This window comes from Aethalodelphis obliquidens, unplaced genomic scaffold (assembly GCF_003676395.1).
Source record: "Aethalodelphis obliquidens isolate GAN/ISIS:26980383/991018 unplaced genomic scaffold, ASM367639v1 scaffold3, whole genome shotgun sequence".
In the NCBI taxonomy this organism is placed as follows: Eukaryota; Metazoa; Chordata; class Mammalia; order Artiodactyla; family Delphinidae; genus Aethalodelphis; species Aethalodelphis obliquidens.
In genome coordinates, this window is record NW_020837947.1 from 2,316,717 (window position 1) to 2,387,228 (window position 70,512).

General features: G+C 49.0%; 1 protein-coding gene and 1 long non-coding RNA gene across 5 annotated transcripts; one reads left to right on the forward strand and one right to left on the reverse strand.

Moving 5' to 3' along the window:
* Nucleotides 1–12,397: 12,397 nt before the first annotated feature.
* On the reverse strand, nt 12,398–13,825 carry LOC113605645 (uncharacterized). Its single transcript, XR_003427289.1, has 2 exons — nt 13,399–13,825; nt 12,398–12,824 (listed from the first exon to the last, which is right to left on the reverse strand). It is a non-coding gene; the product is annotated as an uncharacterized LOC113605645 (long non-coding RNA).
* A 1,991-nt stretch (nt 13,826–15,816) lies between these two features.
* On the forward strand, nt 15,817–39,484 carry RNASET2 (ribonuclease T2). Of its 4 annotated transcripts, none has more exons than XM_027081409.1 (10): nt 15,868–15,960; nt 16,052–16,158; nt 20,525–20,585; nt 23,805–23,860; nt 25,150–25,207; nt 28,595–28,668; nt 32,733–32,846; nt 36,455–36,497; nt 37,892–37,963; nt 38,802–39,484. In XM_027081409.1, exons 3-10 carry the CDS (start codon nt 20,553–20,555, stop codon nt 38,991–38,993), a joined length of 642 nt encoding a protein of 213 aa, XP_026937210.1. In that variant the 5' UTR covers nt 15,868–15,960; nt 16,052–16,158; nt 20,525–20,552; the 3' UTR covers nt 38,994–39,484. The 4 variants fall into 4 exon arrangements, with proteins under 4 accessions (XP_026937203.1, XP_026937210.1, XP_026937195.1 ...); XM_027081394.1 differs by lacking the exons at nt 15,868–15,960; nt 16,052–16,158 and adding exons at nt 17,143–17,254; nt 17,417–17,584; XM_027081399.1 differs by lacking the exons at nt 15,868–15,960; nt 16,052–16,158 and adding exons at nt 17,157–17,283; nt 17,417–17,584.
* Nucleotides 39,485–70,512: the final 31,028 nt, after the last annotated feature.

Genomic DNA, 70,512 nt, shown 5'->3' on the forward strand with positions numbered 1-70,512 from the left:
GGACCAGGGCTCGAACCCGTGTCCCCTGCATTGGCAGGCAGATTCTTAACCACTGCGCCACCAGGGAAGTCCCTAGTGGGGAAACATTTTAAAAGGCCGCAAAACTGCCTACCTCACTTGTCCCACTTGTCCAAAGTACAACCCAGGGAAGACAACTCACACTGCCCTGGACATTTAAAACTGCCCAATAGATCATTCAAGTTCTGGCAAGTGGACTTCATACAACTCCCTTTATCTCTTGGATAGAAATATGTTTAGTCGTGGTCTGTATGTTTTTCACACTGGACTAAAGTCTTCCCTTGCAGACAGGCTACTGCCTCTTCGGTGGCTAAAGTCCTTTCAGAAAAGATTGTCCTCTCAAACTGTACAGTGATGGAGGAACCCACCCCTTGGCCAGGTGCTTGGATAGATCTGTGCTGTCCAGCTGGTTTTACAACGCTGCCACTGTGCTAACCACCTTCAATCCTCTGGTTTCATAGAACGTGCTAAGGGAATTCCTAAGACTCAGTTGGCAAAACACCTTGGCCAAAAGTTTGCCACTGGTCCTTCTAAATCTCAGATGCATGGTTTTTGGAATTCACAACCTCTCACCGTTTGAGAAAGTCCCAGGGACTCGGCGCACTTGGCTCCTCCTTCTTTTGACCCACAGCTGATAAAAGGAGAGATACTCCAACATTGTAAAGGCCTACTTGCTTCTATTTCAAAATAGCCATGTTTTGGTAAAGCAGTCTTCACAGTGTGCCCTCAGGAGACAAGACTTTAAGCATCACACCTTGCAACCTGGAGCTCTGGTCTCTTGGAAAAGTCACCTCCAGAAGAACTCTCTTCCATCTCACTGGAAAGGTCCCTATCAGGTGCTGCTAACCCACCCTTGTGCCACCAAACTCCGAAGAAGAGACTCTTGGGTTCACATGGTACACCTAAAAAAAAAGCACTGAACCCCGACTGGACCTGCATGTCATCTGGTGACCTGAAAGTAAAGATTTCCCAGAATTGATGAGATAGCTTTCCCAAGATATCTAGACCGGGCCGGTTGGAAGTTTGTCTCCAAACCTTTGAAGATGACATAGTGCTTTAGATGATCTCCAGTGTCTACGATCCTGATAACATATAGAATTTTTTTTTTTTCCTGCAGTACGTGGGCCTCTCACTGTTGCAGCCTCTCCCGTTGCGGAGCACAGGCTCCAGACGCGCAGGCTCAGCGGCCATGGCTCACGGGCCCAGCCGCTCCGCGGCATGTGGGATCTTCCCGGACCGGGGCACGAACCCGTGTCCCGGGCATCAGCAGGCGGACTCTCAACCACTGAACCACCAGGGAAGCCCACATATAGACTTTGACAAAAAGTGTCTGAGAGTTCTCCCTCCCTCCTGGTCCTCCTTGCTACTCAAATGTAACCTCAATAGGTTTCCAATCTGTGCACTTTCCCTCCGACGTAGGGCACTACACGCTGAAAAGTCCTTCCTGGCACTGAGGGACAAAAATCCACTGAAATATAAAACCTGACTCTTGATCAGTGATGCTTTCAGAGAAAGATCTTGATCAAAAGGGGAAATGTGAAAAATTAATACACAGAAACCTCAGTTAACCAGGGTTGGGAGACCAGAAGGAGGAGCTCTCACTCCCTGTGATGGTTGATGGCAGAGCCCAACAGGAAGAGAAAGAGGCATCTTCTTCCCGCAAGGACTCAGCCAATGAAAAGCCATGGACTCTTTGTTTACTGTAGCCCCCGCCCCCCAACTTCCTTTTCCCTCTCTAAAAGCATTCATCATCCCTTGCTGTGCAGGGATTGCATGTGGCTCACACCATGGTTGCAGACCCTGAACTGCAAGTCTCTGCTGGTCCCGAATAAACCCGTCTTTGCTGGAGAAATATCTGGCAGCCTATTTGTTTAGGTCAACAGCCCCGTTCAACCTAATTTCTCCTCACTCTCTGTATGAATTCTGCTCTCAGCCACGTTGAGCCATTATTCACGTGCCCTGATCACAGCATGATCTTTCAGTATTCTTCGTTCTCTCCACCCAGAACATGCTTCCTTGTGTTGTCTACTTGAAAAGTCCTCATCCTCTAAGATTCAGCTCAAATGCTGTCTACTCTGAGGAAACTTCTATGTCTCATAGGCAACTTGGCCATTTCTTTTTCTGCATCCACATAGCACTTAATCTACACTTTTATTATAACATTTACTACATTTCTACAACTATTTGTTACTCATCAATAATTTACAAATGTTTGTCTCTTAAGTAGATCACGGACCCTTTTAGGAAAGAGAGCATTTTCTTCTCGTATTTATTTCCCCATAATGGATGCCTGGCAGAGTGGGAAATAAATTTGTTGAGTGAATAGGTAAGTGAAATGACTTCAGCGTCATAATGTTTAGAAAAGGTATTTTTCAATCAACACACACACATGGTGCCTGTACATATATGTATGTGCATGTGCCTATGTGCATGTATGTATATCTCACAGGCAGAGTTTTGTGAGAAAAACCGGATAACAAATAGAAAATCTGTGCATTTTTCACTCTTAGTCATTTTTACAGCTTTCATTTCTGTTTCCATTCCAGTTTGCTGAGACATCTGAGTGGCTTTCAGGACAGCTGCCTTGACCTTGAGCTTTCTGCACCTATGATTAATATCAATTTTATGTAATTTAAGTAATTCAAAGCTGAATTTCTGAGCTCATAATTAGGATTTTAAAAGCTTATATAAGGCTGTTCTTTCCAAGAGAATTACTTCTTAGATTTAGAAGCAGATATGGACAGAAGCATTTAGATGCTGTCAAAAGATGTGTGTGTGTGTGTGTGTGTGTGTGTGCATAACCTCTCATGAAGACTGACATTACTTCCAAACTAAATTACATGACTGTAGCTTCTCAAAATTTAACCAAAAAGAATGTGATAAAAACATAGAAGGATAGATGCTTTCTGTCTAGTGATTAACCTCTATAGTTAATTTCACTGGATAAAATTAAAATACTCTAAGTCAAGATTGTATTTATTCATAAGTCAGTTATGGGAGAACATTCTTGTGGAAACGATTGAGCCTTTTCACCCTCAACTTAATGTTTAAAAATTTGGTCAATTGCTATGTTTCAGACTCTTGTCCATTTAAATCTTACACAGCCCATTGCTCCATACAATAAATGTTCAACATATGAGGCTGATTCACTCTATATTGCTTCACGTGCTATTCTTGTTTTAAATATGAGAAAGTTACTGGAAACAGTTGGAAATTCATAAAATATTTTCAACATTTCTAACAGTTTTAGTTTCTTCTGGTCCAAAATTCGAGCCATCATCCTTTTGCAGAGACGTAAGAAGTAACTCTCACATAGAGCTAGAATATAGATGTGATTAAGGCTGAAAGCTTTAGCAGGTGGACGCTGCCTTTTTGTGAGGAGGCTTTAGAGAAAGAGCAAAGAAGCAAATCATGCACATATTGCAACACAGTAGGACTCCTGGGGAACTTCAGATCACCCAGATCAGCCTTCAGGATGTGTGAGAAATAAGAAGGACTCTCAGTAAAACCCCGAGGCATTATTGTCCAGGCAAATTGTTTTTCTTTCCAACTGAACGCAAAAACGTATTGCCAAAAAAAAAAAAAAAAAAAAAAAAAAAAAAAACGTATTGCCTAGGTTCATCAACTGGGATACTAAAGAATGCACTGCATAATCAATTACCGGAAAGAACTTGCTTCCATTGGGAATGGATGTTAGTAACATAGGAGGGTTAGAAATAACAGGGTGTCAGGGATCATAATGTAGTTTATTGTTCGGAGGTCCTGGACAAGCCTTCCCCCTTGGCCCTTAGGCTTTTCTCATTGGTAAAATGGGAGTGTTTCAGGAGCTAGTACAAGGGGCGATGAGACCTTGAGCCACGTAACCTTCTATTGCAGGCTGTACGCTTTGAAGGGCTTCTTTACGTATAGGGCATTGATTCATTCTGGGCAGAGATTTTTGAGGGGTCTGTTAGAACCTCAGTGGGAGACGTGCTGTTAATTTTGCCACTTGGAGATTTTGCCCATAAGGTGGTGGTAGGTGATTCGATAGGGACAGATGACCAGTGCTTTCAGCATCCGCTGAGTACAGTGAGAGACAGAGGAGATAAAAGACGTCAAAGGGTCATTTAATTCCCTTGGTGTGTTCCTTGATGACTACTCCCAAATTCTAGAATTATTTCCACCTTTTGGGAGAAAGAAACTGTGGCATGATACTTCTCTAAGGAGTCTCAGCCTGATAAATGTCTGGAGAGGACGAACTAAGGAGAAAAGGCTGGGTATTTCTCAAAGGGCCTAAACAAAAGGGAATAGATTCAGAGACAGGAACCTTTTTTTTTTTTAATTTTAATTTATTTATTTATATTTATTTTGGCTGTGTTGGGTCTTCGTTTCTGTGCAAGGGCTTTCTCTAGTTGCTGCGGGCGGGGGCCACTCTTCATCGCGGTGCGCGGGCCTCTCACTATCGCGGCCTCTCCCGTTGCGGACCACAGGCTCCAGAGGCGCAGGCTCAGTAGTGGCTCACGGGCCTGGTTGCTCTGCGGCGTGTGAGGATCTTTCCCAGACCAGGGCTCGAACCCGCGTCCCCTGCGTTGGCAGGCAGATTCTCAACCACTGTGCAACCAGGGAAGCCCAGAGACAGGAACCTTTTGAGGTTCATTAGAGATCCCCACTATTTGAACTGTATTAGTACTCCAAGGCAGGGACTGTTTTCCATCCATAGTAGTGGGGCTGAGCACTGAGCACGTGACTCCAGCATCAGTTAGGACTGGAAAAGGCTCATCCCCACCTGGAGAGATGTTCAGGCCAATTAAGAGGGAGGGTTGGGAAGAGCCCCTGTAGTTACTGGGAGCCCCGTCACCGGGAACCGCGTGGACCCTGGAGAGGCTGCTTGGAGAGTGGAAGGCCCCTGACATGCTCAAATTTGTAACCCTCTCCTTTCCAATGTCCTGGCTCTTTGCAACAGGAGCAGGAGCTAGGAGGGTCTGGGGTTTGTTCAGGAGCCTTCATTTGCTGGAGGTGAAGGTGAAGAATTTTCGTGGTCTTCCTTGGAGGTGAGTGATCTAGAGTGTGGGAGAGCTGACTTGGCAGGGTGACCAAATCTGGAGTGGACACAGCCTCCCGTTCCAGCCTGGCCCTTATTACTAGAAAGATCCCAGTTCAGCCTATCAATAAACAGAACTAGAAGCTACCCAGGTGGAGTCAACGTCTGAAGAAAGACGAGAATTTTCTTTAAAAACATGCTGAAGTCAATTACAATAACCATGAACAGTTCATCAGATTTTTGTGTGAAGCTTGAATTTTGTTCCAGGCAACAGGCTTTGGAGAAGCCCTGGGAATTGCTTGAACCTGATCATATAATAAGTTAGAGGGCTGGTCTCCCAGTTGTGATTCCTAGACACCTTTCGGGACTTTCCAAATTAGCAGTTTTCATTGAATCTGGGCCTGACCCTCGCTGATAAGCATCTGAACTGGCTGCTACGAGTCAGAGAAACCATGTCGATAAGTTTGAGTGACTATATTAAACTCCTCAGCACATCTGTGAGGATCTTCAGTTACTTTGAGAAAACCTTTGGCTACAGTTTGCAGTTCAGCTTTAGTCCAGGGAATATGAAAAATGAAGGGTTTAGTCCCTGGATTCTCAGAAGGCTTAATTTTAAAGGGACGGGTTCTGACAAGTTCAGAGGAAAAGGGAGTGAGAAAAGAGAAAGTCTGGTGGGAAAATTTGTGTGACTGGATGGAGGTTATAGCGAGGCATAGGTGGTTTAGAAGGAAAGGAGGAAGGTGGCCCTGGAGTCAGAGCCCGAGACAAAGAAGCAAAGGACAGGAACCTGAGGCTTCCGGAGCTATTTTGTCTTTTCCTTTGCTCACTTCAGTTAATCCAGCCCGAGACCCATTTTCATCTGTAAGAACCACTGAGAGACAAGCTGGTTGTTTAGACTTATTTAGAAGACATTTTTCAAGAGTGCACGAAGTTAGTCTGTCACTTCAAGGAAAACCGCTGACGGTATTTGTTGCCAAGGATAAAATTAAAGTTTTCAAGTGAAAATTTTGGATAGCTGCTGTGAGTCCTTGAAAGCTTCCTAATATTTAAAGAGTTTTCTGATGAAATCAGTGTGATATTAATGATTCTCTGAGACTGTGTAATGAACCACGTCAACACTGGGAAAATCTGCACATAACCCAGTGAACCACTACTTTCCAAATGACCAGCTCACGACATTACAAAGTCTACATGGTGTCGGAGTTTCCCATTGCTGCTGCAACAAACCACCGCAAACTTAGCGCCTCACACAACACAGCTCTGTGATCTTGCAGTTCTGCGGTTCTGCCGTCTGACACGGGTCTCCCTGTGCTCCTTTCTGGAGGCCCCAGGGGAGAATCTGCTTCCTTGTCTTTGAAGCCAGCAACGGCGGGTTGAGTCCTTCTCCTGTTGCATCTCTGTCACTCTCTTCTGTCCGTCTGTCTCCCTCTCAGTGTCCCTCACAAGCACATCAGCAAATGTCTCTTTTGCCACATCTCCCAGGTTCAGGGAAGTAGGACGGGGATGTGTTTCGGGGCCATTATTCTGCCTACCACACGTGGACAAATGATGCCCTTCAACGTTCCAGAAAGAGCAATGGATTCCCAGGTAACAGAGTGCAAAAAGTTCACTGATAGAGCTTCAGATTCCACATTGCAGCTGAGCTTTTATCACTTTAGATTATTTGTCCAGTTTCTAAAAGGCTATTAAAATACTCCTCCCCTTTCCAACTACATACCTGCGTGGGCCTGGATTTTCTTTATCCAAGCAACCTCTTGCAGCAGACTAAAAACAGAAGCAAGTATAAGAATCCAATTTTCTTCCATTAAGCCAGACGTTAAGGACATTTGCAAAAATGTAGAAACAATGCCACTCTTCTCACTCAGTTGGTTTTGTTTTGGAACACATGTTAATTTTTATTAAAAATATGTTATCTATGTTAATCCGTGGTGGGCTTTTGCCATTATTTTAAAATTAAGTAATAAACTTTTGGACGTTCCTCAGTTTTAATTTCAAATAAGGTAAATATTGTTAATATAACACATATTTACAAAAGTTCTTTGGCGTCCTCAATAATTTTTAAGGGTATAAGGGATTCTGAGACCAAAAAGCTTGAGAACTGCTGTTGCAGAGAATAAAGCATCCTTAGGGGCCTGTGAGGTGATGTTCCAGGATGACGTTCAAAGGACCCGGAAGCATCTTTTTGCATTATCGCCAAGATTTTAGGTAACATTTCTTACACATTTTCTAGAACTATTGGGGTACAGGAGGAAGAGAAATCTGAAGGCTTACACTGGCTCTGCCGTTGGCTCACCCACCGAGGAGCCGTGTCTCCGTCAGGTGCTGAGTTTCTCAAGGCCTCACTTTCCTCCTTTTGGAAAAGGGACGTAAATTCCGGCTCTGTCCACCGTCAGGGTTGTTAGAAAACGAAGTAAGATGATGGAAGTAAAATGCTTTCTAATCCAGAAAGACTATAGAAATGTAAGTTGGGTTTGGTGGGGGTTTTGGTTTGCTTGCTGTGTTTTGTTTTTTAGCACATATGGGGCATATCTTCCGACAAAGTGCGTTTGGCTGAATGGGACGAAAGCAATAAACTAGCTTATTAATAACTATTAAGTGCCTGCCCTGTCACAGCACAGCGGAGACATGCAAGGAATGAAAGACACAGCTCTGTCCTGAGGAGTTTATAATATTGTGGAAGAGACGGATAAATCAATACCCAAGAGTATATTTTCAAAGACTTTAGCCTACAAGAGAAATCAGAATTCAGGAGCTGGGGAAATTAGGTGAAGGAGGTCAGCTTTCAGGAAAAGGATGAAACCTGAGTTGTGTTTTGAGGAATGGAGGGGATTTGAAGGGCAGGAGGAGACAGAGCTCCAGCAGAGATGTGAAAATGAAACGCTAGCGCTGCAGGAGGGAGACGACTGGGAAAAAGCAGGATTTCTGGCGTTCTGAGCCCACGTACCACGGCTGCCTTTACGTTTGGGGCACTGCCAGGCTCTAATCCTACTGCTGGTCTAGCAGGAAGCAGCCTCCACTCTCTTCCTGGGACCCCCTTTTAACTCGTCTTCCCCTGCGGCGTTTGCTGTTGCATTAACGGACCTGGAAGGAGAGTTAACAGCAGTGATGTGTCAAATGACCCCCTACTTCTTAAGATCATGATGAAAGGCAATTGAGGATGAAGTCTTGCTTACTTTAAGCTAGTTAAGACAGGTTATGAGTCGGCATCTTAATCTGGTCCAGGTAAACTACTCTGTGGTTTAATCAGTTTCCCAAGCCAAAATCAGCCCCAAGGGAAAGGTAAATTACTTTAATGCTTAGCTATATTTTGAGGAAGCAAGATAGCATGTAGACCAATAGAGTCCCCTTTTTAATCTGTGGCCAAATAAATGCTTGAAAGACATTAAAGGGAGACACAAAGATACATCAAAATAAGAAAATAGCAAAGCTCTTTCATCCTGAATTAGATTCATAAATGTCAGAATGAACTCATGGTTTATTTTCTTTAAAAAACAAACAAACAAAAACCAAAGGACAAACGGAAGTTATTTCCTAGCTCTGTCCACTGGAAAGCACTAGGACCAGTGACTAACTCAGTAGCAATGAGCACCAGGACTGTGGTCTCAAATACAAACGTCCACTGAACGGAGCCAGGGTGCCTTCGAACAAAATAAGGCAGGAATAGCAACATGGACATCACTGATGTGAAATCTGCAGCAAGTGCGTTATGATACGAAAGGGACTTTTTTTTAATGATAAAAGGGAAATTGTATAACAAGAACCTGAGGCTATAGCACCAAATAACCTAAAAGCAAAACACACAGAAAGGTAAGATTGTGGCACGGCTGCTCCACAGGCGGTGAGGTGGGTTCTCTGCTTGTCTCTGTGTGACGTCATGTGTGCTTGTCTCTGTGTGGCGTCACGTGTGCTTGTCTCTGTGTGGCGTCACGTGTGCTTGTCTCTGTGTGACGTTAGTATTGATCGTGGCTCCTAACGACCTCGGACTGACCCATCCATTGTAAATTTCCCTCTCAGCTTTCCTCTACTGCTCTAGCTTCCATTGATGATCATACCCCGGGATTTGTTATTTTATGTGGGGTTGCAAAATGGTAATATTGTAATACTATTATTTCATCTTTTATCTGGAATTCCATACAGAAGAACTCTTCCTCCTCAATTATTTGATTAATCTGAGTTGTGCTTCCTACGCAGGACAGGAATAAAGACGCAGACATAGAGAATGGACTTGAGGACACGGGGAGGGGGAAGGGTAAGCTGGGATGAAGTGAGAGAGTGGCATTGACATATATACACTACCAAACGTAAAATAGCTAGCTAGTGGGAAGCAGCCGCACAGCACAGGGAGATCAGCTCAGTGCTTTGTGACCACCTAGAGGGGTGGGATAGGGAGGGAGGGAGGGAGGGAGACGCAAGAGGGAGGAGATGTGGGGATATATGTATACCTATAGCTGATTCACTTTGTTATACAGCAGAAACTAACACACCATTGTAAAGCAGTTATACTTCAATAAAGATGTTAAAAAAAATTAAAAATTTAAAAAAAATTATAAAAAAATAAATAAATGAGTGATTCTTACTTTTTATTTATAAATTTTCAGAATAACGAGTTGCTTCTGTTGACACTCAATCCCCAAGGGTGACCCAGAGGATTTGGGAGGGGGAGGGGTGTCATTATGCATTCATGGATTTTAACAGATTTAATGTATTTCAACCCATTGTAGTCATTATTCTTTGCGATGCCCCCAAATCATCCCCTCAGGTCCGCCTGTGAGTTCTCTAGACAGGGCCCCAGCAGCTCCCTTGCTTTCTGATGCAACAGTGTGTTCCAGGCTCGTGTCCAACCTTTGCTTCTACAGACCTGGCGGCAGCCATTTCTCAGGGAGCCCTGGTTCCTTTTGGAGACCACAGTCCTGGTGTTCCTTGGTACTGAGCTGGTCCTTGGTACCAGGACTTTTCAGTGGATAGAGCTAGGTAGTAAGGCTTTTTGTTTCTCAGTTGTTTTTTCTCTTTTCTTTTTAAAGAAAATATATCATGAGTTCACTGACATTTACAATTCAAATTTAGCATGACACAACTTTTAAGTTTTCATGCATTTCTTTATTTCTTTAATCTCCCTTTTTGCACTGATTTTCTCCCAGACTTAAAACATCCCTATGGCATTAATATCGTGATTTATTTGCTGTGTTTATTTTGTTTATTTAGTTTCACAGTAACAATACTCCTGCTTAGCAACAAAATGGAAACCGAAAACAGTGTAAGTTTCCTCTGCGGGCATTTGGCCTGAGGATATGTGCCCCTAGGAAGTACTGGGAAGTAAAATCACTGTGTTTAAAAAATGCTTGAAATACCTCTTCCTGTGTGGTCAAGCAACCTACCCAATACCGACAGACACTTCTTCCCCTTTGCTTTTAGTTTTGAGGGGTGGCCTTTCAAGAATTTTTATGTGAAACATTTATTCCACACTGTTCTGAAGTTGAATCTACCAAACAAGTACAGTCAAAGAATTCCGGCTTCCGTCCTGTCCCTTGGTTAGTTCCCTCCGCTGGTCACCAATTGTTCCAGTTACTGAGGCTACAGCACAAAAGGCCCCAAACCTAGTGCCGTGCACCGCCGTCCATCACACTCGCTCACTGGGGCCGCAGCTCAGACGCCCCGCAGGGTGACTTGACTCTGCTTGCTGATGCGGGGTCTCAGCTGGAAGAGTCAGGTTGGGTGCTGGGGTCACCTGGGGCAGTGCTGCTGGCTCCGGTCCTTCCTAGGTGGCCGTCCCACGTGCCTCTCTGCCTGAGTCTGCACTTCAGCACCTGGCAGGCTTGCTCCGGAGAGCATCCTAGGAGAGAGAGCCCAGGGAGGCTGTAAGACCTCAGAAGCCACACAGCGTCCCCTCCGCTACGTTCTCCCAGGCGAAGGGTCAGCAATCCCACCCAGGGTCACTGAAGCAGGGGCCTCCGTAACTCCACGGAGCACGACAAGGTTCTGGAAGAGTCTCTGGGCTGGCAAGAACGCCGTGGCCACTTTGGAAAATGACACGACACTGGGATGCGGTTCGGTTTGTCCGTCCGTTTTAAATGCTTGAAGACGGGAGAAGAATGGGGACAGTTCTGCAAAGGCATTCCACGAGGCAGCGGATCCGGGAGGGGACTTGGAAGGATGGACGGTGCTGGTGGCGACGAGGACAGGGGCCCCAAGAAGGGGGAAGTGGGCGCGAGCAGGAAGCCAGAGCTGCGCTGCAAGGCCAGCAGGAGGCCCACCTTTCTCATTCCTTTGAGGGAAGGAGGAATCCCATTTGAATGAGCTGGGATTTTTTTTCTTTGAAATTGACTTGTCAGTGCTTGTACATAAGGGATAATTATTTGGGACTTATATTCACAGCAAGCACAAGCTTGCACGAGCTTTTTTCTGCACGGCAGCCTCCTATATAACGCCTGTGGGCTCCCACTACCCATCGCACTCAGAGGAGGTCTTTGTAGGGAGGCAGGGCCGGTGCACTGAATGCAGGGTGCCAGGCCCTCTCCCGGGCATGCATGGGCACAGCTGGAAACCTCAGCTGCACCTGTTCAAGGTCACACAGTAGCTTTAAGGCCACTCGATGGCTGACTTCAGAGCCCTTTCCAATATGTTTGAGCATTAGTTATATGTATTTATATCGGCTACTAAACACTATTGATCAAGACTAAATATTAATAGAACATCCACTACATTAACTGTTAATGAATATTCAACTATTATCTGTAAGGCAGAAGTGCTTATCTAAGGGAAAACAGCGCAGTCGTGTCGTAAAATCTCAGAAGTCTAAGTCTGCTTAATTTTTGGTTTTCTTCCAGTTTTATTGAGATATAATTGACACACAGCGCTGAATACAGTTGAGGCGCACAGAATAATGATTTGACTTTTGTACATCCTGAAATGATGACCACTGTAAGTCTGGTGAACGTCCATCATCCATATAGACACAAAATTAAAGAAATAGAAAAAAATTCTTTTTCTTGTGATGAGAACTCTTAGGCCTACTCTCTCAACAACTTTCATATATAACATGCAGCAGTGCTCATCACATTGATCGTCCTGTACATGACATCCCTAGTACTTACTTATAACTGGAAGTTTGTCCCTTTTGACAGCCTTCCTCTAAATCCCCCCCTCCTCCTCTGCTTAGTTTTTTTTTAAGATAAGTAATTTTTTTTTTTTTTTTTTTTGGTACGCGGGCCTCTCATTGTCGTGGCCTCTCCCGTTGCGGAGCACAGGCTCCGGACGCACAGGCTCAGCGGCCATGGCTCACAGGCCCAGCCGCTCCGCGGCATGTGGGATCCTCCCGGACCGGGGCACGAACCCGCATCCCCTGCATCGGCAGGCGGACTCTCAACCACTGTGCCACCAGGGAAGCCCAAGATAAGTAATTTTTAAAAACATCCAAGTAAACAGTCTCTTCTAATATCCATGTAGGAACGTGTGTGGGATGTGTGCACAGGTGCATACGTGTGTGTCAGTGAGCTTAATTTTTTCTTTCTTTTTTCAGGAAGTGATACATTCTTTTATTTCACATTTAGAATATTATGCTGTTTGGCTTGTCGTAGTCTTATTCTCGCTTCCAAAACATTTCTTCCCTATAGTTCCAACTATTAAAGTGAATCTTCAAGAAAAACGACACCATGAAAATCACTTGGCTGATCTTTTTCTGTTCCTCTCTTGTTCCTGTTTTGTCATAACCACAGCTCAGAGTAAAGCAGCTCCGCAGAACAGCTCCCTCGGCAGCCGGGCTGGCACGGCAAGGCCACACGTATTGGTCCTATGAGAGTCGGAGAAAGGTCAGAGGGAAAACACCCAGAAAGTGTCCCAACGTTCTCAATATATAAATAATTTAGAATGCAAAGGAGTTTTTAAGGAAAGAGTCCCCAAAGTGTGACAAAGCTACTTAAAGCTTCAGAACCTAAAAAGATGCCGCAGAGACTGGAGACATTCTCTCCTGTTATGGCTTTTCACACACAAGGTCTAAAACCAACGCCCACCGGCACCAGGCTCAGGGCTAAGGCAGAATCGCCGAGACCCCCAGGAGCCCCTTGAGGTCCTTCCCTCCCAGGTGAGGGTCCACAGGCTCTGTCATAAGAAACAAAGCAGCACTGGGCTCCTAATACGTGCCAAGCGCAGTGGGCTCGGACTAAGCCGCTAACGACACTTTTTTGACCATCATGACAGGTCCTCAGAGCGCGTTGCTTTCCTATTTTACAAATGAGGAAGTCGAGGCTTCTTGAAGCCAGTTAGCTTACCAAGGTCACACAAGTCATAAGTGGAGAGTCTGAACTCACCCCCAGACAGGCCCGTTCCCAACCGCTGGAGATACCTGACCCAGAGCCCCCGTTCACCTGAGCCTCCCCTGGCCTGGACGGGGCGGCAAGACTGGACGACGCCAGTGAAGGTGAGCGGGACCCCAGCTGGCAGGCCCCTCCTGTGGCTCCTGCGGGTCACGCGGCCCCCAGCTCCGGGCTCTGCTCCCTGAGAGCCAATGCAGACATCAGCGCGGAATGCACTGTTGGAAAACTTTGCTCTGACGTTCAGCACAGGTGCCTGCTCTGCAGCTGAGCGCTCAGTGTTTTATCAGTTCGCATCTGACAAGTCCCCCACCAGCGGGTGCTGCGCGCCCACCCGGGGCTTTTCAGCCAAATCTGTGCTGTGGTTCCTGTTACTCTGCCCACTGGGCATCTCTTGCGAGGTGGGGGGGAAGCAGGGGCACACCCCCGGCCAGCACAGACGAGCAACCTGCGCCCACCTCCCACCCTCCGCTTGCCCACTTGGCTTTCCAAGGCCTTCTTTCCGCCTCATTGATGGTGGACCATGTTACTTTTCCCAGCTATTGGCTGACGTTCCGCATACGCTCTCAACATTTGCTCTGTGACTACAATGCCCTCCCCTGCGGGAGGTGTACACTTCCTTCCTCGTTGTCACCAGGCTTGGCCATGTGACATGTTCTGGCCAAAAGAATTTGAATAGAAGACCAGATGTCAGATGCTGAGGGATCGGAGCCCGGGGGTGGTTCTGCCACCGCTGGGCCGTTGGAAAGGCAGGTACCAGCTCCAGCTGTTCCTTCAGCCTGGGTCCCAGAGTGAAAATAACCTGACCCACCACCAGTATGGAACACGGGCAAAGATTGACCTTTGTTGGTGTAGTTAGTGAAGCCCTGAGATTTGGGAGGTGTTTGCTGTCGCAGTATAACCTGCAGTGTTTCCTGAGTTGGGAACAGGAAAGCAAAGGGAGTTAAACCAGTAAGAAGTTGTGTAATAAAGGTTCCTGAGAGTCTGAGGCATCAGCATTGGTTTAAGGCCGATCTGGTCATTGAAATGGCTGTTGCCATCTCGTCCCCTGCCTCCTGTGGACATGCTTCTTCACAAGCTAACTCTATCTCTTAAACAGCATGATGTCCCTGTGACAGCTCGCCAGCTTCCAGAGCCCCAGTTTGGCCTGGACCCCGGCTGCCCCTCCCACCTTCTTCTTTTTTTTTTTACATTTTTTTTGTATTGAAGTCTAGTGGATTGACAAGGTTGCGTCAATTTCTGCTGCACAGCAGTGACTCAGCCATACATATACATACATTCTTTTTTTATATTCTTTTCCATTATGCTTTATCATAGGATATTGAATACAGTTCCCTGTGCTATACCTTCTTTCTTATACGTTTATTGGACTCTCCCCCTGCTCTGTTTAGGGTCTAGCTAAGTGGACAGTATTGAACAAGATGACATCCCAGGTCCAGATCCAGGTTTGGGGGTTGAAAACTTGTACAATTTGGAGGTCCCTCACTGAGAACCGGAACAAAAACCCATGAATACAAAATGAGGGACAGGGCCTTGGAGGCCCATGCCAGTGAGGGGCCTGAGCTGAACCCTCATCAGCTTCACGGTCAATGCACCTCGGGGGGTGGGGTGAGGAAGGGGTGGAGAGGATGAACACAGAGATAACAGGAAACTCAAAGGCGATGAAGAGAGCCCTGCTGAAAATAAACAAGGTGATGCAGTGGGAAGTAGCCAGTGGTGACGATCCTGAATGTTACTTGAGCCTGTGATCCTGAACCACAGCGAAGGTTAAAAAGTCCCTCTGCCCTTTGTGTTCCAGAAAACAGCTCACTGCAAGGACTCAGATACGACTGCAAGATGCCCCTGTTTACCTGGGACAAGGCCAGACACGGACCCTCCGAATTCCCATTCCTCAACGCACTTCAGTCCCCAGTGGTCATTCGGAACATGACGCTCAGTAACCAACCTTCCGTTCAGCTTCTCTCCTTCTTCCAGGCCTAGACCTTTGGTCCAGCCTCACCCAGAGCCAGCAGGAGCCCCTCCTGAGCACACGCAGGCCAGCAGGAGCCCCTCCTGACGTCCTCTCCTAGGAAGCCACCCTCCCAGCCCATCTCCCACCCCCGGTTCTTTCTAGCTGTGTTTACCCCTCTCTGTAAAGAAAGCCCTTTTCGCCTAACCCTTGAGAAGCTCGCAGACCTTCAAGCCAGAGCTTTCTGCTGTCGCTAGAGTCCCCTCGCCCTGCAGTATCCTCGAGAATAAAATCTTTTCTAAGTCAGGTTCTGTTTTTATTTGGCTGTGGTTAGGAAAGCCCTCCCCATGGAGGAGTGATTTACACAGATGGACAATGGTTCAAGGGAGAACTAGGTTTACGGGAGGTGATTTTGTTTTAAGAAATGGATATTTTTAGCCTGAAAGAAAAGAGAGGGAAGAGGACAGAATTGTGGGGTGTGCCTAGGTTGTTTAGAGGAAGTGGTTAAAGGAGCCTGAAAGAGGCAAGCAGTTGGAGAAATGGGGAAGGCAAGAAAGGCACAACGCTGCATAAGACCACGGAGGAGCTCATGCATTCCTTCCACAGGCGCTATTTTACTGAGCACCTACTACTTGCCATCCATCGTGCCAGGCAGTGGGGACTCGGTGGTGAGTAAACTAGATATGAGTGTTGACTTGCAGTCTACAGGGAAAGACAGAAGTGAATGGAATAATCACACACATATTTCATTTCAAACAGTGGTGTGTACTATGTGGGTGAGTAACAAGGCAGAGGGCACATTGCCCGTGCACTTGGACAGTCCTGGATGGCAGAGGAACCTGAGGAAGGCATATTTTACTCAAAAGGTAAATATGAATGGGCATTAACTAGGGTAGCATGTGGGGATGGGGATGGTGTGAGGGGAGCATCTTAGCAGAGACAGTGGCTGAGGAATGACAAGGCCAGCGTTTGTGGGGTGGAGTCCACTACCGCCTGCTCTCCCCCGCCCATGGAACTGAGCATCGCTTTGATGGATCTGCACTTCCCTGGCTCTTAGACCCAGGACATTCCCTGTGTGGTTGGAGGAGGGAGCCGGCACAGGCTTGATTTGCAGTTGCCCGTTGCTCCTGGGGGCAGGCTCAGCCCCGACGGTCCTGCAGCTCTAAGTCTGTGAAGTGCTGCACACAGCGGGGCCCATGTGAATGGAGCAGAGACCAAGGGAATCGCGTGGGGTCACGGTAGGGGGGCCCTCTGCAGTCTTGGAGCTGGTCAGACATGATTGCCCGGGGATCGACGGCTGCCCCTAACACCCCTGTGGTGGGGAGGACATGGCACACGCGCCTCTCTGCCTGCTGGGTCCCGAGGGTCGCACCTCCTTGAAGACAGCATGGCCCCAAGGGAGCAGCCTCCTCCCCGCACTTTTCTGCGGCCCCAAGCCGCTGTCTCCACACACTGTCCCACTCCTTGACGGGCTGGCCACTTGGCCCTGACCGCACCGGCTCCCGGGCAGCTCAACGCCGGGAGGAGGGGCCGCGGCACCGAGGACATCAGAGAAGGTGGCTTTAAAGTCGACTTCACGGGTCCGGGCCAAAGGCGGTCGGGAACTAGACCGAAGGGGAAGCCGCGTCAAAGAGGCGAAGGGGCAGAAGGACTGACCTGGGCCGGGGGCTTGTCCTCTCGATGGGGTCGTGCCCTCCCGATGGGGGCGGTCCTCCACAAGGGGCGTGTCCTCCAGAAGGGGCGTGGCGTCGGGGCCTCACGTGGCGTGTTCGCCAGCCGGGCGCGCGTCCGTCGCACAGGGGCGTGGCGTTGGGGCGCCCTGGGCGAGTCCGAGGCTGTGGGCTGGGCCCGGGCTGGGGGCGTGACGTCAGGCGCCCGGGGCGGAAACAAGCAGGGCTCGGCTTGGGCCGCGGGGTCCGGGCGACGGTCTCGGCGAGGGTCGCGGTGCGCCTGGAGGTCCCGGTGAGGTGGCGGGGCCCCTGGGGCTCCCGGTGGTCGGCGGGCGGGGTTCCGGCGCCTCTCGGGGGCCCGCCGCGTCCTCGGCCGTGGGCTGGGGTTGGCCGCGCTGTTCGGTGGCCGCCGGCCCGGTGCACGGTCGGCTTAAGGAAATCTGCCCCTTTTTAGGGAAGCGCAGGGCCTGGCGCTGGACAAGGCCTCGCGCCCTCGGAAGGCCGCGCCTTGGTACCCCTGCGGGGTCCTCCGCCGGGTTCGGCCGATGAAGCCCGCGGCCCGCCTGGGCGCCCTGTGCCTGGCGCTGTGCTGCCTGGGCGGCGCGCGCGGGCTCTGGAGGAGGTGAGCTGCGGAGGGGCGCGGGGGGGCGGGAGGGCCTGCAGGGGGACACGGGTGCCCGGAGCCACCGAGCGTCTCCCGGAGGCCTGGCGCGCACGCTTTCCGTCCAGGGTCCGGTATCCTGGTGAGGTGGTCGTGGTTCCTCTTTCCAGGTTTCTTTCTCTCGCCCTTCCTCCGCTCCCTCTCTTTCCCTCTTTCCATCCTTTCTGTTGCAGCTGACAGTGTAAGGGGTAAACAGGCTGTCTGGGAGAGGAGTCTCATTTTACTAATGTAGTGGAGACCGAGATTTGAGAACCAGATTTTAATTTTCTTCTGTTTTGTTTGGGTAATGCTTCAGTTAACAGAAGGATTTCATACTTACTTCGCAGGCCTGGGAAAAGGTCAGTTTTCTTTTTTTAAAAAATTGGCGTATAGCTGCTTTACAACGTTGCGTTGGTTTCTGCTGTACGACGAAGAAGTGAATCAGCTGTATGTATACACACATTCCCTCCCTCTTGGACCTCCCTCCCACCCCACCCCCCATCCCACCCATCTAGGTCAGCGCAGAACATTGAGTAGAGTTCCCTGTGCTATACAGCAGGTTCTCATTAGTTATCTGTTTTATACATAGTAGTGTATATATGTTAATGCCAGTCCCCCAATTCATCCCACCCTCTTCTTTCCCCCCTTGGTGTCCATACGTTTGTTCTTTGCATCTGTGTCTCTATTTCTCCTTTGCAAATAGCTTCATCTGTACCATTTTTCTAGATTCCACATATATGCATTAATATACAGTATTTGTTTTTCTCTTTCTGACTTACTTCACTCTGTATGAGTCTCTAGATCCATCCACATCTCTACAAATGACCCAACTGCGTTCCTTTTTATGGCTGAGTAATATTCCATTGTATATATGTACCACATCTTCTTTATCCATTTGTTTGTTGATGGACATTTAGGTTGCTTCCATGTCCTGGCTATTGTAAATAATGCTGCAGTGAACATCGGGGTGTGTGTGTCTTTTTGAATTAATGGTTTTCTCAGGGTATATGCCCAGTAGTGGGATTGCTGGATCATATGGTAGTTCTACTTTTAGTTTTTTAAGAGCAGTTCATACTGTTCTCCATAGTGGCTGTGTGGAGAAAAGGGAACCCTCTTGCACTCTTGGTGGGAGTGTACATTGTTTTTCTTTTTTAGTGAACCGCCGTTGCTGTTTTATCACTTTAAAAAGTACCATTAAATTTCAGTTTTCCCAGGAAGTGTATTTTCTGAAAAAGAGCTCCATTAATTAACTAATTGTTGCTGTCAAGTTTTGCTGTCAAGTTAAGAGTGTATCATCGGAGACGTAGTGCGGTGCACGGGTTGAGTATGAACTGCTGGCTCATATCCAGCTGTAGGACCTTGGAGCTCTCCATCAAGGTCGTTCATCCTAAAGCCGAGAGAGTAACAGCACCTGCCTCCTAGCCTTGGTGCCAGGAGACATCAGTTAAAGTACAGAATGTGCTTAGAACCATGCCTGCCCGATAGTAATCAGTACATGTCAGCGAAGACGTTAGGCTGTGGTACGTGTAGTATGTGGTCACCTCCAGCTGATTCTCGCGATTCATGCCACAGATACAATTGGCGAGAACGTGCGGGTGATTCAGACCCTGAGGGCCTCACGGGTCAGCGGGTGTTTTCCCAGGTCCTCTTTCTCTGCTTAGTGGGCCTTTCTCTTTACAGCACAGTCAGCATCTCTGCTGCCTTGGGAGGATGTTTCTCTCTGGGTCGTAGGTGGTTATTGTGTGACAGACGTTGTGAGTCTTGGTAGTTTTATTGTAAACTGCATCCTGCTGGTCTAGTTTTCCCGGCCTCTGCCTGACCTTGCGGCCTCAGTTTCCACCTATGTGAAATAAGGTTTTCGCACCCAGAAAAACAAAAAAACAAAAAAACCCTCTTCTAATGCTTCTCCCAGCTCTAATGCTCATGCTGCAGTTCTCTTTTCTCTTGTACTGAGCACTTGCTCATTAGTTCAGACTGAAAAAAGTTTAGAAATATCGTGAATTCTCTACTTATTCAGCAGTACTCAACTATTTACAAAACTAATGTGTAACAACTTAATACTGTTTTGCTGTTGAGTCTTTGCTTCTAAAAATGCATTAATCCTGAATTACGTGTCTGCTCGAGTTGTATCCCCTGTTGCTGCTGCTGTTTTCCGTCTGTACAGCGAGTATTTTCACAAGCCGGCCTTTCTGCCTCTGTCTCTGTGTGTGCTAAGCCTTGCACACCTGGTGGGAGGGAGGGTCCCCGTGTGAATGCTACTCCACGACCCCTCATGGAGTCTCAGGGAGGGACGGGTGGGTTTCACGGGGACGTGGGAAGGAGCCCCTAGGATCAGACGTCACCCATCCTGCAGAGAACGAGTAAAGCTTCCCGGTGGGTGGGGTGGTGACAGCAGCCTCGCGTGCCACCCTAGTGCTGTTCTGTGGCCGTGAGCTACGAAAACCATTCTGTTTTCAGGCTTCTGGGTCTCACAAATGCTGCCGAGGGGTAAGGGGTCTGTGTCTGCACCGCGTGAACACCTGAGGGGAAGGGCGCCTTCTGGTTCATTCCCTCCCTGCCGCTCTCTGCTCCCCTTCAGCGGGGGCCCTCCCGGCTGCCTGATCCAGAACCTCCACCCTCTCCCCACCTGGCAGGCCTGCCGTCCTCCTTAGTCACAGCCCTTGGCCCTCGGCGCTGTGCATCCCGTGCATCCTCAGTCGGCACAGCCGTCGTCCCCCTCGCTGGCAGGTGGCAGGTGCGCTGCGGGACAGTAGGGACCCGGTCCCCCAGCCGTGTCAGGGCCGCGTGCGCAGCGGCAGCGCCGGGCCTGCGGCGGGCGCCCCGTGTTCCCCGAATGAACGCTGGAGTGAATGGATGGATGAATTGACCTTTCTGTACCTTTTTAAAAAGCTCCTGAAAAATACGTCCCTTGTCTTTTAACAGTGACAGCCATGAGTGGCATAAACTAATTATGGTTCACCACTGGCCTGCGACAGTGTGCAAGGTGAGTTCTGCCTTGACCGGCCCCTCTGACCAGTGACTCCCCGTGCCCACCCCCCCCAGGTGAAGAGGAGGTTGCCCAGCAGGTTTTCTCACCGAGCGCCTCTTGCTGACCGAACCTCCCGGCCTGTCCTGCCTCACGAGGCGACGCCTTCCCGGCCGGAGACCATCCCTCGGGGAGGGCCTTGTATAAGGTTCTGGGGGCGGTGACACAGGCCCACAGATGGCGGGGGCTGGCTCAGGCATCACGAATGTATCCTCCCAATTCTGGGGGTCAGAAGTCTGAAACCAAGGTGCGGCAGAGGCCCCTTCTGGAAGTTTCGAGGGAGAAGTGCTCCAGGCTTCTGCCTGGCTTGTGGCGGTGCCGGCGCTCCTTGGCTTGTAGGCACAGCCTCTGCCCCGCCTCCGCGCCGTGGTCTCCATCCGTGTGTCTGTTTCTTTTTTTATTTTTCCATTCCTTTTTTTTAAAATTAATTAATTAATTTATTTATGGCTGTGTTGGCTCCTCGTTTCTGTGCGAGGGCTTTCTCTAGTTGTGGCAAGCGGGGGCCACTCACTATCGCGGCCTCTCTTGTTGTGGAGCACGGGCTCCAGACACACAGGCTCAGTAGTTGTGGCTCACGGGCCTAGTAGCTCCGTGGCATGTGGGATCTTCCCAGACCAGGGCCCGAACCTGTGTCCCCTGCGTTGGCAGGCAGATTCTCAACCACTGCGCCACCAGGGAAGCCCCTGTGTGTCTGTTTCTTATAGGAACCCCAGGGATTTCACTGAGGGCCTACCCTCTTCCAGTCTGACCTCCTCTTAACTTGATGACACCTGCAGAGACCCTGTTCCAGATAAAGTCACCTTCAGAAGGGCCTGGGATTAGGACTTCAGCATGCCCTCTGGGGACAGGCCTTGACCTGTCCCCTCCGTCCACTATCGCAAATCTCGTTAAAATGTCTCCGCCGGAGCCTTGCCGGCCTCCTTTGCTCCGCTCGGCACAGGTGGCGCCTTCCCTCCTTCAGGGTGGCCTCCGTCTGGCCCTGCCTCGCCTGGTGCCCTTGTCCTTGTAGAGCGTGTTGCAGAGGCTCTGTCCCGAGAGCAGCCAGCTGGCGCTCCTCCTGCTGCCTGCGGGCCGTGCCCACCCCCCGTCCATCTTGGGGGCAGTTGTCGCGCCGATCCTGGTATTGGTGCCACGACTCTAAAGTCGTTTCATCATATTGCTCAGCTGGCCCTAATTTTTTTGACAGTGTTTCTGAAATTTTGACTTGAAAATTCTCAATTTTGAGGCCTTTTCTTAAGTGCTGGGAGGCGGAGACATGTGTAAATGGCAAAGCCTCACCACCTTAGCGTTAGCTACCACCCGCCCATCACACGGCCGCCACATCTTTCTTGTGGTGAGAACATTGAGGTCTGCTCTCTTTGTAGCATTCAAGTGCGTGAAACAGCATTATTCGCTGTGATCACCATGCTGTTCGTTAGATCCCCAGGCTTGTTCATCTTATAACTGGAGGTTTGTACACTCTGAGGAGCATCTCTCTCCCCGTTTCCCCAGCCCCGCCGCTGGCAGCCACCACGCTGCCCCTGGAAACTCATTTCTAACAGGGGATCTCTTACTGTATTAGACTGCTCTGGTTTTAGTTTCCCAAACCTTACAACTTCCTGTGTCTTTCTCCCTCTGGTGCTGGTTCTTTGCTCCAGGGTGGGGAGGACAGTTGGCGGTGGGCAGAATGGAGTTGCCTGTAAGCTGTTTTCAGTTTTGTTGGGAATCTGGCTCTCACTCCTACGTAGTGAGGACGCATGGGAGCCGTGGGTTCCTTCAGGAAGGACCTGTGTGGAGCTCCTACCCTGGGTAACGCTGGGAGATTTGCCTTCAGGGCCTGGGATGAAACTTGTGGGTGTTCCCGTGTGCTGAGTAAACATGCATGGAAGTGCATTCCTGCCTTGAGGCTTCAGAAATGAGATGAAAAAAATCAATTACTAGCAAAATATCATTCTTAGGGGATTCATTTCGATCCAGGGCGGCCATGACAAGGGTCCTGCTATCCCAGTCAAGTGTCATCCCGGGGACAGGGCCGTCTCTGGGCTCCTGCCCCTGTGAGCGACGTACGCGTCACAGGTGCAGGGACAGGTCTGTCCTCAGTGCTCAGCACGGCCCCTAACGAATGCTTGCTGACGTGGGAAAGGAAGCGGCACCTTGACCTCAGTTCCCCCCGTAGAGGCTCATCTGAGACGCTGGGTGTAGAGCTGAGGTGGAAGATCCCCGCTGGGGCCTGTCTGCCCGTCCCCAGCCTCGCACTGTGGGAAAGGGCCCGCCTGCTTTGCGTGTGGTTTCCTTGGGGATGAGATGAAGTCCACGACCTCTCGCTCTGATCCCACACTTTGTCCTCCCGCCCTCTGCCCCCTTGTTCTGTAGCCTCACATCAGACATTTCAGGCACCTAAACCAGGCCTGCCCTCATTTCCAGACCAGCCGTAAAGAGCAGCAGCCTCGCTACATCAAAAAGTGATTCAAACAGGAGGGCCTTGCGCATCAGCAGGTGATTCAAACAAGAGGGCCTTGCGCATCGGCAGGATGTCTCAGCACTCCTCACCAGGCCCGGCATGCACTATTCATTTGCTTATTCACGGCGGGGCTACTGGGCCTGGCTTCTGACCCACTGCCTGATAGCTGAGGTGATTATTGTTTTGGAAAAACCCCATTTTAGCTAAACAATTTGGAGGTCCCTAAAACGCGTTACACTGAGATTTTTATCTCTAGAGTTTATCTTTAATGTTAAGGATATGCTCCTATTCTCACCTTGGCATTTTTCTTGGCTCCAAATTTTCAATACTTATTATTCCACTGTTGTATTTGGGCCTGGTGCCTGAACAAACTTGAGTTTAGCAGGATACCATCAGCCTCTTGTTCTCATTTTTGATTGTATGACAAGAAAATTATTCATGGGTAAATATGAGTGTATCCATCAGATTGACTTAATTTTCAAGCACATAAAAAGAACAAAAGTAGCTATTAAATTCTGTTTTCCAAATCGTTGGTTCACTCATTTCCAATGAAATATCCAGCCGCCCCCCCCCCGCCCGTGGTATTCTCATGAATACTGCTTATGGTAAATTACCACGGAACTTATTTCGTGTTAGTCTTGTATTGGATCTCAGTGATATTTGTCAGAAGAAAGGAAGGTTGTTAAGTGTATTTAACAAACAACAAACCAGTTGTCTTCTCTGTCTTTTCTCCATAGGAAGTTAAGGACCACTGCAAAGACCCCCCAGATTACTGGACCATCCACGGATTATGGCAAGTACTTCATGCGTTTAAAACTTCAGCAGCCTCGGAAGCTGGCTGACCTGGAGATCTAGCTTGAGTCTGATCCTGATGTGTATACTTGTGATTTCTGTTAGGAGTTTACTCAATAGACCAGATCCTTATTGCAAAACATCTTTAGTCTTTCTAACATAACCCGACTTCTGCCGTACTTGAGTTCTGTTTTGATAGAACAGTAACAGTCTAGTTTAAATATGCATTTGAGGATTCTCGGTACATTTTAGATCACTAAATCTTAATTTTCTTATTTCCTTTTGGGGCCAGTAAGTAAATGCATAACAATAAATAAATAAATGTGTGTCTATTACATATATATATGATGTGTATGTATAGTATACGTACTTCACAGACACCCAAATTTATTTTTCTGGTTTTGCCTGCATTTTGTTTAGTTTATTTTTTTGTTGTATGTGCGTATATTTGTGATGTTAAACTACGTGTGCTAATTTGCCCAAAGGGATCGGCCTGGTCCCCCTTCTCCCCGAGAGGAGGGTCATCCTGGCTCGTGCTGGGCTGCTCCTCAGGGACAGGGGTCAGCAGAAAGCAAATTAAACCGGGGCCTGAGGACCTGGCCTCATCCCACCTTTGGGTTTCTGGGATTTTGCTCACGTCCTCGGCTGTCCTTGAGCTGGGGGACGGCACCCAGCGCTGTGGGAGCTGGGCTGGTCTCGGGTGCTGGGCTGGCCTGCCGACCCTGGAGAAAGCAGGTTTGGTCCCTCATGATGTCAGCTGCAGGTGGAGGCTGAGAGTTGACACGTCCAGAATTAGACACGTGAGGACAGCGTCACATGCGCAGGTCGGGAGGGTACACGTGCTCGGTGCTGAAAGAAACATACCAGGCGCTTCTGAGCACGATACATGTGTTGTCCCGTTAATCCTCATCGCCTTTAAGGAGACGGGAACTCATGCTCTTCTCACACTGTGGCTGATGAGGGGACATTTGCAGACTCAGAGCCCGGCTAGAAATCCCCGCCGGGCCGGCTCCGGGGCGCCCCCTACCGGCTTGTTTACTGTGCTTCCTCTGCTAGGAAGTCGGCCGGTTTGCATTGTGCCTGGATGTTTTGAACGACTTTCCACTTTGAAAGAAGCTCCGATAGTGATCGCTTGTGCCCGAGCATGACTCACGTGGCAGAAGGAATTCCCAGTTAGAAGTCACCTCCCTTTCGTTCTCTACAGACCTTAACGCAGGTGTTTTCTCATGCCGTTTGGAACCAGCCCAACCAAGACTAATTTCTCTTTATTTGTTCGATTTTAATTTCAAGGCCCGATAAAAGTGAAGGATGTAACAGATCCTGGCATTTTAATCCAGAGGAGATCAAGGTATTAACTTTTTTTTACTTTCTATTTTATATTGGAGTATAGTTGATGAACTATGTTGTGTTAGTTTCAGGTGTACAGCAAAGTGATTCAGTTATACATACACATGGGTCTACTCTTCTTCAAATTCTTTTCACATTTAGGTTGTTACATAATATTGAGCAGAGTTCCGTGTGCTACGGTTACCCGTTTTAAATAGAGCAGCATGTACGTGTCAATCCCAATCTCCCAATAGATCCATTCCTCCTCTAAGTGTGCCCTCGAAGTCATGCTTCAAGATGTATTCACCAGCATTTACTGATATCTGAAATAGTCCCACAAGTTAAATACGATTTGCATTTAGTTAAATCGTCCTCTGCCCTGGGCCCGAAGCGCCGCAGTGACTGTGTGAGGTGAGCCTGGCCCCAGCCCGCGGCCCGCCATCCCTGCTCCGGGACTCCCGGCCGCTCGGCGTGTGCTCAGGCGTGTGTGCGCGGCCCTGGCTTGCAGAGGCGCCGTGGCCCCCAGGCTGTCCTTGCTGGCTGCGGGCAGGATGGGTTTCTCAGTGGGCCCCGTGAGCAGCGAGGGAGCGGTGGGCCTTTCTAGGACAAAGGCTCGTGGTACAGAGGGACTCCTGGCACTGGGAGAGTTGGTAGCAGACGCTCCTTCCGCACGTGCGCACACGCCTACACGCGCACACGTGCACACGCGTGTGTTCACCTCTGCACAGGGTGCTGACAGCCCCTCGTGTGACTAGTCAGCTGTCGAGGTAACTATACCTGGATTCACAGGGCAGGGCCTGTGCGGCTACTGGGGCCTCCCTGAAAACATGGGGTAGAATTACGGACCCCTTCCAGGACTATGTGGCCCCCAGGAGGACAAGGTAATGAGTTCCAAACCCATCACAGGTTCTAGTCCAGATGGAATTGTTTCCTCCTCTTTCCTTCTCATGAGGACCTTCAGTGCTGTGAGCCTGGAGGCCTGAGAGGCCGGAGCCCCGAAGCCTGGTGAGGTCTCTTTCCTCAGACATACTTTTCTCTTCCCGGACTGATTTCGACTCCCGCTAATGTTCCTGGTTAGAGTCTTGTGATCCTGCAGCGGCATCCAGGTTAATTTACTCGTAACAATGTTCTGCGTGCCTTCAGTGTATCGGGCACCGGGCCAGGGGCTGGGGACACGGGAAGCAGAGCAGGACGAGGTTTCTGGCCACCTTGCCTGCAGCCGGAAGCCAGCACACACATCACAAAGTGACAAGCGGAGTGCCTGGGGGGAGAGTACTTAGAGCTTAGGACGGTGGACCTGGGCCAGGCTCCCCTGAGGAGGTGATAGAGGGCTGGAATCCGACTTAACCAGGAGATGGGAGAGGAAGGCTGGGGCAGGAGCATGTGCAAAGGCCCCGGGGTAGGACGGAGCTTTTGAGAAACTGGGGGGAAGCCAGTGTGGCTGGGGGGTGAGCCGTGGGCCGGGGCAGTGTTGAGGGCCAGGTCCTACAGAGCCTGTGTACTGGTTAAGGGTCGTTTGTCTGCGTGAAGACCCAGAGGGAAGTCGTTGGAAGCATTCAAGCTGGAGAGTGAAGGAAGCCAGTGTGGCTTTTCTGTGGTTGCCCCGGCTGCCTGCCTGTTAAGTGAGGAGGCTCTGCAGGGTCCCTGCCAGAGGCCAGGAGCCTGGAATAGACGGAGGCTGTGGGGATGGAGGGGGAGGAAGCACAGGCAGAACCGACTCCGGGTGGGGGCTTGTCTAACTAGGGGGGTGTCAGCCTCCTTCCCCGGCCCAGGGGACCGCGCCTTGGCACATGGGATCGAGGGTCAGCTGTGGACACATTGAGTTTGAAGTGCCCTGGAAGCATCCAGGTAGGGTCAGTGTGTCAGGAGAGAGGTCTGAGCTGGGGATGAACTTCTGCATCAGCGCAGCTGGCAAGGCGTACGTGTGAGTGCGGATGGGGTAGTGCGGAGCTGGCAGGGACCAGCCTCCAGTAGCCCCGGCGTTTAGAGCAGGAGGGACGAGGGCCATGCAGAGAAGCAGCCAGAGGGGAGCTTCCTGAAGGGAAGGGTTCCTGAAGGGAAGGCGGGGGGCCCTTTGGATGGAGAGCTTGCGGGCCCAGGCCAGGAGGTGATCGGCAGCAGCCCTTTGTTCAGAACAGTGCCGCTTTCCTTGCTTTGTAGCAGAGTGTCCAATCTAGCATCTATCCCAAACAAAAGCAGCCTAGTTTGGGCAATAAATTATATCGTCGCCCTGCTCCCCCGAGGGCTATGGGGGCAGGCGGAGGGTAGGTGGGAATGGAGACAGTCGGGGAGGGCAGCATCCGGGGAGATGTCCGGCCTTGCGGGGTCGGGGGTGGTGTGTGAAATCGGTTCATAGCTGCTGGGTTGATGGGAAGGACCCATCACGGCGGGAGTGGTGGTAGGACTGAGAAGGTGAGGTCATCCTGGGACTGGTTACACACCTTTTTTTAATGGAAACTTTTCTGGCCTTGTGGGTGTGTGGGAATTGGAAAGTAAACTTGAACGCTGTTCAGTTTAGGGTGACTGACCAGTGTAGGGCTAAGACTGCCCAGCCCAGACAAGCTCTTCTCTAGGGAGAGCGAGAACTTGTATTTTGTGTTTGATTTCATTAGTAGACACTATTTTTTTAGAGCAGTTTTAGAAACCTAAAACGGAAAATTTAAGTGGAGAGGACAGAGTTCCCATACACTTCCCCCCATGCCCCTACCCTGTACAGCGTTCCCCAGTCCAAACGTCTGCGTTAGTGAGGTACACGTGTTACAAGTGATGAGCCCGTGTTAATACTTTATTACCAACTAAAGTTTATAGTTTACGTTAGGTTCACTCTTCGTGTTGTGTGGTTTTTATGGGTTTGGACAAACGTGTAATGACATGTATCCACCATTATGATATCACACACAGTAGTTTCACTGCCCTAAAAATCCCCTGTGCTCAGCCTGTTCATCCCTCCCCAACCTCAACCCCTGGCAGCCCCTGACTTTCACTGTCTCCATTGTTTTGCCTTTTCTAGAACGTCATGTAGTTGGAATCATACGGTAGGTAGCCTTTTCAGGTTGGCTTCTCTACCTCAGTGATACGTACTAAGGTTCCTCCATGTGTTTTCATGGCTTGATAGCTAATTTTTAGTGCTGAATAATATTCCATTATCTGGATGGACACAATTTGTTTATCCATTCACCTGTCAGAGCTTGTATTTTCAAATACACTTTCATGCTTACCCAGATTTCACGTTTAGATGTGTCTTAAGAAACACTTCATGCCAAATAAGCCCAGACTCACCTGACTCACCTGAGTGGTACTAATCCGCAGAGCTCAGTTCCGTTTACGTATTAGCTTCTCAGGTTTGCCTCTAGGTTGTGGGTTGTTAGGTCCTACCTCGGTTTATTGTCATTGCTGTCACTCTGCACAGGACCTTTTGTCAGACATGAGGATGTACTGGCCCGACCTGCTGCATTCGTCTCCTAACCGCAGCCTCCATTTGTGGTGAGTCTGAGTTCTGGGGGCCGTCACGTGCCTGAAGCACGGGTGTGAGCTTCGGGGCTGTTCCGGATGCAACTACGGGAGCACAGGTAACGTAGAACCTGTCTCCCAAGGCTCAGAAGCGGGAGTGGCCTTGCATCTGCTGTGCCATTTGTGGAGCTGGTCTTCAACGGATAAAAAAATGAGGGCAGGTAGAATTTACTTTGTAAACGTGCTTTTTAATCTGTTAGATCGTTCATGACTTCGTTTTAAAAACTTCCTCTACTGAGGCTTAATATAGCCAAATACTTGCATGTCTAAGATGCCAGCGCTCCAAATCAGACAGGAGAGAGTGTGCCTCAGAGAAGTGGTGCTGTTTTCCTGAAATTGATAAGAAAAAAGACGTCCTCACAAGACAATGACCTCTCTCTTGTGACTCAGGGCAGAGAGAAGGTGAGGTCTTCACGGAGGCTGAGCCCCGTCCGTCCCAGTGTCCTCAGTTCAGTGGGAGCTGAGCCGAGGAGAAACGTGCTCTGTTTAATTCAACAGACCTTTTTAAATGGTTGCTTTTGGAGAAGATAAAGTTGTATTTACATTGCGTTAACCAAGATAATTCTTCATTTTCTCCCTCACTGCAGGGCGGCAATTTATAATTCACGTGACAATGAGTCAGATTTTGGCCCAAGTGATTAATTTAACTTTGAAATATTTTTGTGTAGACGCTTCAGGAAGAGTTAAATTTGGAGAAAAGCTTTTTGAAACAAAATGGAGTGACAGTGACGTCTGGCCCCCTGGTTCACTGGTGTTCGGTTTGAGTTCACTCGAGGGTGTGTGGCAGGGAGAGGTGTTTTAGGACGCGCGGGTCTGGGTCTGGAGGCTGCCGTGCCCCCTGCACGGGAAGAGAGAAGCCCCCCTGAAAGTTCGGGAGACGAGTGGTCCAGGTCTCCAGTGCTGGCTCTGTGCGGCCTGTGTTCTAGAAAGCGGTTTCAAAGTAGATTATGGCCTTGATGAGTTGAATGTGAAAAACAATAGAAAAAATTTCAGATAGCACTTCACAGTATACTTCAGAGCAGAGTCTTTGGTGACTAAGTGAGCAAAAGAGAATATTTCCAGTTGTTAGGATGTTCCGTGATAGAGTCAATCAGATTTTTGTCAAGTGACTTAAAAATCCATCACTAAACGTACACAAAGATGGCCTCCCGTGAGCTGAGTCCTTCAAGATTTGATCCAATGGTGTGGGCAGAATACACATTCAACTTTGTGTTCTAACAAAGGCAAAATGATTTACCTTTTCAGGATAAATTACACACTTAAAAACTGTTGTTCTAAATGGAAAAGGTAATATTGCACTCGGGTGAATATTTATGCCTTTGGACGTGGACTCGGCCCCCGTGGCCCTGCCAGTACCGGCTCCCTGGTTATTGCACTTGGGTAGCTGTGGCCCAGGTTGCCTTGGTGTGCAGGTGATAAAGCGTCCATGGAGGCACCCCGGCCTCTCCTGTCCTTAAGGGGCAGGCTCACGTCCGAAAACTTCTCTCTTCAATCTCAATTAAGACTCATATATGCGAAGGAGAGGGTCTTGGTATCTCTTGGTGCTCAAGGTAGTTCCCTAAGATTAAATCTATTAACACTATCAGCCATTCTGAAAAATACTACGTGCGCGACCCTCTGCAAAGGAGGATTTTTGTTGGTTTTTTGATTCTTGTAAGAAAAAGAGCGAGAGTTTGGTCATTCCTGGCTGGTGATGCAGCCTCACTGTGGATGGTGTCCCTGGGCCTCAGCAGGAATCGTTGCCTCTCATCCCCGAGACAGGCCAGGCCAAGCCGTGGTGGAGGGTGACGTGACATCACTCAAGTGCCTGCTGGGGGTGAGAGGGCCACAGCATAGTCGCGTCTCATTGGTGACAGACAATTTCGTGTTAAATGGAGAGTGTCCGATTTCAAAAGATGTGTGATTCGATGTTTTGAACGATAGTAATATCAGGACTTTAGCATCCTCTTATCTCTAACGTCTATTGAGTTAACCTTGCTCCAGGGAGACTTCCCTGGTGGCGCAGTGGTTAAGAATCTGCCTGCTAATGCAGGGGACACGGGTTCGAGCCGTGGTCCGGGAAGATCCCACATGCCGTGGAGCACCTAAGCCCATGAGCCACAACTACTGAGCCTGTGGGCCACAACTACTGAGCCCGTGTGCCTAGAGCCCGTGCTCTGCAACAAGAGAAGCCACCGCAGTGAGAAGCCTGCGCACCGCAGCAAAGAGTAGCCCCCGCTCGCCACAACTAGAGAAAGCCCACGCTCAGCAACAAAGACCCAACACAGCCAAAAATAAATAAACTAAAATTAATTAATTAAAAAAAACTTGCTCTAAGGACTTCCCTGGTGGTGCAGTGGTTAAGAATCCGCCTGCCAATGCAGGGGACACACGTTCTGTCCCTGGTCTGGGAAGATCCCACATGCCGTGGAGCAACTAAGCCCATGTGCCACAACTACTGAGCCTGTGCTCTAGAGCCCACGAGCCACAACTGCTGAGCCCGTGAGCCACAACTACTGAAGCCCGTGTGCCTAGAGCCCGTGCTCCACAGCAAGAGAAGCCACTGCAATGAGAAGCCCGCGCACAGCAGCGAAGACCCAACGCAGCCAAAAATAAATAAATAAAATTTAAAAACAACTTGCTCCAAGAATAACAGCAGTGGACATCTTGACTGTTACTGCAGGCTAGGAATGTTTGGGCGTGTGTGACGTGCTCTGTGGGCTTCAGCCCCTCACTTCTCCAACAGCCCCTGCAGGGCGTTCTAGAATTGCTGCCCCTGTCCTACAGAAAGTGAGGCACCCATAATTCAGTTACATGTTCAGCTAGCTGGAAAGAGTCTCCTTTTTCTACTTCATAGAATTTAGAAAGTGATCAAATACATCACCCTGGAAGCTATTCTAGATGAAGAAAGTTAATTACTTATCTACTTTTATTTTTCCTCATGGCTTTCTTAGGTCTGAGAGACTTGTAACTTACAGCCATTGCAGTCACTTAGAATTGGCACTCTGGGTGGTGTTATCAAAGAATTAGTGCACATTTAGCTTGTATTTCTGGGAGACTGCACGTGGCGCCTTTTGAATGCTTGCATGAACATTTTTTGTGAACTCCTCATGAATTAATCACTGACAAAGCTGAGGAAAGCTGGTGCCGTTTTGTTTTTCCATGCTAACCATGGTTAACATCTGAACTGGCAAATTGTCAGTCATTCTAAAGTGGGTAGAAAGTACGTTCAGCAATTGATCGGATGGCAGCGCAAGGCAGTGGGAAGGGCCCTGAGCCTGGGGTCGGGTGCAGGTCAGGGGCTACCTGGCCGGGTGGCAGGTAAGCCAGGTTCCTAGCCAGCCCCTCTGAGCCTCGGTTTCCCCGTTTCTAAACCAGCAGTAATGTTTTCACTTTGCAGAGTTGTGAGAATCAAATGAAGACTGGGAAGACATTTTGTAGCACTTTAATCGTTGATAAGATGTGAGGAGTTACGATCAATAGCAGTGCTTTTCTTGAATACAGGCTGCTTGTTTGCAGACACTGGGCTGGGCTGTTGCTTCAGAACAGGTGTCTGTGTAGATGGACGTCTGCGCCGTAAGCAAGTGCGGAACTGGCCCCAGGCAGTGTTGGTGATCAGTGAACCTGCCTTTTCTGTGCCAGTGGCTGTTCAGCCGCTCCTGTGAAATCCCCTGGCTGGCAAGCCGTGGCTTTCCGGGAGGACGCCCAGTGCCGTGTGATTCTGTGGGTGCCTGAACCATGGTGTTCTCTTTTTTCTCAGCTTGGGTTTGTTGTTAATTGTCGAAGCGAACCGGAGCAGCTGAGCAGAGGAACGCCTGGAGAGCAGTGATGAGTGCTCGTGGAGCTTGTGCTGGGTTCAGGGGTCTCGGTCCTGAGCGGGGGTGGGGGGCTTTGAGCAGCTGCCCGTGTTGAGGTGAGGAACTTTACCCCTCCTGCTTTGTGGAGGCAGCAGCGTGTCTGCCCGGGAATGCCCTGCACAGAGAGGAGCCCGTGCAGACGGTTTACTGGGAGGTAGTTTCATTACTTTTTAACCAATTTTTTTAAAAACATCCTTCCAGGAAGCATGAGTGGGAGAAGCACGGGACCTGCGCCGCCCAGCTGGAAGCTCTCAATTCCCAGAAGAAATACTTCGGCAAAAGCCTGGATCTGTCTAAGGAGCTTGCCCTGAACAGGTGGGTGACTTGGTCCTGTAGCCTCGCCTTCCTCGCCCCACTCTCCCAAGTCACCCCAATCCCGGAGCAGCGTCCCTGCCTCCGCTGCCGGGGACCCGGGGAAGCGTCCAGTGGGGTCGGCCCTGAGAAACAGCCACTCCTCCCCTGAGCCTTTCCAGATGCCTGGGGGCCCCGGCCACTCAGAGCAGGCTGAGAGCCTCGGGGGGCTCATCAGATGTACTTGAACCTGAGGCGGGCAAGACCGACGGGGGCACGCCTCTTAGCTGTGGATCCTGATAGAAGCGTGTTGCATTATCAAGACCCGCACGCCCGGAATCCTTAGGTCTTTGCTCTGGTGCCCCGCGACAAGCAGGAGGGGGTTCGGGGTGAGGTCCTTGAACCACTAGCGACGATCAGGCCCCGGGTGAGCTCTGGGGACTCGGAAACCCAGCGAGGGCCCTGCTGAGAGCCAGGCTCGACCCAGGGAGCTGGGGCAGGCCGGCCCACCATATAGGCAGCATTTCTTCCTCTCCTTCATCTTGGTGCTCAGAACAAACCGGGAACTAGTGTAGAAGCCATGGCGGGGAGGTGACACAGCTCACTAGGGCCGAGCAGAGCGTGCCCAAGTCCTGTGGAGAACCTTTGCGTCTCCTTGAGACGAGGACACCCCCATCGGTTCCTTGCACCTGCCCCGACGCCCCAGCGTTGGGGGCTCCACGGGACGTGTCCCCGTCCCACACCCCGCCCCGCTCACTGTGATCAGAGCGGAGTGACGGCTGGGATCTGGATGGGAAGGATCTCAGGCCGAGGCGGGAGGGGAGCGCCCTTGGGGAGACGGGGAACCACAAGGCACACCCGAAGTCAGGCGCTCAGCGCCCCGGCTCCTGATGGGGGCCAGTCGTGCAGTCGTGTAGCTCCTCCCTCCTTGGGTCTGCTCACTGCTGTGAGGTGCTGGGGGCCGCCCGCGGAGCCCGAGGTCACCTCCAGCTCTGGATCTGCAGGGCTGAGCGCCCGCGCTAAGGATGTGATGGAAATGGCAGCCTCGTACACGTCCTGGGTGTCCTGCACGGGCTTCGTGCTGGAAGCAGAAGAGCAGGCGCTGTGAACACATTTCCCCACTGCAGAGGTCCCGGGGAGAGGCAGCCCAGGGCGTGTCGGGCAGCGCCCAGCGCACGAGAGCCACGGGTGCTTCCCACCCACCAGCCCCTGAGGGAAGGAAGGTGCCCTCTGTTTCCCACTACGGACCTCACGGTCCCAATTCATGAGCAGCGTGAGTCCCACTGCACGACAAAATGAATCAGCCCTACACACAGGTATCCCCTCCCTTTGGGACTTCCCTCCCATTTAGGTCACCACAGTGCATCGGGTGAGTTCCCTGTGCTATACAGCGTGTTCCCATCAGTTTCTATTTTATACAGAGTATCAGTAGTGTATATGTGTCAATCCCAGTCTCCCACTTCCTCCCACCCCACCCCTTTCCCCTTGGTGTCCATACATTTGTTCTCTACGTCTCTGTCTCTATTTCTGCTTTGCAGCTAAGATCACCTGTACCATTTTTCTAGATTCCACATATATATGCGTTATTACACGACATTTGTTTTTCTCTTTCTGACTTACTTCACTCTGTATGACACTCTCTAGGTCCATCCATGTCTCTACAAATGACCTAGTTTCATTCCTTTTTGCAGCCCAGGTTTTACTGAATCAAACAGGAAAAGGGGAATAAACCGACATGCTGACAGTTTTAAAGTCAAATGTCTGAATAATTCGTCCCTTCATCCAGCAGCTATTTATTAAGGACCTCCTGCTTAACGCTTTTTGAATGCCGGTGGCTTTACCTTTATACACACGGGTGCAAAGCTGCTGAATTCTGGAATCACTGGAGTGTGTTCACAGGGGCCCACAGAGTGAAAGGCACTCCTGGGAATACAATGTCTGTTAAAAACTATGTAGAGGGCTTCCCTGGTGGCGCAGTTGTTGAGAGTCTGCCTGCCGATGCAGGGGACACGGGTTCGTGCCCCGGTCCAGGAAGATCCCACATGCCGCGGATCGGCTGGGCCCGTGAGCCATGGCCACTGAGCCTGCGCGTCCGGAGCCTGTGCTCCGCAACGGGAGAGGCCACAACAGTGACAGGCCTGCGTTCTGCAAAACAAACAAACAAACAAACAAACTATATAGAACAACCACAGAGAAATCCTATTCTTTCCCAGTTTCTCCAAGGAAAACCTAAACTCTTAGTACTCATTAAAATTGAGTCAAAACTTAAACATCCCTTCTATTTTTCTCTAATTATAAACCATTACTACAGATTGTATTTTTCTCAAACGTAAGCCTGTCACATTATCATAAAGTAGCAGTTTTAAATTCAATTTATAATATAGAGGTAGCAAACCTGGAAAAATGTGAAATATCTTGAACCGAAGCTCTCAGATTACCCACAGATATGGACCAGGGGATTAACGCCAAACTAATCAACTCGGTAGGAAGAATTGTACTCTATCCTGGTCTAGATACCAGGTTTCCCCAATATTTCTCTCTCTCTTTGCCGTATTTTCTGGATGCCTTAACCCAGGAGGGTTCTAGAGCAGCGTTACCCCAAAGAAATAGAACTCAAGCCACATACGTGGTTTTAAATTTTCTAGTAGCCCAATTAAAAAGAGCAAAAAGAAACATTGGTTTTATAGTGTATTTCGTTTAACCCAATACATCCAAAATATCACTGCAACTTATAATAAATACTTAAAAATCATTGAGAAGTTTTGCATTTGGGGAGCATAAAGTGTTTGAAATCTGGCATTTATCCTACAGTGACAGCACAAGGATGGGCAGTGGGTGTGTGTCTTCAAGGACCTCTTCCCGCTTGTTCTAGGACCACACAGCAAAAATCCATAGGTCACCGATGTGCAGTCTCTAGAGAAACTGTCTCGTTAATGCTTTTGCCAGAAACCATGACTGACGGAGGCAGGGCCCAGCTGGAGTCCTGTTTCCCTCAGGCAGACCCCTGTCTGACGATGTCAGCGCCTGGGGTCCCTGCATCTTCTCCACGTGGTCACAGCTGGGATGATCCAGAGCCGTGATGGGGGATACAGAGCATTTTTGGAATTACTTAACCTGAGAATATTTTTACACCGTACTCTATCATTTAGTAAGTTAACCATATCATACTATGATTAGCATTCACTAGAGCTGGTTAAAACCACGTGCTTTAGGAAGTGATTCCAGGCTGTAGGGGGGATTGAACCTATTTTAAAGATCTGACCAAATGCAAGGTTGTTAGGATAAGGCTAGAATCCCAAATCAATTGCTAAGTATCGTTTAGGACAGGCGTGGCACATGCGTGGTTATGTGATAGCAGCTCCAGTTGGTCGCAGCCATCCGGACCGCTGCCGAGAGGTTCCGGTGCTGGAAGTGGGGCCCAGATCAGACACGCGTGCGCCCAGGGTAAGGGGAGGTCCAGGCGGCCTGAGCACCATTTATGTGCTGCCCTTGTCAACAGATTTGTTGCCCCAGGTAATAGAAAGTACACACTTTCCTTTAAGTGTCTTCATTTTTACTGTGAAATATGGTAAGAACAAGAAAGGAAAATGGACCTTCATTATAGTTATTTTGTTTTTTACTTTAAATTTTAGCATGCTCCAAAAATTGGGGATAACACCGTCTACTTACTACCAGGTAAGTCTTGCTTTCAGCTTAATCAAATGTGTATCCGCTAACTGGGGACACCTGGCCACGTTCAAGTGTCCCATCAGCCTGTGAGCTACACTCAGGTTTTAAAGCGACCCAAACCAGACCCTCTGACCTGACTATTATGTTTCTAAATAGGTTTTATTTAAATCTTGTTTTCCTCTGTGTTTTGAGTGTAAACTAAAGGCTACTTAAACCGATGATTTTGAAGCAGATTGATGATTTCATGGTGAGAAGTGTGTTCCGGGTTCTGAAGACGCAAGTAGAATATGTAGTTGGAAACCACCGTTTTATAATAGTTTGAGGAAGAAAGTGAAAATTTGTTTTTATGATATAACTATGCTTTGTTGCGTGAGAAAACTAGAAGTTTAAGCATGGCAGAGCCTGTTGGCTGGTGGCCTCTACAGAAGGTCATTGTTTCCACCCAGGGTGACCCTCTGTGAGCACAGCTGTGTTTGTGCTCAGCCGGGCCACCCCTGGCATCGGTGGCCGCCAGACCGCAGGCGTGAAGCCTCTGCTCTGTGGCCCTTTGCAGATATAAAAAAGCCTGAAGGTGTGGCTGTAAAAAAGCCCGATACAAGATATATAAAAGCCTGAAAGTCACTGATTTTCGCAATTCTGAGTTTGGTGCCATGGCTGGATGCTGAACCATCATTCTGGTCTCGTGACAGTCGGTGGAGCTAAGTCTGCGCTTGAGTCTTGCTCTTTGTATCTGCTGTTTTCGTCCCTCCCTGGAGAGTAGGGACCAGAGGGAACAGTGCCCTTCAGGAGTGTCAGCTGCCCTTTGTCCATCCTGCCAGGAGGCCGTGAGGCCGTGTGCTTGCCGGCCCCTTGGTTTCATCTGGACTCCCGTTTAAGTACATAAAGGGAATTTTTTACATCCTTGCTCAGAACTTGACATTCAGAGAACTGATTTCGATTCTAGCAAAAGCAACAGTGACAGCACATGTTTTCTGAGCTCCTCTGTACTGGAGACATGAGGTTTGGTGTCTGAAGTAGCGTGATGCACGGCACAGGCAGGGTCCTGACCTCTGATCTCCTAGCAGGAGAGTTTGTGCTTTTAAAAGCACGCGGCCTCTAGGCCCTGGATCAGGACAGCAAGGAGAACGGAGACCCTTGTAGAGCAGCTTGTGTGGATTCCGGTCTGGAGCGGGGAGCCCAGGGGGGCAGCCTCGTCTCCTTCGGGGATGGGGGGGTGGGGCAGTTCATTCACCAGCATCTTCCAGTTCTATCTGTGAGCCAGGGGAGCTCAGGGGGATGACGCTGTTGTCGGTTGTTTGCGTTCGTGAGAGTAGAAACCAGTGTCACTCGTTCTGAGTAAAACGGAACTGTTCATTTTCTCTGTTGAAGTTTCATTTCTAATGCACTTTATCTAATTTCAGATTTCAGATATTAAAGATGCCCTTGTCAGTGTGTACGGAGTCGTGCCCAAAGTCCAGTGTCTTCCAAGACAGGTCAGACGTGTGCTGTTCTGTCATCCTTTCTGTTCCCATCAAGAAGACAGTTCAGTTCTTCTGAGAGCTTTGTCCTCACCGTGAAGTTCCCGGGACAGAGTGGTGTATGTGTGGGTGTGCAAACGGGCCTGTGCTGTGTGTGCGTGGGCGCGCGCGCGCGTGTGTGTGTGGGCGCGTGCATGGGCGCACGCGCGTGCGCGTGTGTGTGTGTGCGCGCGTGCGCACTTTGAAATAATAAACTGTCTGACACCGTGCTAGGATGGGGCTCGTTTCCTGGCAGCTTCCCCCTAACAAGGCTCCCGTCCTGGAGGGGTGGTGCAGTAGGGGCGAGGCAGCGTGGGTATATTTTGCAGGTAAACATTTCTCAGTGTTCGCATTGTTAGTCTTAGACGTTTCAGTTGTAGTTACCTGTCCAACTCATAGATGGATTGTACTTTCTTTTGTCAGCTGATAAAGTCTTAAATTCATTTAGCGATAGGGTGCTGTTTACCTACTTATCAACAAAAAGCTGTGTCTTCTCCTGGGACAGTGATGCAGATGCGGTGCGTCTGGCTGTGTCTGCACGCACCATTACTGATGTGTAAATTTCTAAGATGAAAGTGGGGTCCCTTCCCTCACGCCGCCAGCCTGGCGCAGGGGAGTGGCTGGATGGTGACCCCAGGTGCTGCCTTGGGCCCCAGCCCCACTTCACTGCTGGAGCTAGGCCTGCTCCTGGAACATGGATCCTGGGTCCAGAGCCACCGCTTTTGTTTTTCTTCAAGTTCTAAAACTCGCTGATCATAGAACCGTCATGATGATCCAACCTGAATTCTAAGACGTCTTTTGTTCCTCATTGCAGGGCGACGAGGAGGTGCAGCTCCTTGCGCAGATTGAAGTGTGCTTCTCCAAGGACCTGCAGCTGCAAAACTGCATGGAACCCGGGGAGCCGGTGCCCCGAGGGCCAGAAGCAAGGCCGGCGGCGAGCCTGGGGCTGGAGATCTGCAAGGACGGCGTCCTCTTTTACCCCGCACTCAACAAGACCAATCACTGATGCCCACATTTTGTAAATAGTCTTTATTTTGAAAAGCAAGAGGAATTGACAAACCACTGCTTTTTAAAAAGCAACTCCGAAGTGAAATCTCCTGTTTACAACCTCTTTACCTAAGCCTGTTCTGTTTGTTTTGCTTTGCACTCCGTGTCTGGGAGTTGATTTTCATGGTACATGTAAAGATGGGGTGAACTTTGGGTACGTTGAAAGGGAGGAAAGTTCCCCGCCTCTTGGCTGCTTTGTGACTGCAGTAAAGCTTATGGTTTTCTTTTTCTCTCCTTTATCAATCTCTGTGACAGCCTTGGAAGACAAATCCGGGCAGATGGTACCGATTCAGGAGAACTCTCTCCTGTGTCCCTCTCAGTGAGCTGCCTTCTCGCTCTGAATACTCCTGGGGGGCCGTTGGGACCATCCCTCGAGCAGGAGCCCGGGCCGCCTCGCAGGGGGTGCACAGGAGGGCGTCTCCACTTCCGACCTCAGGGCTGCCGGCTTCTGTTCCGTGGTCACCCACCAGCGTCTCCCTCGACCTGGCATGGGTGGGCATGGGCGTGTCCTCTGAGGGTGAGATGCTCTGTGGGGGGGGGGGGGGGAGGGGGGGTGCTGCAGGCTTCTCTCTTCTCGCCAGAGGAAATCTGGGTGCATGACCGAGTGCCAGCCAGCACCCCCAGTCAGTGGGTACTCCTCCCTGCAGACCAGAAATGCTGTAGGTCAGTCTGTATCTGCTTTCGTTTCCTTCTGTCGGAAGGCAGCATCAAGCCTTAGAGCGCTGGGGCTGACGTGGCCCCAGGGGCGGGCTGCATCCTTGGGTAGTGATGCCGGTGACAGGGCTTGTCTCGGAGATGATGCGAGTTCCAGGCTCAGGTGGGCTGCTGCATGCATGGTCCTTACCTGCTGAATGGCATTTCACCTGTAAAGTGAGGATACCTAAAGTGGTCTGTGAAGTGGACTTTCTGTGCTTTATTAAAACTACCTTTTAACATTATTTCTCCCCAGTCTCTGTCCTTTTTTAAAATGCTTTTAGCTGTGTGGGCTAAACTGTGACGCCCAACACTGTCTTAATCAGGTTGACATTGCCCTGTTTCTTTTACTTAACAAATTAGAACTTACTATGTGCCAGGCGTTATGTTAAGCACTTAAAAATGTTATTTAATCCTAAGAACAACCATATTTTCAAAATAATCCTATCTTTAAAAAATAACCTTGGGGGCTTCCCTGGTGGCGCAGTGGTTGAGAGTCTGCCTGCAGATACAGGGGACACGGGTTCGTGTCCCGGTCCGGGAGGATCCCACATGCCGCCGAGCGGCTGGGCCCGTGAGCCACGGCCGCTGAGCCTGTTGCTCCGCAACAAGAGAAGCCACCACAACGAGAAGCCCGCGCACCGCAACAAAGAGTAGCCGCTGCTCGCTGCAACTAGAGAGAGCTCGTGCACAGCAACGAAGACCCAATGCAGCCAAAAATAAATAAACAATAATTTTTAAAAAAATTAACCTATTAAATTGAATCACTATGAAAGGTGACACTTAGGAATAAAGCCTGCTTCTTCATGTTGTATAATTATTATTAGCTAACAAGCAAGTGGGATTGATTCTAATAGCATAAAGTTTTTTTTTAAACAGTGAATTTCTCATCAGAGGAAATCCTAATTTTATTTCCATTCCGGTGAGTCTCCAAGGCTTTTTGTGTCTTCCTAGGGCTGCCATAGCAAATTGCCACAAACGGGGCATCTTGAAACAACAGAAATGGCTTCTCTCACATTTCTGGAAGCCAGACATCTGGGACCAAGTGTCAGCCTCGCACTGAAGGCCCCAGGGGAGGATCCTTCTCCGTCTCTCGTGGCTTCTGGCAACCCTCGGTTTATAGACGCGTTGTTCCAATCCATCCGTGTTTTCACATGGCTACTCTGCGTGTGTGTGTGTCTCTGCGTCCAAATCTCCCTCCTCTTAGAAGGACACAGTCGTATGGACTAAGGTCCACCCTAACAAACTCATTCTAACTTGACTATATCTGCAGAGACCCTATTTTCAAATAAGTTCACATTCACAGGGGATTCGAATGCAGACATATCTTTCGGGGACACATTCACCCACAACACCTGCAAACAAGCAGGACCCATCGGGCTGTGCACCTTTGTACCCTTTCGAGCAGACCTTGCTCAGTGCCTTGTCTAGTTTCTCCACTGACCTATTAGCCTCATAAGAAAATGAAGAAGGAAATCTTTGAAGAATCAACACAGGTGAAACCCCTGCAATTGAGTGGCTTGACTTGGCCAGGGCTGAAGGGGTTTCTTAGACAAGTTTAAGGTTATTCTTTGTCACTTTTGCCTTTGTCATAATGCATGAGGACTAAGATGAGACAGCAGCACCTGAGATGTGTCTGTTCTCACAATGTGTACGTTCAAGATGGGAGTAGCTAGTTACAGCCAGGTGGGCCCTCAGGTGAGCTCTATATGCATGAACTTCTGGAGGCAAAGGAGGCAGCAAACAGCCCAACCCCGGGGGCAGAAGGTGAAGGCGGGGCGGGATGGTTGAGAAGGGCTGTGAAGGTGGGTTCCATGGGGCCGGTTGGCTGGGATGTGTCTCAGCGATCATTCTGGTTCAATCTCTCCTGGTACCCAGTGGGTCCTTTCAAATATGTAGGTTCATGTCTTTTATCTCTGGAATGTTTTCAAGGGTTATAGTTTTAAATGTTAGTTCTGTAATGTTTTAATTTTCTTATTCGAGGACACCAACTGTAACAGGGAAGGACCAAATCTGACTACATGTTTGATCTGTTTCTTTTACTTGAACCTTTGCTTTCAGCTGCTTTTGTTCACTAAAAGGATACTGTCTACACATAATGGCCTGCCTCAGGGAACCCTGACCCTCTGCCTGAAGGTTAAATCAAAGTGCCTTTGTTCAGGGAAACATCCGGACCCTGTCCACCTGGGGATGGCTGCAATAAAGAAGAAATTAACACATTCTCTCCCCAAGGCTGGCCATTCCTCGGGATATTTGCAAAACTTATCGCCTTTATACTTTACTTCCGCATTCCTCCCCTTCTCTGTGCTATAAAAGAAACTGGCATCCAAACCCCGATAAGATGGTTATTTTGAGACTTACTCTGCCGTCTTCTTGGTCTGCAGGCTTCCCGAATAAGGTCGTATTCCTTGCTTCAGTACCTCATCTCCGATTCATTGGCCTGTTGTGCAGCGGGCGAGCAGAGCGAGCTTGGACTCGGTGACACAATTACACTGTAAAGAGCCTTAATATAAAGATTATCACTAGAGTGAAAACACAAACCTTCCTAAGCACCAGAATAAATGAACAAAGTAAAAAGGGCACACCACACAGGGAAACAGTAAATGAAACATAATGCACAGTAATTGCAACGTGATATAACTGACAGAACTGAGACCAAACATAGCCATGTAAATACATGTGAGTGGACTTCACTTGTGGGTTTAAAAAGAAGAGATTTTTCAAATTGGCTCAAAAGCAAAACCTAACTCTATGGTGTATGAAAGAAATACACCTGAAACTAAATGATTTTTTTTTTTTTTTTTTTTTTGCGGTACATGGGCCTCTCACTGTTGTGGCCTCTCCCGTTGCGGAGCACAGGCTCCAGACGTGCAGGCCCAGCGGCCATGGCTCACGGGCCCAGCCACTCCGCGGCATGTGGGCTCTTCCCGGACCGGGACGTGAACCTGCGTCCCCTGCATCAACAGGCGGACTCTCAACCACCGCGCCACCAGGGAAGCCCTGGGTGCGCTTTTTAATAGGCTACTCTTTTTAAAAATAAAGTCTTTTTTAAAATTATTATTATACAGTCTGAGCATTTCTTGAGGGTAGACTGGGACTTCAGCAGGATGGTGTAACAGTGAGGGGGGGTGATCTGAGGAGTGAAACGCAGCACAGTGTAAAATGTCGACGGTCGTGTGATTTCAGAGCTGTTTTGTGGACCACATGGGCTAAATAGAAGAGCAGGCTTAGCAGTTCGTAACATGTTCATGGCCCAGTAAATGCTTATGACTTTTAATCAACATTTCTGTGTGGCCTAGAGCATAGTAGCAGGTAGTGATGACATGTCTGATAACTTGGATCAAATCCAGTAAGCACCAGGCCGTAGGCGACAGGGGAGGTAGAAGTCGGTGTTCAGAGCCTGAAACCCAGGGAAGGAGCCAGGGTCATCAGGGAAAGGCCTCACTGAATATAATTTTGCACAAGAACCTGAAGGAAGTGAGGCAGCCAACCATGGAGGAAGAATCTTCCAGGTGATGGAAACAGCAAGTGCAAAGGCCCGGGGGCAGCACATACCTGGTGTGTTTGAGAAAAGCAGGGAGGCTGCTGCGACTGGCCCACTGGGCTGTGAGCAGGCGGCAGTGGGGTAGGGCCTCAAAGGTCATCTCAGCCTTTAAAGGCAGGGAGTTATTTCTGTGCCCGTGGAGTCACCAAAGAGTCTGGAGGGGCATTAGCTCAACACCAATGTTGTCTAGTCATTGTGTGAATAAATGAATGAACTAATGAAGGAAGACATGCATGTGGCAGAGACGTCTGTGAAGCATGTTAGCTTACATCGTGCCCAGAGGAGGAGGGCTCACAAATTGTCTAATTGTCTGTTTTATCTTTCTGTGGTGTTTTGTGAACTTTCAATCAGGAATAAAAAGAATTTAATCCAGGGCCTAAGGCAACTGAAATTGTACTGTAAGTGTTTTTTTTCAAAATTCAGCTCTATTGGCTCTATTCATCACTGCAGAGGGCTGAAAAACCCTTAGGGGAAGATAAGAAAGCTGCTTTTCCTCACAAGATCTGGCTCAGGAAATGAAATGACCAGGACACAATCCCCGGTTTTAAATCAGTATTTGTGCTTCTGTAAGAAGATAAATCTATTGCATCATTTATGGGATGGTCTCAGTTTCCCATAGACGGGAGGAGGGCAGTGACTAGGATTTGCTTGTCCTGAGCAAAACCTTTGACAGACAGTGAGAAATGCTGCAAGTTTACATAATTTTTGGGATGGGAATTCCATTCTTCTGAGTGACTATAGTGAGTCTTGCATTGGCTATAGGCAGAAAGGACAGGTTTAGCATCCCAGGCTCAGATGAGGTGAGGTTATTAGGAAGCTGGAGATGTCAGGGTGAGGACCTGTAAAATCCTGCAGTGACTCTGCACGGGTTTGCTTTGAGCGTTTCAACCTGTGCAGCTGTCATACATTCACGGGCCCTTTTTTTCTGGAGGAGAATTATGCAATAACTTTTCCTATTCCTTTTTGATGTTGAACAGCCCACAGAGTAACACAGGCCAATTTTTACCAGCAAAGACATTGACCCAGCTGGCACAGCTGGAGTGACCTGGTCCCCACCTGTGCTGCCCTCTTGGTTACTGGGGTACCTTCGGGCCCCACCACGAGACGTGAGCTCTTCCTGCTGCCTCGGTGTCCTGACAGCTGCTTGGACATGGTAGGTACTTAGTAAATGTTTACCCAGAATTGGGGAGAGACAGTCAGCAATGGATCAAAGATGACCATGTTCATCAGTGGCCACTTAGCGGCTGAAAATAGAAAATTCAGCCAATCACCAACATGTTCCCCCTATTCAGGTGTATGGTACCCCATTCATCAGAGACTTGAATGTCACCTGAATTGTTTTTCTGTTTTAGAGCAGACTAGAAACAGCCACAGCAAGAAATATTTGAGTGGCCCCATCCAGGGTGCTAGGTGTCTCCCTCCCGGGTAGGCAGCTCTATTTAAATCCATGAATATCATTTTTTTTTAAACAAATTTATTTATTTATTTATTTTTGGCTGAGTTGGGTCTTCGTTGCTGCGTGCGGGCTTTCTCTGGTTGTGGCGAGCGGGGGCTACTCTTCCTTGTGGTGTGCAGGCTTCTCATTGCGGTGGCTTCTCTTATTGCGGAGCATGGGCTCTAGGCACGTGGGCTCAGTAGTTATGGCGTGTGGGCTCAGTAGTTGTGGTGCCCGGGCTTAGTTGCTCTGCAGCGTGTGGGATCTTCCCGGACCAGGGCTCGAACCCATGTCCCCTGCATTGGTAGGCGGATTCTTAACCACTGCGCTGCTAGGGTAGCCCCATGAATATAATTCAATGTTGCTATAACTGAGGGTCTAATCTATGGCAACACCTAGAAACCCAGTGGTTTTGGCGATGTGGGGGACAGTGGGGTGCCACTTACTGCTGGTGAAAGACCTGAGGTGTAGACTGTTACCCGGCAGGCAGCAATGAAGGAGGATTTACTAGAATTAGGAGAATCTTCCCTTCTAAGTGTGTTAGTGATCCATGATCACATTTATAGGTATTTCACATTCATGTATCACCATCGTAAATATAAACATATGCCTTCATGGAAACATGATATGCACGTATGCTTATCAGTTAGGACACTTACACTTATAAATAACCAAAAAATGGAAGCTTTCTTTAAAATGATGGGAATTAATTGGTTCAAGTAATTGAAAACGCTACCTTCAGGTACAGTTTGATCAGGGGCCCAGCTCCATTACTGCACAGTTGGCTGGGCTCCGTCCTCCTCCACATGGTGGCTTTTCCCTGAGCCTGGCTTCCATGTGGGACAAAACCGCAGCAGCTGTGCCAGGCCTCCAGCCCACCTGGCAGCAGGTTCCAGGTCATTTCCTTTGTAAAGCAAAACAACTCTCTCCTGAACCGAGTCTCCCGAAACTCCTTTTTCCCTTTCATTTCTTCTGTAGAAGACATAGAAGGACAAGTTGTCCCCTTCTTACAGGTACTATTCAGAGCTGGGGAATTCCAGCAGAGAAACCACATTTTATGTTCCGTGCTTAATTGTAATACTAATAAGCGCCTAAAGTCACATATGAGCTATTTTACATGAATGTTCTTATTTGATTCTTGTAACAACCCTGCAGGGTGTAATCCTTGCCATTTTAACTAAGAACAGAGGGAAAAAAACGTAAACCAACTTGCAAAGGACACAGTGACGGTTACTGGCATGAAAAACGCATTGGAACTTTTAGAAATGCCAGCCGAGCACACTCCCGGTCCCAGGGCAGATTGCCCATCAAGTTTGTGAAGGGCGGAAATGGGTGACCAGCCTCTGCTCCCAGGCCAGGCTACTCCCTCGCCAGCCCTCCGGTCCTGTTCCCAGGCTGGCACTGGGGGCACAGGCTCAGCCGGACAACCCGGGCCGATTGCTGGGGCCAGCCTGAAACAGCCCGGCAGACGTTTGCCTGGCAAAGATGGGTTTCCTGGGCTTCCCTGGTGGCGCAGTGGTTGGGAGTCTGCCTGCCAGTGCGGGTGACGCGGGTTCGAGCCCTGGTCCAGGAGGATCCCGCGTGCCGGGGAGCAGCTGAGCCCGAGCGCCACGGCTGCTGGGCCTGCCTCTGGAGCCCGCGAGACACAACTACTGAAGCCTGTGCACCTGGAGCCTGTGCTCCGCTGCAGATGAGGCCACCGCAATGAGAGACCCGGGCACCGCAAGGAGGAGTGGCCCCCGCTCACCACAACTAGAGAAAGCCTGTGCGCAGCAACAAAAACACAACGCAGCCAAAAATAAATAAATTTAAAAAAAAAAAAAAGGGTTTCCTGGGATCAGCAGAGAATCGCAATGCAGGGGCGAGGGCGCGAGCCCGTGCGTGTCCCCGAGGGGCAGCGGGCAGAGAGCGTTCGGGAGGAAGAGGAAGTGGTGGGAGGGCCGCAGTCACGGTTCGCATGGTCATTGGCCGAGTCCTTCTCTTCCCGTCGGGCTCCGCCAAGGTCACAGGGCACAAGGCTCCCCCCTCTGGCCGCCCAGCTCTATTTGGTCGGAGTTTCTGTTGAGTTTCTGCAGGGGCGTCTCCAACTTTCTTTAACTGTGGGTAGAGGCCCGAGGTGTGGCCTTGCGTGTGTCCCCCTCTCCTTTGGGCCCTGCTGCGCGCAGAGAAGTTTCTGGACTTGGTGGAGGCTGCCCTGGGGCCCGGGGGCCCGCTGGCCGGGGCAGGGCCGTCCAGGTCCCCAGAGATCGGGGCTCAGCAGAACAACCCTGCTGGGGTTCTGCGGACACAGACCCCCGGACACCTCCTCAAATGGCTCTGTGGACGTCCGGGCAGGGGCGCTCTGGCCACCTGTGTCCCCGGCGGCTCTGATGATGCAGTGACACCGGGGTCGCGTCCTGTCGGAGACAGCAGGCTGCCCTCGGCCCCGCTGCTGGCGGGAGTGCTTTGCATCCGGGGCGGCTGGTTTTGTGGTGACGCCTTTTCCCCAAGTTCTTCGCTGGAGCAGAGGATGGCGCTGACTCGGGCCTGCGACGTCTGTTCCACATGTGTCGCCTGCAGCCAGCACAGCCTCGAGGGCGCTGAGTCTCAGGAGGACTGGGTGGCCTGGGTGCCTCCTTTTTTGTGGGAAGCACGATGACAGGTTCACTGACACCTTGGGTTCCGGGGACAAGAGCCCTGACGACGATCTGAGCCTTTTTGGAAGCAAAGCGTTTTCCAGACTGTGTCCTGTCGGCCTCACACCCCAGTCCCGGGTCTCTCACCTCCGAGTTGTACCCAGTCTGGCCAGCTTTGAGGAAGGGCAGCACGACCATGTCTGTCGATCAGAAGATCCGAATGGTAACTTCCCAAGGTTGTGACGGCAGGCAGATGGCAGGTGAGTGTGGCTTGTTACGATAAAATTAGTTGTTGGTTCCTCTTCGCTCGGCTTTGCTGTTGGCATTGCTGTCACTTCCTGGTTTGCAGAAGCGGCTGGGTGATCAGCCCACGATCCGTGAGCTCTCCTCTACCTTCCTCCCTGGCTGCTGGGATTCACGTCTCACCAGGGACTTTCTGTGGTCGACAGTGTCTCTAGGAAAGAGTCTGCCAGCCTTGTAAATTCCACAGACGGGTCACTCATTCCGCTGAGCTCAGGACGGGTCTGCCCTTGTGTTGTCTTTAATGCTACGGGGGGCCACTATGCTATCCATCACACTTGGTAACGCAGGGGAACAGGGACATGGATGTTTGAATATGTCGCTGCACTCGGGCCGTAGCCATGAAGTTCAGGCAGTTTACCCTGTATTAAAACAATGAAACTATATCATGAAAAGACAGCCTAGGAGAATTGAAAATTTATTTTGCTTTCCTTTTGGGCTTTGTGGTCAATGTCTTGATCCACTGTGATGGTTCATTTATTGTGTCAGCTGGGCGGGGCCACAAGGCCTAGATATGTGGTCAGACATTTTTCTGGATATTTCTGCGAGGGTGTTTTTAGATGAGATTAACTTTTAAAGGGGTGGACTTGGAGTAAAGCAGATGGTGCCCCCACTGCGGGTGGCCCTCAGCCAACTAGCTGAAGGCCTGGATAGAGCAAAGCCTGATTTCCCTGAGCAACAGGGGACTCCGCAGCAGACTTCAGACTTGGACTGCCGGTTTGGGGCTGGCCAGCTTCCATCATCATGGGAGCCAGCCCTTAAACTAAAATCTCTCTCTCTTTCTCTACACACACACGCACGCACGCACGCACACACGCACCCGTTGGTTCTGTGTCTCTGGAGAGCCCTGGCTAACGTATACACTTCGGGTTACGCGTTGCCTGTTTGACACGTGCAAGGCCCCCGCCAGCTGAGCTCCTGGGTCTCCCTCTGAGCTGGTTGTTTGCCGATGTTCTCCTTTGTGGGGCAGATGAAGAGATCATCTCACGCTTTCATGCCGGGCGTCCTGCAGGCTCCCCACCTCCAAGAAAGAATGAGCGTGTGCAGATACAGACTGGGATGCTTAATGTTTTGTGTCAGCTTGACTGGGCTAAGGGTGCCCAGACTCCTGGTTATGTCTGTGAGGGCTTTCCGGAAGAGAAGAGCATGTGATTCAGTGGCATGAGGTGCGCCCGGATGAAACAAACAGGTTAAGAAGGGCGAATTCTTCTCCCGCTGAAGGTGGGATGGCCACCTTTTCCTGCCCTTGGACGTGGGAGCTCCCGGTTCTTAGGCCTTCGACCTCAGCCTGAGTCACACCATGGGCTTTCCTGGGTCTCCAGCTTTCTCATGGTCGACTGTGGGACTTCTGGTGTCCATAACTGCATGAGGCGCTTCCTACAATAAATCCCCTCTTACGTGTATCTCTATCCTATAAACCTGCAGGTTTCTCTGGGGACCCTAATACACAGATGTTACTACCAACATGAACAGAATAGGTGGAAACAGGCAAAACGTGGAACCAAAGTATGTGGTGACCGGTGGCCCTCCCTCCCGATCCTGCCCCTTAGTCACTCAGGGACACGTGGCCACCTGACACCATATCTCTTCCTCTTTTTAACGAGTTTTAAGTATTCAGGAAAGTTGCAAGAATGGTGCAAAGAACGTTTGCCCCCTGAAGGCTTTGAGAGTGAGTTGCTGCCACGACACACATCATCCCCAAACATTTACTGTGCATTTTCTACAAGGAAGGACATTCTCTTCCACACTCACAACCCAGCCGCCTGGATCCAGACAGCGGCCCTGATGCCCCACTGCTGCCCAATCCACAGGCCTCACGCCACCTCCACTGATTGTCCCGACATCACCTTTGGAGCAAAGCATCGCCCAGGACCCCCTCCCACACTTAGTGGCCACCGTCGGCTTCAGTCTGGGCCGTTCCCCGGGACTAAGGTGCCTCTCATGGTCTTGGCGCCTGGGAGCTCACAGGCAGGTATTTGGTAGGCTGTCCCCCGCGTGGCTGCGTCTGACGTTTCCTCGGGTCACGCGTCTTTGTCACGCCTACCGAGTCTCTGCGGGCCCCGCTCAGCTGGCGCCTGGTTCCTACGTGACCCGTCAGGCGGGTGCCTGTCAGCACCCCCGCAGGTGCCAAGTTCCTTCTTTGTAATTAAAAACTGCTTTGTGTGTGGACAGATTTGGAGTTACGTTAATATCCCGTTTCTTATCATCCTTCCAGTTGAGTAATTGAAGTCACTGTGGACTCAAGGCTCCTATGTTCCTCCTTGGGTAACAATCCATTCCTTCTGTTATTTGTTCTAATGTGCAGACAGCCCCCAGTTCGGCTGGCGGGAGCCTGTGGGCTGGCCCTGTTCCCTCCACGCGTCTTTGTTATCAGCTGAGCATTTCCTGACTTTCTGGTACAATAGTGTGTCTCAAGGTCGTGTCGTACTTTCCAGCGCTGGAACCAGCCTTTTCTCCAAAGAAAAAATACCTTTCTACCGTTAACATCTACACATATTTCTGTATTGATCCACGTCTATGGCAAACCATGAGTTCACACCAACACCTCCAATTCCAGTCGAATGCTGGAGAGCTTACGGAGGAGAGAGAGTGAGGGAAGAAGCAGGAGGACCAGGCCTGGGGCAGAAGGAGGCTGGGGCAGGGCAGAGCTGGACCCAGCACTCGAGTGAACGGTTGTCCACTGCAGGGGTTCAGAACCATTCACGGAGCTTGTGGAGTGGAAGGAGGGCGTGTGGCTATGGCTGGGATGGGTGTCAGGGGCCGCAGCACATTCTGTTGGGAATGACTGAGAGGCTGTGCGAAAGGTCCCTTCGGAAACCCCAGACCGAGAGTCACCAGGATTCCTAGTAGCTTCCTGGACAAAAATTATTTTACCAGAGTGTCCCATCTGTCCTAAGGGAAAGAACGCGTGAACTCTGGAGGGAGGAAATGTACATTGGATCCGCGTGGAGCTGTGTTTTACATTTCTGTGATGGGTGGTTTGTGGGCTCATTATTTATGGTGATGGGCATTTTCCTAGGGAGGGTCTGTCACCCTGTCCTCTGCAACTCCTGTGCTTCCCACCCAGTGTCGTCTTCACTTGTTAATTCACTTATTCAACAGCAGTTCACAGAGCGCCTGCTGGGGTGAGGGGTGGTGAGCCCCAGGCTGTGGACACATGTGAGCAGGGGAAATGCAGCACCTCCCTCTTCCTGCCCATCAGAGAAGATGACACTTAAAAGCTCCCATGTGAGGTGTGAGGTCAGGGTCGGGAGGCCCTCGGGGGACGTCCCAGGTCACTAGCGATCTTGCCCAAGTCCCCAAGTGTCTCTCTTCTATCTGCTCCCACATTCTGTTTGGTTCCTGCCCTGTGTCTGTGGTTTCCAGAACAGAAAAAAATTCAATCTCTCTCCAAACCTCCGCAAAGACCTTCAGGAGTTTAAGACCACTGGGTGTCCTTGCCCTTCTGCTGTGGACGTTACGTAATGTGTTCTTGCAAGTGTCCAGAGCCGAGTGCTGTCAGCCGTTGCACCTCCATGGAAACCCAGCTCAGCCTGGGGGCCCCTCCCACCACAGCCAAGGCTGGAGCAGAGGGAGGAGGTGGGCCAGGACGCGGAAACACAGAGCCACAGGCTGGACTTCTTAATCTCGGTGCTGGGAATTGTGACCTGAATTTCAAAGCCCACATCTATCGAGTTGGGCTGAGGCTACAATTGCGGTATTTTGCTCCCCAGACAGTCACTGCACCGAATGGCCCTGCACCCTTCTACTGGGTCACGGTCCTGCACGTGCTATTACTTGCTCAGAGCCACATGACTGGGTAGACCAGAAGGCCCAGCTGACCCTGAGCTTTACTTCTCCAGCTGGGACTTGCTGGGCAAGTGTTTAGTGGCTCTAACATCCTTTTAACATTATAACCCTCAAGGAGTAAGGGAGAGACCAGAAGTGACACACCTTTTCATCCTTAAATTACATCCCAGCTGAGATGCTCACCTGGGATTTACCCGGCATCCTCTTGCCCCTGGCACTGTACCAGCCGAGCTGCTGGTGTCCATCTCACCGTGTCGGGAGCTGACCAGGGAACTGTCAGCTGGCAGCCATGTCTCGTGGGTGCTTTTTTCCCCGCCGGCTCCTGCGGTCTGCATCTTTTTCTTCTGTGTGTCCTGGCGGCCAGCCGGCCCCTGCTGTCAGCCTCCTGAGCTAAGATCTCTGCTCTGGTTCCTCAGGGACTGACAGCAGGAACCCAAAAGGTCCCTCCAGCAGCAAATCACGGAGGCGTGGGCAGAGCTTTGATTTCACTGTTTCCTCCTGCTGCTACTCACCGGGTCCTCTGAGCGGCTCTCGGGAGGGAGTGGGGCAGGTGTACTCGTGCTCATCCTAAAGGATGTGAAAAACAGCTCCTAGAGGTCATGGCACTCCAGTGTGGGCCCTGGGCCAGCAGCATCTGCACCTCTGGTTAGAAATGCAGAGTCTCGGGCCCTTGCCTAGCCCTGCGGGTCAGAGTCTGCATCTTCACAGGGTCCCAGGTGATGACGGTGCTTGGTGAAGGGTGAGAAGCATGGTTTCAGGTGACACACCAGCCAGGGGCCTGGAGCTGGGAGGTCTCGTGGCCTGCGTGACCCTGCCCCATCCTTCCCACAGGAAGACGAGAAGCTTCCTCTCTGTGCCACGCTGCTTCCGGCCAGGCAGATGTAGGACTGGGCTCTAGATCTAGGGCATGGACCCATGTATATTCACAACCACTGAGACAGCAACCAGAAGGCTGAGTCAAGCCAGGAACACAGACAGGGTCGGGGGCTGGGGGCAGTGAGAACAGCAACAAAACCCATAGGCAGGGGCCTCGGGTCATGAGGGTCCAGGAGGGATGCAGAGCCCTGGGTCTGCCTTCCAGCTGCCTGCGGTACCTACTGGCTTCCTGACTCACTTTCCTCGCTGTGAAATGGGACGCGTTAGGGAGTGGCAGGTATAAAGGGCTTAGATTGACTCTGGCACGAGCTGAGGTTTCGCAGTTATCACCCTGGTCCGGGAGGCGGCCCACCCTCCTGCGGGTGGAGGTCCCATCCTCACCCACGCCCCCAGCCTCCTGTCCTCCTGTTCCACGTTGCTGAGGATTCAGCGTTCCCGCTACGTGGCTGCGTTCCAGCGTGGATGTGACTGCCCATCCCCTGTGGTGGAAAGACAGTTGCTGGTTAAACGGCGCTCGGACACCTTTGCATGAAAGGGTGTCACTCCACAACCATTTCCACTCTCCCACAACCCTTGTGAAGCCAGTGGGTGACGTGACCTGTGGCCTCATTTCCAAGGCCAGGGTGATAATGACCTAACATCACTGGCCTTGCGTCTCACCGAGAGAAAGTTCAGATGGGCAGAGCTCTGTGAACCTGCTGGAGGAACAGTCCATGCAGCCTGACTCGGGCTGGCCCAGAGCCGCCTCTACCCCCAGGATGGCACTGTGATGCCGGGGAGGTGAACAGAGATCGCGGGGCACCAGGCCGTCCACACCAGTGTGCAAACCAGGCTTGTTGAGTTGCAGAGACCCCTGCTCCCACCCATTGCCTGGTGTGTTCTGTACCACTTGGGCGATCTAGCTGCTGTAATAACATACCCAGCGTTTCAGCGGCTCCCCCCCTGCAAGTTTAGTTCTCACTCCTGGAGTGTCCAGCACCCATGTTTTACTTGTTGGGCAGATTCCACACGGTGACTCGGGGTCCAGGCTTCTGGTGTGGTGGTTCCGTGGGTCCCCTTTCTCCTTATCGGTGGGCTTCATCTTTTTTTATGCCTTGAACCCCGTGTGGTGGTCTCGTGAATGGGCTTTTTCTCAGAATAGTGTTTTTAAATACATTTTCAAAAGCACATAGGATAGCAAAGTATGTAATATGAAAACGTGATTTCTATTAATACAAAATCATTCATCCTGGTGCAGCTGCGTTTTTTGCCTGCGTTCATAACTGAAGGAGACGCTAAAGATCGGGTAGAGATTAGAAATAAAAATGTCATTTTCTCCTGGCGCTCGAGTTCACAGACGCCCTTGAATTCTGACCCAGGTTCAGACCTCCAGGCACGAGTCAGGGAAGAAGAGGCAGCGAAAGCACAGCCACTTCTTATGCCTGTGCTGGAAGGACACCGTCCCTCCCATACCCACCGGCCAGAGCCAGCGACAGGGCCACGTCCAGCAAGTGGGTGTGGTAAATGCTCTGTCTGACAGTCAGTCTCTCGTTTCAGTGTCTCGTGTCTGTCGTGTCCCGAAACACGGACGTTTAGTGAGGGATCCAGCATACGCCTTCTAAATGCTGGGAGGGAAAATTAAATTGGGGGCCTGCTCCAGTCTGTCCGTAAATCCACCAAAAGCTGTTCCCAGTGAGTGATACCAGGCAGAGGTCCCCCTCAGTTCTGCATGGGGTTCAGCCTTCAGGTGGCACCAGCCAGAGGTGCTGCGGAGTGAAAAAGCCTGCACGTCGTCTCCACCCAGGAAAGACAGACCAAGAGATGGTCCTTGTATCCCTGTTCTGAGAGCCCATGAAACACAGACCGAAGGCCCCGGGGAAGAGAAGGAACGATCGTGGGCCTTTTCAGAACGGCAGCCCCTCTGCACTCCCTCTGCCACAATCTGTCCCTTCTCCCTCTGCACAGGGAGTGAGGCCGGCGCGCACCTTCCAATATTCAGGAGTCACAGGAGAAGAATCAGGCTGGTCCTCGGGGCATCAGGCCACCTTCCGCCCCTGTCACCGCTTGATAAACACTGTGAGACGTTCCGCTCTGCCTGCAAGGGGAGAGGCTCTTGTCAAAGCGAAGGGGATGCAGAGATGCTGCAGAAACCTGCCCGGGGCTGGGGCTCTAGCTGTTACTCCCTGGTCACTGCCTGCCGAGATGGCAGGCCTGGCAGTTAGCACAGGATAGAGGTGGAGCTGGAGTGACAGGTCTTGCTTGTCTTAATTCCCGAGGCCTGTCATAACAAACTACCACAAACGGGTGGCTGAAAATAACGGACGTTTCTTCTCTCCCAGTCCTGGAGGCCAGAAGTCGAAAACCAAGGTGTGGGCAGAGCCGTACTCTTTCTGAGGCCGTAGGGAGGATGCTTCCTTGCCTCTCCAGGCTGCTGGTTGTGTCTCACTCCAGTCTCTGCCTCTGTCTTCACGTGGCCTCTCCCCTGTGTGTCTGTGTCCAAATTTCTCTCTTCTTGTGAGGTCACCAGTCATTGGATTAGGGCTCACCCTATTCCAATATGACCTCGTCTTATTACATCTGCAAAGACCCTGTTTCCACTTCTGGCTATGAAATGTGTGGGTGCCCCCCTCCCAGCACCAAGCGATTCTGCAACACCAGCTGGGTGGCCTACAATTCGATTCAGTTCTGACACCGTCTACCAGGAGAGAGCACAGACTCCACAGGTGAAGGGCGCAGTCCCTCAAGGCTGCCCTCACGCACCACTTCAGATCCCAGACATGCGTCCAGGCTGTCACCTGTGCTTCTGTACATCAGAGGTTTCCACAGGCTCCTCCTTGAGTTCCACTGACTTGCCTGCTCGACCCTCAGAACTCAGGAAGACGGTTTACTTACTATTGCAGAGCATTGGCTCATTAGAAAGAATTATTCTGTCGCAGGGCCCAGCAGGTGAGAATTAGAGGAACACAAGACTGTAGCCAGCACTCAACTGACGAATCACTGGGTTAACTGCACACAGTGAGCGCACAACACAGGTTAGTCAGAGTAGGGAAAGGGGGAAAAGAGCCACTCCAAGGAGAGGTCGGGGACGAGGCATCTCAGGACGAGCAGTGGCTCCGGTCTGGCAAGGGTCCCATGACAAGCCTGAGGGGTACGTCCCCTCCTCTCCCCCAGGGCCTCCCGTGGAACCTGGACCAGCTCTCGGTGACTGGGGTCGGGTCCTGCAGCCAGGAGCCTCCAGGTCACTGGGCTCAGTGGTCTCCTTTTAAGGCGTGTTACCCCAGGGGAGGGGTCTTGGCTCTACCAGCGGTCTGTCTGTCCCGGTGACGTCCGTTGCCCATCAGACTTCTTGTCTAGAGTAATTTTTCTTAGAATCACTCTAAGACACTCACATCCTACAGCGGCTTTGTCAGAACAGCTAATGTGGAAATTCACGTTGGCTGCTGTGACTCCATTTTGAACTAAACGTGTCTTAAACTCTCTAAGTTTCACACAAGATGAGTAGGAATTCTTAACAACGAAGAACGAAGAGCGTTTTTGCTCACCACCCACTTCTACAAGGATGGAGTCGCACCCTGTGGCAGGCTCTGACCCATGTGCCCTCTGAGACGGAGTTAAGAGGGTAACAGGATGCTCTGTGCTGTGGACGAGCAGCCCCTTAGACAGGTGCATGTCTGTCTCAGGAGGAACTCAATGAGCCCAGGTTCTTGTAGCTTCCCAAACACAGAAGAGCACTAAAATCATCAACTTGAGATGTCTCTTCTTTGTGACTAGCAGTAGTCCGTTACCAAGATGTGTATACTTGATGTCACACATTCCCCAGACAAAAAGCACCTATAAACTGGCTTCCCCCCTCCTCTTCAGAGCAGCTGCTCAGAGCTACTGGGAGGCCGTCTCCAGGGCCGAAGTCCTCAGTAAGGTCCCCGAATAAAACTGAGAGTCACAACTCCTATGTTGTGTGTTTTTCTGTAAGTTGACAGAATCAAAACACAAAAAGTCTCATCATTATAAGACTATTAAAGGCTACAAATGAGTAGCTAGATGAGGAGGTACACAGGGTAGGGTTCAGGGGCTCCCGAGCACAGGAGCTTCTGTGCCCACGGAATGTGCCTGCACCACCCTCCGGCACAAGGACGTATTTGTGTTCATCACCCTGGAGGCTGCCTGAACCCCGTATCCCATTTTGTTCTTATGGAGGTTTCATTACGTAGGCCTGACATTAAATCGTTGGCTGTCGTCAGCCTCCAGGCCCCTCCCTTCCCTGGAGATTGGGGGTGGAGCTGAGAGGTCCAACCCTCTAATCACATGGCTGGTTCCCCTGCCAATCAGCGCTCACCCCTACCTAGGCTTTGCAAAAGTCACCTCGTTAATGGGAACTCAGAGGTTTGTTATGAATAACAAAAAAACCCATTTCACCTTTATTATTCTGAAGCTATTTCAGGAAGCAAGGCCTCCGAAAACCAAATATTATGACAAAAGATGCCCCGATGCTGTAATCACTTAGGAAATTATAAGGTGTTGGGAGCTAGGAGCCTAGAACTGCAGACAAAGACCAGGATCTATATTTATTATACGACAACATTATACCTCCTTCCTCCATCTTCAAATCCTGCCCTGGCCCATCAGGCATTCTCACTGCAGCTCCCCGACTTGTATTTGCCTCCCTCTGGGACTTTTAAAGACTTGTGATTACATGGGGCCCACCTGGGTAATTCAGGGTAATTGCCCTGTTTAAGACGAGTTGGTTAGCAACCTGAATTCCCTTTGCCAAGGGAAGCCGAATAAGCTGGGCTAGGCACAGTTTCCGGGGATTAGCCCTTGGGTGTCTTTAGGGGGCATTTTCTGTCTGCCCGGCCACATCTGCGTAGCAATCGTGAGATTTACCGTCTTGTTTGTATCAGTCGTTGCTTCCTTTTTATTGCTGAGCAGTATTTCACTGTATCAGAACAGTTTATTTCTCCATTCTGTTGATGGACAGTGGGGATTTTCCCCATTTTTGGCTACTACGAATAAAGCCATTTTGATTATTGTTGTTCAGACCTTTTGATGGGCATATATGGTGCTTCTCTTGGGTAATTACCTAGTATTGGAACTGCTGGGTCAGAGAATAGGTATCTGTTTAATTTTTGAAAACTGCAAGCGTTTTCCCAAAGTGGTTATGTCATTTTATACTCGCGCCAACAATGTGTAAGAGTTCCGGTTGCACCACGTTCTTGCGAACATTTGGTGGCACTGCTGTTTTTATTCTTTATTTTATATATATATATATATATATTTTTTTTTAACATCTTTATTGGAGTATAATTGCTTTACAGTGTTATGTTAGTTTCGGCTGTATAACAAAGTGAATCCGCTATATGCATACATATATCCCGTATCCCCGCCCTCTTGCGTCTCCCTCCCACCCTCCCTAACCCACCCCTCTAGGTGGTCACAAAGCACCAAGCTGATCTCCTTGTGCTATGCAGCTGCTTCCCACTAGCTAGCTATTTTACATTTGGTAGTATATATATGTCCATGCCTCTCTCTCACTTCGTCCCAGCTTACCCTTCCCCCTCCCCGTGTCCTCAAGTCCATTCTCTACATCTGTGTCTTTATTCCTGTCCTGCCCCTAGGTTCTTCAGAACCACTTGTTTTTAGATTCCATATATATATGTTAGCATATGGTATTTGTCTTTCTCTTTCTGACTTACTTCACTCTGTATGACAGACTCTAGGTCCATCCACCTCACTACAAATAACTCAATTTCGTTCCTTTTTATGGCTGAGTAATATTCCATTGTATATATGTGCCACATCTTCTTTATCCATTCATCTGTCAATGGGCATTTAGGTTGCTTCCATGTCATGGCTATTGTAAATAGTGGTGCAGTGAACACTGTGGTACACGACTCTTTTTGAATTATGGTTTTCTCAGGGTATATGCCCTGGGATTGCTGGGTCATATGGTAGTTCTATTTTTAGTTTTTCAACGAACCTCCATACTGTTTTCCATAGTGGCTGTATCAATGGACATTACCACCAACAGTGCAAGAGGGTTCCCTTTTCTCCACACCCTCTCCAGCATTTATTGTTTGTAGATTTTTTGATGATGGCCATTCTGACTGGTGTGAGGTGATACCTCATTGTAGTTTTGACTTGCATTTCTCTAATGGTCAGTGATGTTGAGCATGCTTTCATGTGTTTGTTGGCAGTCTGTATATCTTCTTTGGAGAAATGTCTATTCAGGTCTTCTGCCCATTTTTGGATTGGGTTGTTTGTTTTTTGATATTGAGCTACACGAGCTGCTTGTATATTTTGGAGATTAATCCTTTGTCAGTTGCTTCATTTGCAAATATTTTCTCCCATTCTGAGGGTTGTCTTTTCACCTTGTTTGTGGTTTCCTTTGCTGTGCAAAATCTTTTAAGTTTCATTAGGTCCCGTTTGTTTATTTTTGTTTTTATCTCCATTTCTCTAGGAGGTGGGTCAAAAAGGATCTTGCTGTGATGTATGTCATAGAGTGTTCTGCCTATGTTTTCCTCTAAGAGTTTTATAGTGTCTGGCCGTACATTTAGGTCTTTAATCCATTTTGAGTTTGTTTTTGTGTATGATGTTAGGGAGTGTTCTAATTTCATTCTTTTACATGTAGCTGTCCAGTTTTCCCAGCACCACTTATTGAAGAGGCTGTCTTTTCTCCATTGTATATTCTTGCCTCCTTTATCAAAAATAAGGTGACCATATGTGTGTGGGTTTATCTCTGGGCTTTCTATCCTGTTCCATTGATCTATATTTCTGTTTTTGTGCCAGTACCATACTGTCTTGATTACTGAAGCTTTGTAGTATAGTCTGAAGTCTGGGAGCCTGATTCCTTCAGCTCTGTTTTTCTTTCTCAATATTGTTTTGGCTATTTGGGGTCTTTTGTGTTTCCATACAGATTGGCACTGCCCTTTTTAACTGTAGGAATTCTAGTAGGTTGGTGGTAGTACCTCGTGTGGTTTTAATTTGCGTTCCTCTGGTGACAAATCATGTTAAGCTATTTTTCATGTGCATATTGGCTATGTCTGTATCTTCTTTTGAGAAGTGTCTAATCAAATCTCATGTCCATTTCAGGGGATTGTTTGTGTTTTTATTATTGTGGTGTAGAAGTTCTTTACGTGTCGTGCACACCAGTTCTTAGTCAGATATAGGTTTTGTAATTTTTTGAAGTTGTAGCTCGCCTAGTTATTTCCTTGATGATATAGTTTTTGTTTTGTTTTCTGTTTTTGTTTTTTTGACAGTGCCACACAGCACGTGGGATCTTAATTCCCTGACCAGGGATTGATTCCGCGCCCCCTGCATTGGAAGCGCAGGATCTTAACCACTGGACCGCCAGGGAAGTCCCTCCTTGACGATATGTTTTGATGAGAAGTTTTTATTTGAATAAAATCTAATTTTTTCTCTCATGGTACTTCCCTCTGTGACCTATCTGAGAAATATTTGACTATTCTTAAGTCACAAAGGTTTCTTCTTACATTTTCTTCTGCAAGTTTTGTGGCTTTAACTGTGATCAAATGCAAATCACTTTTTGTGTAGAGTGTGAGGAGTCAAGATTCCTTTTCTTACCACATGGTTATACAGTCATTCCTTTCCTCATTATTGTTTTGGCGTTTTTATTGAAAATCACGTGACTACATGAATGGGGGTCTGTTATTAGGGTCTCCATTATACTCCCTCTATTTGTCAGTACTTCTGCTGAATCATACTGTATCCTACTGGCTTGATTCCTGTAGCTTTTGACAAATCCTGAAGTCAGGTAGTTCAAGTTCTCCAACTTGGTTTTCCTCTTAAGGGATTTCTTTGGATATTCTAGGTTCTTTGAATTTCCATGTAAACTTTAGAATCCGCTTGCCAATTTTTATTTTAAAAATCTGCTGAGATTTTGATTGCCATTGAGCCATTGGGTTGAATGTATAGATCAGTTTGAGAAGAGTTGACATCTTAACAGTACTGAGTGTTCCAATCAATGACTATGATGTATCTCTCCATTCCTTAGAATTCCTTTAATTGCTCTTAAAAATATTCTGTAGTTTTCAGTGTAGAGATCTTGTGCATCTTTTGTTGAATTTAGTCTTAAATATTTTATTTTTTGATGGTATTTTAAATGTACTTGTTTTAAATTTAATTTTCCATTTATTTGATATTAATACATTAAAATATGAATTTTGTTTTTTAACCTGATTACCTAGCACTATTTTTTTTTATTATGGATAATAATTTTTTTTAACATCTTTATTGGGGTATAATTGCTTTACAGTGGTGTGTTAGTTACTGCTTTATAACAAAGTGAATCAGTTATCCATATACATATGTTCCCATATCTCTTCCCTCTTGCGTCTCCCTCCCTCCCACCCTCCCTATCCCACCCCTCCAGGCAGTCCACAAAGCACCGAGCTGATCTCCCTGTGCCACGCGGCTGCTTCCCACTAGCTATCTACCTTACGTTTGTTAGTGTATCTATGTCCATGACTCTCTCTTGCCCTGTCACAGCTCACCCTTCCCCCTCCCCATATCCTCAAGTCCGTTCTCCAGTAGGTCTGTGTCTTTATTCCTGTCTTACCCCTAGGTTCTTCATGACATTGTTTTTTCTTAAATTCCATATATATGTGTTAGCATACGGTATTTGTCTTTTTCTTTCTGACTTACTTCACTCTGTATGACAGACTCTAGTTCTATCCACCTCATTACAAATAGCTCAATTTCGTTTCTTTTTATGGCTGAGTAATATTCCATTGTATATATGTGCCACATCTTCTTTATCCATTCATCCGATGATGGGCACTTAGGTTGTTTCCATCTCCTAGCACTATTTTATATTCACTTATTGGTTATAGTAATTATTTCATAGATTCTTTAGGATTTTCTGTATATAGAGCATTTTATTAATAATATCCTTTTCTGTGAGATAGATCTATTTATCTATCTATCTATATATATATACACATACGTACATACATATATATATATTCTTTTTCAGGTTCTTTTCCCTTATAGGTTATTACAAAATATTGAGTATAGTTCCCTGTGCTATATAATAGGTCCTTGTTGGGTATCTATTTTATACACAGCAGTGTGTATATGTTAATCCCAAACTCCTAATTTATCACTCCCCCCTTCCCCTTTGGTAACCATAAGTGTGTTTTCTATGCCTGTGGGTCTATTTCTGTTTTGTAAATAAGTTCTTTTGTATCATTTTTTCAGATTCTACATATAAGTGACATCGTGTGATGTTGTTCTCTGGCTTCCTTCACTCAGTATGAGAATCTCTAGGTCCATCCATACTGCTGCAAGTGGCATCATCTCATTCTTTTTAAAGGCTGAGAATATATATATCCCCTACATTCATTGGTTTTATTTTATTTTGTTTATTATTTTTGGCTGTGCCATGTGGCTTGTGGGATCTTAGCTCCCCGACCAGGGATCGAACCCATGCACCTTGCAGTGAAAGCATGGAGTCCTAACCACCACTGGACCACCAGGGGATTCCCTTCATTGGTTTTTTTTTTTTTTTTTTTTTTGGCCGTGTTGGGTCTTTGTTGTTGCGCGCGTGGGCTTTCTTTAGTTGCGGTGAGCGGGGGCTACCCTTCGTTGCGGTGTGCGGGCTTCTCATTGCGGTGGCTTCTCTTGTTGCGGAGCATGGGCTCTAGGCGAGCAGGCTCAGTAGTTGTGTCTCGCGGGCTCTAGAGCGCAGGCTCAGTAGTTGTGGCGCACCGGCTTAGCTTCTCTGTGGCATGTCGGATCTTCCCAGACCAGGGTTCGAGCCCGTGTCCCCTGCATTGGCAGGCGGATTCTTAACCTCTGCCCCACCAGGGAAGTCCCCCCTTCATTGGTTTTAAAACCAGAAATTCTAGCTGCTGTTATCTTCCCAAATCCCAAATCTGTTTCCTTAATTCAGGGGGACCACCAGACTCTGTTTAGACTCTTATTTCCTGCTCTGTCGCCTGGAAACTCTTCTCAGGCAGTAATGTGGGGCAGTCCTAGGCTTCACCTTATCTGTTTCTCTTCTTTCAAGCAAGTGGTCGGTGGGATCTGTGTCCTGAGCTGAAATTGAATACATCCAGTGTCCAGTCAAAATGGTCAGCCAAGCAAAGGAGCAGAATATGATCCACATCCATTGTTTCACATATTTTGAAAAATATAATTGCCTCCTATCTTTTCATTTAAGCTCGGAGGGCAAATCCAGACCCCGTTACTTCATCCTGGCTGAAAACAGAAATTCCTGTGGGTTTTGATCAGTTTTAGCTGAACCGTACTGTGACGATGCCCAAAAAATCATCAGACAAGTAACTCACCATGTGTTATTTCTTAATTCCAAATTTTGTTTCCCTTCCAAAACCTGCTTTAGTTTATTCTCAGAGCCTTTGGGTAGTTGTTTTAGTATTTTGTATACAGTCAGTGATTGTTACTTTCAGGAGGTTGGTTTGTTGATTGATGAAAACAAAGTTTATCTTTTCTCAAAAAAAAAAAAAAAGCATTTTACTTAATCCTTAAACACTACCCCTATCAATACTGTCAACCAATGTAAAAAATACCCTCGTGCTGTGGTTCTTTTTCGCCTGGACCCGGTGTCAGTCCAACCTGTAAACTCCCCTGATAAACCCATGCTAACTTCCTCCCCAACCATCTGGTCTGTTTTCTGACCTGTGCTGGTCCTTGGACCACTTGACACACAGCTCCAGCTGGAATGAGGTTTGATCATTCTGTGATGGAAGCAGTGTTAAAGTTATAATAATAATTCACTTTATTAATTCATTGAGCAAATTCCAAGGCATTCTGTAGGTGTTAGAGATAAAGCTGTAGAATTAAGGTCTCAAATCATTTGATTCCAGGTCAGAAGACTGAACAGGTGGGCATAAAGCATCAGGGTGTGAAAGTAAGTGCAACACACTTAGGTAATTGTTATAAAGGTCCTAACGAAATCCAGTGCGGATTTAAGAGAAGGATTGTGCAAAGCAGCCTGGGAACAGGGTCACTGCATACAGCTGTGTAGGCACAGGACAATGCTGGTGGCACCATTGACATTACAGCTCCCCTCCCGCCATGAGTTGTGCACAGTGGTTCACAGTGGCCTTGGAAGAATACAGGAAAGCCTCAAGGAGAAGGAAAGAAAGCCTCAGAGAAGCAAATTCTGAAGGAAGACTTGAAGTATGAATAATCAGTCACCAACAATGATAGAACACATTAATATCTGTATAGTTGATCATGATAGACAAAAGCCCTCCACACTTCCACAGGCATTAACATACTTGATCCCCTAACAACCTGGTGAAGTTAATAGAGGTGACAGGTTCCCGTCCTCCATGCCCAGCTGGGGCTCCCATTCAGGAGGTGGTGGCCGGCACATGGCGGAGGGAAGACCAGCCATCGAGAGCACCGCTCTCCCGACCCAGCAGGACTCACTGTCTCCACTTATTCCAGACGCTTCAGTGAGCACTTAGCTCCCTCACCATCTGACCCATGGACAGCTTTCAGGGGGCAGCCCTTCCTTCCTGGGTTCTGGGTTTGCACCACTCTGTAACGTAAGTGGGAGATGCTGCTGCCTGTCTTGGAGCCGGGAAGCTCACTGATCATCCTGGGTGTGTTACGGACCAGGATTCTTGGCCTCTTTAGCTGATAAGAGAAATTGATAAGAAGCCAGACAGGAAATCCACGCGAGGCTCTATTGGGGCCCCTGCTGCAGCAGGGCAGAGTGAGGACAAGTAACAGCTTCGCTTGCTCGCTTGCTCCAAGGTGTGGGGAGGGTCAAGCTGGTTCCTTATTTGGGGTGGGGGTGGGGGGGTCATTAGGTGGTCTGCCCGCCCCTTAGGTGGTGGTGTGTGCAGGGGGCATGCGCAGTGCCCTGCTTCTGCTCCCAACACCCTGTTTTTGCTCCTGGCTCTTCAGAAGTGGCAGTTGGGTTTTTGGTGTTTTTGTATCTTTTTGTCCATAATTTTCCCCAGTTGCACATGCACAGTTATTTTTAGTCCCTTATAGTTTCTTTGTATTTTGTTGCTGGAGGAGACGTGTGTCCAGGTGCAAGCCCTGCAGCAAAGGCACCCAGGTCCCAGGTCCCAGCCTGTCTCTGGTGTGAGCTGTGGTGTCCAGCAGGTGCGGCTGCCATCGCTGGTGTTTGTAAGGCCGACATTCTTGTTGCTGTGGAGGAATTGAAGGCCAGAGAAGGGAAGCCATCAGCCCAGGTCAGGAGATGAGTAAATACAAAGCCGGGGCATGGACTTGGGTCTTGGGCTTGGACTCTGTGGTCTTTTTAGCCCAGGCTCGTGTTCTTTCCATAGTGGATTTAACACCTTCTCTTTATTCACGCTCAGGTCATGAATCATCTGCTGAGTCATCTGCTCAGGGGCTCACTCGCCACCTTCCCCCACCTTCCCGATTCTGTATTTTATGTGGGGACTATTCTGCACCTCTCTGCTCTCGCCCTGAATCTAGCTTTTCTGCTTTGTTTTGTTTTGTTTTGAATCCACTTGAAAGTTTTCCTCAAGGCTACACGGTGATGTACGTCCCTGTCCTTGGGAAGAGCGCTCCGGACACACTTGCCCATTTCACCAGCTCGCCTCGAGCGGCCTGTCTGGGGTCCTGTGTCTAAACGTACAGTTGCATCCTGGTTTCTCGGAACATTTAGATCAGATGGTAACCGTTAGATCACCACCAAGAATGTAAGCAAAAAGAAGTCTATAATTTACCCAATTACTGATTTTTTAATTTTTGAAACTAATTTTTGGACAGATGGTTCGTTAAAATGTAGTAGAAAACATCAAAAGTGTTACAGACATGTAATGAAATATACGGATAATGCTTCAGTTTCATGTCCCCGCAAATAGGAGAAAGGCAGAAACTTTTGTTTCTAAGCCAAAAAGGAGAGGGAAGATTTCATAAATATGTTCATATTAACAACGATGTGGATTTGTCCATCTATTTCAAATGTAATTACATGAATTATGCAAAGGTGGTCGAGACAGACCTTTTCTGTCCACTTTGGGATTTTAAGTATAGTCTTTAAATTTTTTTAAATTTTTGGTCACACTGCGCGGCACGCAGGATCTTAGTTCCTCGACCGGGATCGAACCGGCACCCTCTGCAGTGGAAAGGCAGAGTCTTAACCACTGGACCGCCAGGGAAGTCCTTAGGCTTTAACTTTTACGTAGACGAATCCGGTAGTCTATTCCTTGGTGATTTATTCCATTTTTATGTTTAAAAAGTTATTCCCCAACCAAGTCACATAAATATTCACCTATATTTTCTTTTTGTTGTTATGATTTCATGTTTTATAATAATGATTTTAATTATCCCTAATTTTGTGTATTTGGGAAGTGAGATTTAAACTACTTTTTTTTTTTTCCCAAGTGGTCAGTTTCCCCACAACGGTCTCAGATAATCTGTCACTTGGTAATTGGTACTCAGTATTTCTTCTATCATATTTTAAGTCTCTGTATATTTTCTGCAGCTACTAACTGAACTGCTCTCACCCACGGTTTATGTGTATATTTTTGTCCCATTACCACTTTGCTTTAATTAATGTGCCTTGAGAGTGTATGTTGTGTCTGATACAGCAGGGGTTGTTCTTGTGACTGTTTTTTTGTTTAAACTCTTATCTATTTTATTAAATAATAAACCACAATTGGATTTTTTACTGTAGTCACAATACAATTAAAATTAATTTTTGTAGACTATACACATGTACATTTTTCAGCTTTTCTAGTCAGGAACATGGCATAAGACTTAATTTATTCATGTCAGTAAGTCAATCCGTTTAATGCTCCCATATCTGCTTTCATGAAAGTCGGCCAGGACGGAAAGTGTGTCTGAGCTGTAGAAATCTTTCAGGACACTTCTAACATCACCCAGAGAAGCAAAGCTCGGGTCGCCTATTGTAAGACGAACCTCGCATTAAAAGCTATTTTATTGTAGCGTATAACAAGAGGCATGAAAACGTTCATAGCCATGTACCTTGCAAGGCCACATTTGGGGACTTTCTGAAGCACAACACAAAAGCTCTGTGCACAGAGGTTTTCACTGGAGCAGAAACAGTCCTCTGTGGGGAGCGATTCCACAAATTCAAGTATGTCAAAATAATGGGATGTTACATAGATATTTCCAGTGATTTTGAGGATGTAATGGCGCTGGAAGCATTTTTAGTATGCTGTGTTTTGAAAGATGCCTGCAGGATGGTGCGTCACTTGTAAGCGTTTCTTCCTTACGTTTCCTACTTCTTCCCCTTTCGCTCCCTCTCCACCAGCCAGACCGCCTCCCTGATTTTTCTCACACTTGCACATGCCGAGGTCATGGCGCCCTCAGGCCTCTGCACCTGCTGGCTCTGCTGGAATGGTCCCCCCACCGCCAGACGGCGCCTGACCGCGCCCTCGCCATCTCCAGGTCTTTGCACAGACTCTCTTCCCGTGCGGACCTCCTGGACTGTTCCATCTGGAATTTCAGCCCCTGCCTGGCTCCCCATCCACCTGCCAGTCGTCATGTGTCAGATACAGAGTGCTTAGCTATTGGTTTCTCGTCGCTCTCCTCCAGCTAAAATGTGACCTGGACAGGGAATTTTGTCTGTTTTGTTCAGGTCCTATACCCAGGCCAGATGGAAAGGCACCTGGGCACATAAACAAGCGCTGTAAGCAAAGTTGAAGTGATAGAGGGCCTGGGACCATCGTGTTATTGATTTTCTCTTATTTTAGCTACATCAGCTTGTCAGTGAGGATGGAGAAAGCTGGCTTGGCTCCTGCTAGAAGCAGCTTTGCACACCCATCCGTATTCACTACTGAGGATCTAATAGATAAGAAAAAAACTAGGAGGAGGGACAGGGGCTGACCCGAAGGGGCTACAGCCGACCAGTTTCTTGCGGGTGGTCTCAGAACAGCTGGAAGGGTGCTGCTTCCCAGGGTGAGAGTTAGGTGGGAAGGGTGTCGCCATTTCAGCAGCGGAGGAGCATATGCCCTCCCCGCGCCCCTCCCCTCCCTCACTCTGGATTGGGCTGGAAAGGCTCCCAGGTTTCAAGCAGGTGCGAGGACCCTTACCTATGAGAGTGGCCCCTGCTCAGGACACTTCCTGCCCCCCAGGGTCTGATGACTTTGAGTCGGTCAGGGAGGGAGAAGGCAGATGCAGAGAGAGGCTCAGGGAGCGTGGCCTGTGTATCACGCTGGCCAGACTCAAGCCGACATCTCAGCCTCCTGCCCTTCTCAGAGGAAGGCATGGTTGACAGCTGGGCATCGCCTCTCACACCCCCGTCCCCCAGGCTGGTCGACCAGATCACCAGTGACACACGATCTAGACGTCCTGAAAAGCTATTCTCCCTCTCTTCCGGCTTTCCAAAAAGTTGTTTAGAAACTATTTCTTCAGAGACAGTAAAGATTTATATGGATGAGGGATCGGCATGTGACAATGCAGAGAAAATTCCATAAGCTCCAATCAGAAAACATCTATTTTTACCGAAGAAAAAAAAAGTCTAGCTGAGCCTTCTCAGCTGACAGAAATGCCACCTAAAAAGGCTGCGGTGATCAGCTGTGCGGAAGAACACGAGACCAAAGGCTGTTTTCAAAGAAAATCAAGCCAGATAACAAGAAAGCTGGATGAGACAAACCAATCAGAAGGCTATTTGGCTTGTTTTAAATAACCCAGACTTCAGTATTTTTATGTGAAAGGGATCCAGGATATGAAAACACGTAATGAAATTGCTGGCAGAAAGTGTGAATGTTCTGGTCCCACGGTTCGGGCTCCAGGTGGGTCCAGTAGGTCCCCAGAGAGGCGGGACATGGATTTGAATAAGCACTTTGATTTTAGCTACGCTGTGGATGCGACGTGCTGGGGATCAAACATAAAAGCTGGAGAGAACAGCACAAAGCAATCTTCTTTCATTATCAAGGGTGTTCAAGCCTGCCCAGCTGCACACCTGATTTTGTCATTCAAAAGCCCAGAAGTCTGACAGCTGTGAGATCACACCCAAGGCAAGGCTGACCCCCTGTCCATCGCAGGGAGAACCTAACGCGTGTTAGGAGACCCAGCCTGTAAACACAGTTGTGCAGAAACCGTTGCATTTCTTTTCTATAAATCGAATGAATTTTGAGATTAAATCCCAGACCCCTGGGGGACCTCCGGAGGTCTCCCCCTAGTTATACGATGGCTGTATAGCACTGGGGTCCTCTCTGGTCACCTACTGCCCCTTCTCCCTGTTCCCTCCAGGTCCAGCTGCTTCCCTAGGCATCTGTGTTCATCCACGGGGAACCTGTGTGGCTGCGAGCTTGGGGTGGTTGGGAGAGGAAGGGGTGTGCTGTGGGCAAACGGAGGCCCCTGAAGCCATGGATCCTTGACGCAAACTCCTGCTAAGGCCCAGAGGGCCTCCCTCACTGGCTGGATGTCCCAGCTCAACCCAGGAGCTCTATCTGCCATCACCTTGAAGGATCGGTTTCCTGGGGACTTCAGGGGGAAGACCCGGAATTGGCCTAACCGAAGACTTCTTATCCTTGCAAGAAATGCATCCTGCTTCATTCCCTACATTAATTTGAGAATTCAAGGTTAGGTTGAACTGTTCTCAAGAAATACCTAGCAATACTAAAGGGACACTTCCATTAAAAAAAACCAATGTCCTGCTATGAAGATTCCTTTCCCAGTGTTTTCATTAATGCACTCAGTATTCATCCTAAAGAATTTGCATTTAAAACTGGGGGAAAAAATCATCACTCTTCTACCCCTATAACTTTGGCAAAATCAATGATCAACGCATGCATCCTGGGAGATAGATCTTGCTGGGTCCCAGCCATTGTTTTTATGTCCTACCCCTGCCACTCCTAACAACCAGCCCCTCAAATATCCCTTCGTCCAGCAAAGACTTGTCCAAAGACAAAATGTAGACCCAGTGCTGTGCTTGTCTGCTAAGTGAGAGTCCTGCCCTCAGGGAGGGGCCCACAGCAGAGTCACAGCCCACATTGTTTTGCTTGCAAGAGTGAAGAACCCGACAAAAGGGGTAGAGAGTGCTTGGTAATTCTGGAACTTCATTTTTTCCAGGAAGTGCATGGGTTACATGTGCACAAACACACACACTATTTTGCTGACACCTTAAAAAAATCCCCTTAGCAACTAATCAGTTATCATTTATTAAGTGCTGCCACATATTCAGCACGGCATTGGGTGCTTTGGTGAACGCAGAATAACTTGTCCTCTAGCATTTATTGGCATCTTGGTTTACGTTAATAAACATAAGCCCTGTTCCTGAAGGAGGGACAGAGCTACCCCCACCAGCCTGCAGGTGAGACGGAGGCTCTTGGGCCCACACACGGGACACCTCCAGTCTTGACCAGGGGAGGACTGTCACTGCACCATGTTCTCACAGACTCCCTGACATCCCAGCCTGAAAGGGCACCTCTCTGGTTCGGAGGAGTTTTAATGCGCCCTTTGAGACCCGTCAGGGTGAGAGTGAGTACGGTGTTAGGTGTGTTGGTGGTGGTGGTCCTTCGGTCTTATTATCCTAAGGGTATCTTTCCATGCTTTTGCTCTGCACAATTCTTCTCAGATCTCAAATGCCGATGCAGAAATAGCTATGGCCATTGTTTTTACTGGTCTAGTCATCCCTTAAGGTAAATGCTTCAAAGAAAACCTTTCTTCTTGTAAGACCTTGTGTCAAGGTTAGCTTGTTCACTCTGTTCTTACATTTTCCTAACAAGGTAAGCAAGCGTGAATCTTTAAAAAAAAAAAATCAGATGTAGACAAAGTTAAGAGCATGAAGAAAAACTAGTCCACACAAGCAGAGGAGCCAGAGCTGGGGCTTCTGGCACCTAGAATTTGGGTGTGTTCTTGCAGTTGGAGAAGTGCATCTCACATTGGAAATGCTCCTGCCCTTGGGTTCCTCTCTTAAGGAGCCTAATTCAGTTGTGGTTTCAAATGGCCCATCTCATTTCCATTTTCTCCAATAAAACAGAATTCTGTACCACTATAGTCATTATTCTGTAATTGTGACTATTATCATGTACTTCAAATACTTTCACCAGGAGTAGATACTTGATTCCATAGATTATTCGGAAGATTCCTGTGTTTCTAGTGGTTGTTTATATTCTAAGAGAGTAACTGTCATGGTTCTAAGAATTTACCAAGTACCATTTGTGCATATGCTTAATTTTCTTATGTCAGTACAAATTATGACTGGTTCCAATTCCTTCCAAGGTCTAGTATAGAGTCTGGGGCAGAACGGTCTTCACAGTTTTACTATTTATGGTCTTTAGTTATTTTTATTGTTTCTCGCCTTCTT

Coding starts and splice junctions, on each gene's coding strand:
- RNASET2 (XM_027081394.1), top strand. CDS start 17,508: ATGAAGCCCGCGGCCCGCCTGGGCGCCCTGTGCCTGGCGCTGTGCTGC. Junction 23,861..25,149: donor TGGACCATCCACGGATTATG/GCAAGTACTTCA, acceptor TTTAATTTCAAG/GCCCGATAAAAGTGAAGGAT. Junction 32,847..36,454: donor AAGGAGCTTGCCCTGAACAG/GTGGGTGACTTG, acceptor TTTAAATTTTAG/CATGCTCCAAAAATTGGGGA.